This window comes from Uloborus diversus, chromosome 10 (assembly GCF_026930045.1).
Source record: "Uloborus diversus isolate 005 chromosome 10, Udiv.v.3.1, whole genome shotgun sequence".
Taxonomy (NCBI): domain Eukaryota; kingdom Metazoa; phylum Arthropoda; class Arachnida; order Araneae; family Uloboridae; genus Uloborus; species Uloborus diversus.
The window spans coordinates 12,724,374-12,796,462 of record NC_072740.1 but is presented as its reverse complement, the minus strand read 5'-3'; the positions used below and the strand labels follow the sequence as shown (position 1 = coordinate 12,796,462).

General features: G+C 35.7%; 1 protein-coding gene across 1 annotated transcript; it reads right to left on the bottom strand.

Annotated features, from left to right (window-relative positions):
* Window positions 1-27,639: 27,639 nt before the first annotated feature.
* LOC129231656 (zinc finger protein 558-like) lies at window positions 27,640-66,963 on the bottom strand. Its single transcript, XM_054866019.1, has 3 exons — window positions 66,926-66,963; window positions 39,875-40,338; window positions 27,640-27,821 (listed from the first exon to the last, which is right to left on the bottom strand). Exons 1-3 carry the CDS (start codon window positions 66,961-66,963, stop codon window positions 27,640-27,642), a joined length of 684 nt encoding a protein of 227 aa, XP_054721994.1.
* Between the last annotated feature and the right edge of the window lie 5,126 nt (window positions 66,964-72,089).

The following is a 72,089-nucleotide window of genomic DNA, read 5'->3' as shown; positions in this document are numbered from 1 at the left end:
CCTGTTGTTCTATTTCTGTGTACAGAGTAAGAAATATTAAACTTTTTCGTAAGATAATGAAAATACTGTACCTGTTGACCGTTAGAAAAATCTGTTTATTTCTAAAAAATGTACCTTGTGTTTATTCGAGATTTGTGATGTGTTGGTTAGCAGAAAATAATTCACATGAAAGCGTTTTAACTAGATTCGTTTTCTCTGTACAATCTACAAATATTGAGAGAATCAGACGTGACAGGACTTGGTCAAGATAACTTGAGTTCATAATTGACCAGTTAAAGAAAAAAGTTAAATATATTTATTTAAAATCTTTGAAGTATTTTTTTAATGCCGTTAAGAGTTGAGAAATACTATTAAAGTTCAAAATTCATTTTTTATGTTCATTGTCTGTGGTGAAGAACAAATAAAAAAGAAGTTTAAATTGGAAAAGTATTTAAATTAATTATTTTTTTTAAAAAACTTCTCAGAAAATTTTAAAAAACCCAAAAGTGGGCTAAATTATGGGGTTTTTTTTAAATGGGTTTTTTCAAAAAAAAAAAAAAAACCATTGGGTCCAATTCGGACAACCCTGGGCTTAGATCCCAGCTGGGCTGATCCTAGTCAAATCTATAAATCCCCAATCAAAATTAAACTATTCCAGATGTCAACACCCCTTTTAAAGTAGGATCATAATTTATATTTTAGAGACGTACCGAGTACTCGGTAACTATTTGGTACTCGGCACTCTCGGCCAATACCGAGTACTTGCAAAAAGTTGAATATTTTCAAAGACAGATATTAAAATTTATGAAAAAGCGCAAGCATATTTAATATTCTGCAATCAAGTCAAATTTAAATTTTGAGAATAATGAAGTTTTTAATGCTTCAATGGAATAAAAACTGTATTTTAATGTCCCCAAAGTTAGTAAAACTTATTTATTAAAAATTGTGCAAAAAAGATAAGTATAGAATATATGGAATTTTTATATTAAAAACAGATTTTTGCTACAAACAAAAATTAGTTATATGAAATATAAAAATACCTTTGCTTAGAAAAATAAAAGGAAATAAAACAACGTTAAAAGCACAGTGCAGGAACACTGCAGACATGTGTTTTGATGTTACAGGGAATTCCTTTTTCAATTCACAAAATGTAGATTTAAAGGCATCCGACAAAAGTCGGATTTTTTTGTCTAATGTCTCTACATTCTTTAGCTCACATTTTATGCACTGATAAAGACATTCCTTGTAACACAGAAACACGCGTGTGCAGTGTTCCTGCACATTTGTTTTATTTGCTTTTTAAAAAGTATTTATGTTTGGCGGACACTAGAACTATAAAAGATTGGTATAGTTTGTTTTAATTCCAACTTGATTAATCATACCTTTTATTTATTTATTTTTAATTTTCAAAATAATTTTTTTGTAAAATTTTTTTGACACAACAAAATTTTTTATATAATGCGAAATTAAATTTCAGCAGGAATTTAGTTTTGAAAACTATTATATAGACAAAGAAGTCTATACTACTATTCCGATAAATTCAAAATTGATCAGGTGTGTGTCGGTGGTTCTTCTTAAAACATAATCGGTACTCGGTACTCGACCGAGTAGTGAAAGGCCGAGTACTCGGCCAAAGTGCTACTCGGTACGTCTATTATATTTAAAGCATAGACTAATAATAAGAATAGACTGAGCTATGGCAACCCTTTTGCTGCTCATAAACCAAACCATGTGACTGGTGGATATCCTAGCAACAGCGGGCGTTGATCGTAGCAGACGATCAACGCCCGCGAGAAATAAAATAAATAGAATTGATGGAACACGGAAGAATGATCTTTTATGGAGTCCCGTTTGTAAAATTGTCATTCTAAGTTGTAAATATTTTGTTAATATAGTGAGTTTTTCGTTTAGATAGTACTGTGCATTTTCTTTAGTCAATTTCAATAACTCTCGAAGCAATTAAAGATGCAAGCGCCCAAACAGAATCGGCAAACGGTAAGATTTTTGCATACAATTTCAATTTAAGATACCGATCAGTACATTTTTGCGTTAACGCAAAACGTTTACGCCATTACGTTCACGACAACGCTGACGTAGCAGTTCCAAATGGAATAAAAGTTACTGAAAACTGTGATCAAAAACTAATTACTAATGTCAAAATAATGCATAACTAAAAGAAATACCGCCCAATCCAAAAAAAAGTGGACATGAGGATGAAAATTCAAATTTCATTCAATATGGTTGAAATTTTGCATACACACTGTTAAAAGTATACTATTTCATATTTTATTGAAAAAAAAATTTCATTTATGTCATTAACATTCTTATTTTAATTACTAAAGTGGAACTATATCAGTGCGAACTAGACTGCACCAAAACTGCTTATGTTGCATGGTCTATTACAGCTGAACAAATAATTCTAGAAATCTATAAAGTTTCACACATAATCTGACATTCATTAGCAACAGTTTTTTCCTGAAGAGAAATGTCTACTAATCTTCACTACAAAAGGTAAGCATATTTAATTATTCTTAATTATTGTCTCACACCCGCAACAAAAAAATGCATTTATATTTCCACAGAAAAATTTATTTGCCTAAAAGTTTTGAAACTTTGTATTCTAAAATAGTTTACTAAAGTACTTTGAATAACAAACAGAAAAAAAATTAATTAATGTTTTAATTGGAGTTATTAAGCGTTGCGGGTGTGACATGTTCCTGTTGCGGGTGTGACATTTAGTTAAAGTCACACCCGCAACATCTTTTTAAATTAAACACAAAAGTAATTCTGGAATGCATGTAGATGACAGCACTAATGTTTTAACCTTTGATCTAACCTTTGGCCTTTGACTTATTTGTCTAGACACCAGTTAATTCAAAATTAGTATCTTTAGAGCATGTGCAGTTGATTTATTTAGCTTAGTATTCTATATTATTGGTTCTCCTAAGAAACATTTTTGTATTTCTTGATTTATAATTAAGGCAACTATTCAATAAGGTAAGATTTGTTTTTTTTTTAAATAAAACTTTAAAAAACCAAAACAATATTTTATCTTTTTTAATATGTATAAAAATGTATAATTTTACTTTCAGCATTTGACTTTTTCCCCCTTTACTGTTTAAAACAAATAATGTAATATTAGGGACAGATTATTTTTTACTTCAAATTCAAAATAAATATAAAGAAATAATAAAAATAGTAATGAAACTTTTATTAAAATATTTATTAAAAAAAACTTTGTATAAAATTCTGTCAGTTAAAGTTTTAAATGAATCAAAACTTAATGTTTTTAATTTCAATGGGGATTAAAAAATTCAAAGAACTTCAAAAAAAAAAAAAAAACATGTTCAACAATATATTTTGGGACTTGTAGTGCTATATTTATTCACTTTACACATTTTTTTTTTTTTTTTTTGCAGAAGAATGAACAGCACTGAAAGATTCCGAAATCATCGTAAAAAGATGAAAGAAAACTCGGCTAAATACTCGGAATATTTTCTAAAAGAAAGGGAAAGGAACAAAGCAAGAATAGAAATTACAAAGAAACTACTTTAAAAAATTACATCTGTGGCCATGAAAGAAAAGAAAATGTAGAGGCAAAACCAGAATGAGAGGCAGAGAAAGTGTAGAGAGAGAAAGAAATCTTCGACAAAAGGGGCCGCACCATCTCCAGCTGTAGAAGCAGAGTCGATGGCAATTTTTTGAAGAGCTCAAACCTTTGGTAATGCAATCCATAGACAGGTACAATCTTCTGTTAATGTCATACAACCATAAAGACTACAACATTAAAATTGCATGGTCATACTTTGCAAGGCCTCATAGATAAGGAGCTGTGGATGGTGTTGGTGCGGTAACAAATAAAAAATGGTGTCACTTGCCGTTACAGCGCAGAGCAAGTCAATTCTGCATCGGATTTTGCCATTTGAGCAGAAAAGGCTCTTAAAAAAATCAGAGTACTTTATTCTGCGGAGAGCGACATCACAAAAGATGTTGCAAAAATGCTTCACGCACGCTGCTGTCTTGTACAAAGCTATACCAAACTTACAATCGGTACACCATGTTGTACCGATCGATATGGGTACAATTCAAGTGGCAGGCACTAACTGCAGAAAGTGCACTGAAGATAGTTTCATTGCTGCCTCAGTCGGAAACGATCTCCCTTGGTAATATAAATGCTATTGGAGATTTTGTAGAATAAATTTTGTTTTCTACCTCAAAAAAAAAAAAAAAAAAAGGTCAAATCAAGCAAATAGATGGAGAAGACATACAAGTAGAATACTTGGAAAAAAAACCCTTCAGAACATGTATACATCTGGCCCAATCAGTCAGACATATCATGGAAGAAACAGAACATTGTAATAAGAAAACTAACACCCCCTGAAATCATCAATTCTAGATTGGAAATGAGATTTATGTAAAGAAAATTTCCTTAGTTATTTGCAATTTCTCTTATTTATTACTGTGCTAATCATAAAATGGCTGATTGATAACTATTTGTGTATGTTGTTATTTTATTGGCCACACAAGTCACACCCGCAACGACAACTTTGAATATTTTTTACAGTGAAATTAATTGAGTGAGTATCTAAATTTTTGTATAGAATAATTAGTTAAGTATTACTGTCTAACATAAAAAAAACCCAGTTCGATCAGTTGATATAATTCACAGAGTTTTGAATGTTTTGATCGCAAGGTGAAAATGCATGTCCTTTTTATGTCACACCCGCAACGGGTAGAAATTAATTTTTTTAAAAATAAATAAAATATCAATCAACTTGCAAATTGGCATCAATGTACCTGCAAGTGATCTTTATTAAAAAATATAAAAATTGAAACCTATACTCTAAAATATTTTTCCTGATGACTAATTTAGTTAGTGTAAATGTCACACCCGCAACTTTGGATTGGGCGATACAGTTCAATTTTTGCACCTGGAAAACAATTATAAGGAATACACATTACGTCTTAAAATACATGTCGAGTGCCAAACTATAGATAATGTTGCCATCTAGCAACCATGCCGCCAAAGTTTTCGCCAAGCCTCCCACTAGTCACATGATGTATCCATGAAACAATTTTTTCATCAGCAAGTCGGAGGAAGCTCGGTCTACTCTTATTATTAGTCTATGATTTAAAGGTCTGTAGCCCTCCTTTAAACCCGTTTCAATAAGTTAATATCTTTCTTAAGATAGGGAGACTAAAACTGAACAGCATACTCAAAGCTGGAAAAAATCTTATTTGATTATTCGCAATAAGGAAAGTGCAACCTATTAAATGTTCATATTTTGACTATTGGATATTGTTCATTGACCCTCAAAACTAAAAAATTCACCATCGCCGAATTTTAAAACACCGTGATTGATTTTTAATGGATTTTTAAAAATCCACGCTCAAAAGTGCACTCTTCTGAAACGTCACGAGCTTACGTCACAGGGCACTCATGGGCAGCCTTCCGCCGAAGATCCCTTGTTTTCGCTACGGACATTTTAGCGAGCTGATATTTTTATTTTTTAGAAATTCAATAATCCTTTTGAACACACTATGGAGACCGGATTCGTTAAAGCACAATCTAATAATCTTCCTCAAGTAACATCTATGATGGTATTCGAATATTTCCGACAGGATGAGAGGTTTAATGTTCCAGAAACGCGAGGAGTTAAATGCGAGGGGGTAAGCCTTACGTTTCATCTTCGAAGCCAACTGCACGTCCTTCGGCTTCTCCAGCGGCGGAAGAGCGCATGACGTCACTTCCTGTGCCATTTGACGTCACGATCGCTTGAACTTTAAAAATTAATTTAAAAAAAACTACTTATTGTATGCAAAATTTTTTTCACCTATGATGTTCATACATGTTACTCTATCATATAAAAATAAAATTGAAAAATCGAAAACTTCCCTATTCCAGAGCTCGAATACGCTTACCTTGCTGTGATTAACAACACTAAAGAGAAAAGGTAAAACATTCCATTCCACATGTTTTCTTTGGGGTAAATTACAGGCTTCAGACAGTTTGTGATGTAATGTAATTACAGAAGAATAGAAAAGAAACCTACCCACAAACACGATGAAAAATAACTGTCATTCACTAAGCACGTCAAAGCAAGTTATAAGTTACGGTGTGTGCTTGTTTTATTATTTTCATCCGCCATTAGACAGTGGCTGCTGCGGCCCCTATAGTTTATTGGAATTGCGAATAGACGATCAGAAATGTTTTGAAATAATAACTAAGAAGGATTATTTAGAAAAATTCCTTTCTCTTTTTTTTCGCCGCACTGTATTAGAAATGAAAACAATAGAAGAGCGATATTCTGCTAATAAATTGTAATACAGTTAAAACTGTGTATAGCAATACCGTCTAACAATAAACCTGTCTATAACGATATTTCCCTTGGTCCTAGCAAAATTTTAGAATGAATAATCAAACTGCCTTTAACGATAACCTGTCTATAACTGGAGCTGTACCGAGTACTCGGTAACTACTCGGCCAATTTGCCGGGTACTTGGTACTCGGCAAATTTTGATCAGGTACTCGGCCAATACCGAGTAGTTATAAAAAATTGAATATTGTTCAAAGCAGATTTCACAATTAATAAAAAAGTGCAAGCATATAATATACTGTAATCATTTACAATTCAAATTTAAAAGACAAATTCAAATTTGGAGAATAATGAAGTTTGTTATGCTTCAATGAAGTAAATATTATATTTTAATGCCCCAAAGTTAATGAAGCTTATTTACTAATAATGGGGCAAAAAAGGTGAGTACAGAGAATATGAAATTTTATGTTATTAAATGGATTTTTGAAGCATAAAAATACCTTTTCTTAAAGAAATAAAACGTTAAAAGCACAAATGTGCAGGAACACTGCAGACGTGTGTTTCGGCATTGCAAGGAATGCTTTTTTCAATGCACACAACATAAGCTTACGGATTTAGAGACATCCGACAAAAGTCGGATTTTTTTACATTCATAAGCTCGCATTTTATGCACTGAAAACGATGTTCCTCGTAATGCAGAAAAACGTATCTGCAGTGCTCCTGCACACTTGTGCTTTTAACGTTGTTTCATTTGCTTTAAAAAATTATATACGTTTGTCTGACTAGAAGTATAGATTGATATAATTTGTTTTAATTCCAACTTGAATTATCCTACTTTTTATGTATTTGTTTGTTTTTTATTTAAAAAAATACTTATTTGTAAAATTATTGACACAAACAAAATCTTTTAAATAATGCGTAATTAAATTTCAGCTGGAATTTTGTTTTAAAAACTATTATTTGGACATAGAGGTCTACGCTACTATTCCAACGAGTTCAAAATTCGTCATGTGTGTGTAGGTGGCTCTTTTTAAAACGTAATTGGAACTCGGTAACTCGGTATTCAACCGAGTAGTGAAAGGCCGAGTACTCGGTACTCAGCCAAAGTGCTACCCGGTACGTCTCTATAACAATATTTTTTTTAGGCCCCTACAGTACCGTTGTAGACAGGTTTTACTGTACTGTTTTTTCGTATTGTCTTGTGTCGCGAATCGTTATCATACAGTTGAGTCCAATATAGAGCAGGAAAGGGTGCAGCTTTAGTAGCAGAAGAAGTTTCACTGCACATTACACCCCTTAGCATGAAATAATAATGAAGTCGCTCATCTCAGTAACAGCCGTTTATGATAAAGATAATAAGTCTGCACCAGTTGAGAGAGTTTTTTTGAGCAATGACGATTGCTTATTGTTCTCATTTGACTGTTTTTGGCGTGCTATCATTTTATTTTCCCCTCCACACCATCACCATCGACCGGCTCCTCACGATGCTGCTCCTCTTGCGAAAACAGTCTCCAGGTTGCATCCATGTCCTACACACATGCGCATACATACACAACTACACACACACACATGCACACCTACACATACACACACACACACACAAACACATACATACACACAAACACATACACACACATACACCTACACACACAAACACATACACCTACACACATATACACAAACACACACATACACAAACACACGCTTACATAGACACCTGCACATACACACAACTACCCACACATTCATGCCTGCACACAGACACAAACACATATGCCTACACACACATACACATAACCCCCCCACACACACATTCATACACACAACTACCCACACACTTATACAGCACACAGACACAAACACACATGCCTACGCACACATACACATACTCCCTACACACAAATACACACGCCTACACACACACACACACTCGTGATTGCGAAAAACATAATTTGAATTCAAGATGTCAAAATTTAAATTTTTTTTTTTTTTTTGATGAACAAAGCATGGTCTGATGATATGGGTTTGATGAAGGAATCTACCACTAAAGACATGTTATTGGATTGGATTGTGTTGATTTTTGCAATAAGATTAAATCTAAAAAATACTTTCTGAAAAAAGTCCTATCCAGTGAAAATCAACTAATAAATATTGTTGATTTGTTTTCCCTCATTTTAACTGCTTCATCTTATTTAAGTAATTTGTAAATATTGTCTTGTAAAAATAATGTTCTAATGGTAATGTTTAAATTCATATACTTGTGTCATTTATGACTACCCTTAATTTAAGTTCATAATTAGGACCATTTTTTCATAGCATTGAGAAAAAACTACACTTTAAAAAATCAACAAACTCCTGAATCCCCGCAACATTGTTATGGGGGGGGGGAGGGACTTTTCGGCATCCCTGTTTATCATTTCAGAAATCTGGCAAGCATAAGCATTACTAAACTTCCGTATAATAAAGGATGAACTTCCTTAGGATCGTGTAAGTTTCTGAAGTCATTTCATCAAGAAGGGCCTGCAGGCTCATAAGTGAAGGCATTTGTAGAAACACAAACAATTTGTGAATTGTGAAACCAGGGTTGAGTTTTTTGCCGGCAAAAAGGTATTTTTGCCAGGACAGTGGAGAAAACCATGGCAAAAATGGAAAAAACCGGCAAAAATGGAAAAAACGGCAAAAACCTAATTGCAAATAATGTTGCATTATAGTGTTAATCAAGAAATAGTGACAATATAATATAAATAATGCACTTTAATATTTTAGTTATGTCTCTCCAAGTTACTTCTAATTTATATGGTGAAAAATAAATAAAAAACAAATGTTGGGATTGCAAAACTTAAGATTTTAAATGTTAGCTAAAACAATTTTTTCAGAATGAGACAACTTTTATTTCTTTTATTTTATAGTTGCATCTTGATTAAGTATACTTTATATAGATAGTTGGTATTCTGTAAAAAATGCTATAATAAACAAGCTCATTACATTTTCATAGTTAATTATTCGTCTTAGATGTTACAAACTGAAATTTTATGGTAATGTTTAAAAATTTCAAACTAAATTGCTCCATAACTTTAAAAAAAAGTTAAACCTTAATTTTTTTAAAACTATAAAAATAGTTAAACTAAAATTTTATCAAAATCTTTTCATGCTTTCACTTTTATATAAAAAAGGAAAAAAAACTGTCCGTAAGTTGTTAACACAAAATCTATTTTTGCCAGGCGGTAAAAACCGTGGTTTTTTCCGCCCCCGGCAAAAACTTGCCAACGCTGTGTGAAACACAGATTTCAACAATCGGGGGAATACACAGCTGGTGGCAACGTTCGAACAACATTACAGTTGGCTCTCTGTTTAACGACTTTCAAGGGACCACAAAAAATCGTTCTTAAGTAGAAAGCGTCCTTAAATAGAATGCTTCTAAAACTACAGTGGACCATCTGGGACTGCGAAAAGATGTCGTTGAATGGAGAAAGTCGTTAAATAGGGCGTCGTTAAACAGAGAGCCAACTGTACTTTGTTTTCTTCACAAAAGTTGGCACTGTCCTTGAAAGATAAGACTTGTAAACCCCAACGTTACTTCTCTTAGCTTTTGAACCTTTCTTCTTTTTTTTTTTTTTTGCTTCTCCCCTGCGTCAAAAAATAGATTTTATCACTTCTTTCAACTTCTGATATGCTGTGATAAATTGGGTCAGTGAGAAGCAAAGGGATGCAAGTGGCAGAATTAAAAGTTTGTAGATATCCAGTACACATGGTAGGTGAACCCCTCCTCTGTCTTGGGGCAAGAGATGGTACTGGTAGCCCTGGTAGGTGCTACTGTGCAGCATGATTTAGAAAAAAATTTTAATGAAAGCCTACATAGGACGTTATCTTTAAAAGCGTTTTACTCAAAACTTGGAAGTGTCTACTTACACCCCTTCGTTTCTCACTGCCTATTACGACATTTTAAGTGGGTTGATGTACAAAAGACAAATAAAAGCTATGAACACTTTTCTTATACGTAACTTGCCCTAGATGCATTTGTGCAGAGCTGTTGCGAGGTCTCCTTAATATCTGTACCTCAGAGCTTCACTGCCTTTTTTTTTTTCGCCTCACTTTCCATTGCCTCAATTTTTCATTATTTACATTACTTTCAGTAAGTTACCAGCTCAGTCACTCCTATGCCGGGCTGATGAGAGCTAATAAGCACGAAACTGCAGTCATTGGCTGGAATTGACTGAGCTGGCGGTGTATTTCTTGCATTATATTGTTACAAATTCTGTAAATAGTAATTATTGTAGGAACGTAACCTGTAAAAAGTTTCCCGTAATGAATATACAACCCCTTTTTACATATGGCTAAAGTATACAACCCCCTATTCTTTTTATTTTCATTGATAAAATTTGATAACGGTCTACGCATTTCTCGAAGCAGAAAGAATGTTGTAGAAAATTCTTGGATGTTTATAAAAGCCGTTAGCGATGGATAAACGGAGAGTTTCGATTGAGATTTCGAACTGAGTGCATTTTTGCTCTGCTTATTGCGAGGCATTTCGCTGTGTTGTTTTCGTATTTGGAAGTAAATACGTGTGTAAACGTTGAGTTTACGGTGTTGTGTGATAATTGCTTAATTGCTGATGAATAATTCAGCAGTTGTTGAAGATCTTTCCTGTACATAGTGTAAATAAATTTCCTGTGTTTTTATCAAGAACTGTGTCTTCATTTCAAGAAAGTGGAAGTCGCACCGAATCCGTTACAATTTGGCGCCCAACGTGGGGCTTCTTCTGGACTTTCTTGGAGTAAGTGTGACTTTGGACATTTTTTCATAAAGACTTTTTTGAATTAGGACTTTATTTTTATGGTGATTACTCGCGCAATGGATGAACAATTAAAACAACTTCTTGACGCAATCACCTCTGTGAAGAGTGATATGGCGGCTAATCAAGAACAATTAAAAAGTGACTTGACTGCAAGTTTTACAGCCAATCAAGAACAATTAAAAAATGATATGGCGGCTAATCAAAACCAATTGAAAAGTGATTTAACGGTGCTGAAAAATGACCTAGTTTCTAACCAAGAGGAAATTAAAAACGATCTTACTTCGGTAAAGACTGTGATGGAAAAAAAATTTAATGAGATAGAGCATCGAGTTGATGCTATTGAAGGAAAGTTTGAGGCAGTTGAAGGCCGATTCATCGCAGTGGAAAATAAAATTGAAGAAAAATTAAGTTCCGTTGAAGGCCGATGCAATGCTGTAGAAAATAAACTGGAAGAAGAAGATAGAAAATTTCATCAACTTAAAGAAGACATCTTTAAAGACCTGGAAAGGAGATTTGCGACCGCGGAAAGCAGCTCTGTACAGTTTGGCGCTCCCACATCGGTTGCTCGACCGTCCATTAAACTTGCCACCTTTGATGGGAAAACTTCGTGGCAGGTTTACAAAACTCAGTTCATGATAGTGGCGGAAGCGAACGGATGGGACTCTGCTACCAAGGCCTGCCATCTTGCAGCATCCCTGAGAGGTGACGCAGCGGACATTCTTCAGACCCTTCCGGACGGCCAGCGCCTGGATTTCGCCGCCCTCACATCTGCGTTGGAGCTTCGCTTCGGTGAGAAGTGCCAGAAAGATTTCAGCCGACTCCAGTTGAAGTCCCGTTTCCAGAAAACCGGGGAAACCCTGCAAGAGCTCGCGGCGGACATCGAGAAACTGTCTCATCTTGCTTTTTGCGATTGTCCTGCGGATGTTCGGGACAACCTGGCACTCAACTACTACATCGACGGGGTTCGAGATCCGGAAATCCAGAAAGCTCTACGGATGGCGGATGTCAAAGACCTGAGTTCTGCTGTTGTGTATGCGATGAAGTTGGAGGCCGCCCAGCAAGCAACCCGCAAAGATCGCCATTCAGTCCGCGGCGTGAAAACTGATGAGTCTGATCCGGTTTCGTCACGCTTTGCAGAACTGGAAAAGCAAATAAAGGAAATTGCAGGAATCCTCAAAAGGACTTCGGCTCCCAAGGACCAAAATGGACAATCATTTAAGTGCTGGAAATGTGGCGGCGAGGGTCACTTACGAAGAAACTGTGAAGCTCGCCAAGAAACCAGAGGGAAGAGCACCTCTCCCTCGCAGGTCCAGGAAAACTAAGCCATGGCAATCTCGCGGGGCGGAGGTCGCCAAATTGGAATGAGCCCCATCTTAAAGTTTTCCAGATTTCATCGACGAGTGGCGGCAGTAATGGACTGTTTGTTTACGCATATGTAAACGGGTTTCCCTGCGAACTGATTATTGACACTGGAGCCAATGTTACAATCATTAGAACAGATGTGGCTCGTCAATTTGAACTCAACATTCTATGGACGCCGCCCTGCGTTACCCTCCAAACTGTGACAGGTGACAAGATCGAGATTGAAGGTAAAGTGAACTTAGAAATTGTGTTTGGAAATGCCACTTACCATCATACGGCATTCGTTGCTGCTATCACAGACCCCTTCATTCTCGGATTGGACTTTTTAAAGAAGTATGACTTCAACCTCGACTTCAAGACTAATGAGCTGCACTCGACGAGAGAAGACATAGCGGTCTTTCCCGCAGAAAGTGATGTAAAATCCGCTCATCAAATAATTGCCCAAACAGATTTGTCAATTCCCTCAAGGTCAGAATCATTAATACCCGGCTCCATTGAAGGAAGCAATAGTTTTCGATTTGGACTCATTGAATCCCCCAACTTAAGCAATAGCCTAAAAGGAGTGCTGGTAGCATCTACGCTTGTGGACCTTTCTAAGGATGTAATTCCTGTAAGAGTCGCCAACGTGAGTGAAAGGCCAAGGAATATTCGGAAAGGTGAAGTGTTAGCAACTTGTACTCCAGTAAACTGCATCATTAGAAGAATCAATTTCCCCGAGACTGTGTCTTCTGAGTCCTTGACATCGAAGTTACTGGGGAGTGCGCCATTATCGAAAGATCAAAGAACTGCTGCGGAACAATTGGTGGAGGACTTCAAGCATCTGTTTTCATCTACATCGGAGGATGTGGGCAGGACGAATTTAACGCAGCATAGGATCTACACTGGAGAACACCTCCCTATTAAGCAGCATCCAAGACGACTACCATTCGCCAAGAAGGAAGAAGTTGAGACCCTCCTGAAAGAGATGAAGGAGAATGATGTAATCGAACCGTCATCCAGTCCTTGGGCTTCTCCCATCGTCTTGGTCCGAAAGAAAGATGGCTCCACCCGATTTTGTGTCGATTACCGACGGCTGAATGAAATCACCAAGAAAGACAGCTACCCTCTTCCACGGATAGACGACACCTTGGACACTCTTTCCGGACACAAGTGGTTTTCGACCCTGGACTTGAAGAGCGGCTACTGGCAGGTTGAAATACACCCTGACGACCGAGAGAAGACAGCGTTTACAACTGGACAAGGCTTGTGGCAGTTTAAAGTGATGCCCTTCGGCCTCTGCAATGCACCAGCTACGTTCGAGCGTCTTATGGAGACAGTGTTAAGAGGACTTTCCTACGAATCCTGTCTGGTCTATTTAGACGATATCATCATCGTGGGACGCAGTTTCGAAGAACATCTGGCAAATCTTAGGAAGGTGCTGCAAAAGCTTAAGGAAGCCAATCTGAAGTTAAGCCCGTCCAAATGTAATTTGTTCCGCCGGGAAGTGAACTACCTTGGTCATATCATCTCTTCTGAGGGTGTACAAACCGATCCGGAAAAGGTTTCCGCGGTCAAGAGTTGGAGTCGTCCCGAAAACATCCATCAGCTGCGAAGTTTCCTGGGGCTCTGCACGTACTACAGGAAGTTTGTGAAGGGTTTTTCCAACATTGCACGACCTTTGCATAAGCTGACGGAGAGCAAGCAAAAGTTTGAATGGTCCAAAGAATGCGAAGATGCATTTCTACGACTGAAGGAGGCTTTAACATCAACGCCTATCCTCGCCTATCCTCAGCCTGAAAAATCCTTCATCCTAGACACTGATGCGAGCCACGAGGGCATCGGAGCTGTTTTATCCCAAGAAATTGACGGAAATGAACATGTCATCGCTTACTGGAGCAAATGCTTAACAAAGTCGGAGCGAAATTACTGCGTCACCAGAAAGGAGTTACTTGCGATAGTGAAAGCTGTAGAACACTTCCATCATTACCTCTACGGCCGAAAATTTCTGCTTCGGACAGATCATGCCTCATTAACTTGGCTTTTGAACTTCAAAAATCCGGAAGGCCAGATAGCCAGATGGATACAGCGGCTCCAGGAATATGACATGGAGATCAAGCATCGAAAAGGGTTATCTCACGGTAATGCTGACGCTTTATCAAGAAGACCCTGTCCTGAGAACTGCCACTATTGTTCCCGAATCGAGAAACAGTATGGAACGACTAGCCCTACCGCCTATCAGGTGACAGTGACTCCAATATCATCAGAACCTGATCCATGGAGTGACGACCAAGTTCGAAAAGATCAACTTGAAGACCCCGACATAAAACCAATTTTGGAGTTCATGGAAAGCGACAGTCGGCGACCTAGCTGGCAGGACGTTTCCATCTTCAGTCCTGCAACAAAAAGATACTGGGCTTTATGGAACTCGCTCCATTTGCGGAACGGCGTGCTACACCGAAAATGGGAATCTGACGACGGCAAGACATCTAGGTGGCAGTTACTACTTCCCCGATCAAGGATTTCAGATGTTCTGAAAGAAATACATAGTAGTGCGACTGGAGGACATTTTGGTGTCTTGAAAACCCTCAATAAAGTTCGGGAGCGCTTCTTCTGGAGTAAGGCGAAGGATGACGTGGAGAAGTGGTGCCATTCTTGTGACGCCTGTGCTGCTCGTAAAGGACCGAAGAAGAGAAGCAGAGGGAAGCTACATCTGTACAACGTTGGAGCTCCTTTCGAACGAATTGGGATTGACATCCTGGGTCCTCTACCAAGAACTGCTGATGGGAACAAATACATTCTTGTTTCCATCGACTACTTCACCAAATGGCCGGAAGCATATCCCATTCCAGATCAAGAGGCTACCACCGTAGCAGAGACTCTTGTCCAGCATTGGATCTCGAGATACGGAACACCTTTGCAGATTCATTCCGATCAAGGGAGGAATTTCATCTCTGCTGTGTTTAAGGGCCTATGTCAAATTCTCGGAATTGAGAAAACTAGGACAACACCACTACACCCACAATCGGACGGCATGGTGGAGAGATTTAACCGCACAATCCTGAATAATCTCTCACTTATGGTATCCAGAAATCAACAGGATTGGGACAAGAAGCTACCTTTGTTCCTGCTGGCCTACCGCAGTGCTGTCCACGAGACTACCGGATTTGCCCCATCTCAGATGCTCTTCGGACGAGAGCTTCGGCTACCTTGTGATCTCGTCTTCGGTCGTCCTCCGGATGCGCCTTCATCGCCTGAGGAGTACATCCAGGATCTCCAGGCCCGGTTGGAAGACGTTCATAACTTCGCACGAGAGCGAATCAACATCGCGGCGGAGAAGATGAAGACCAGATACGACACAAGGTCTACTGGACATGAATTCAACGAAGGCGACAAGGTTTGGTTATGGAATCCCGTCCGACGGAAAGGTCTTTCACCCAAATTGCAGTCGCATTGGGATGGACCCTACAAAGTCCTTAACCGACTAAATGACGTCGTAGTGAGGATCCAAAAATCACCTAATGCAAAACCTAGGGTTGTACATTATGATCGGTTAGCCCCATACTATGGCCATAGTTCATGAGTATTACGTAAACAACCATGGTTGATAACATAAAAGTTGTAGATAATTTTTGCTTTTAATGTTTAGTAATATTTCTTGTTATTATTGTGTTTTCTGTATCTGTTAGTTATTAATTAATGTGTATATTTGTAAACTTGTGATAGAAGTTTGGCACCCTTTCTGGGGATTGTACTGCCCGGGACGTGCAGTCCTTAGGAAGGGGGAAATGTTACAAATTCTGTAAATAGTAATTATTGTAGGAACGTAACCTGTAAAAAGTTTCCCGTAATGAATATACAACCCCTTTTTACATATGGCTAAAGTATACAACCCCCTATTCTTTTTATTTTCATTGATAAAATTTGATAACGGTCTACGCATTTCTCGAAGCAGAAAGAATGTTGTAGAAAATTCTTGGATGTTTATAAAAGCCGTTAGCGATGGATAAACGGAGAGTTTCGATTGAGATTTCGAACTGAGTGCATTTTTGCTCTGCTTATTGCGAGGCATTTCGCTGTGTTGTTTTCGTATTTGGAAGTAAATACGTGTGTAAACGTTGAGTTTACGGTGTTGTGTGATAATTGCTTAATTGCTGATGAATAATTCAGCAGTTGTTGAAGATCTTTCCTGTACATAGTGTAAATAAATTTCCTGTGTTTTTATCAAGAACTGTGTCTTCATTTCAAGAAAGTGGAAGTCGCACCGAATCCGTTACAATATGTTCTCTGTCCTTTATTATGATTTATTTTCTTTTTAGTGTTCGAGGGTGCAATTTTCTCAAATAAACCTCTACTATTTTCGTTCCCTGCTTTCGTTCCCTGATTAAAATGGAGGGTACTTCAGAATGTAACACAAAAAACCAATGCAATGTTTCAGACCAGCAAACAGTGGAAAAGGTCATTGGGGAAGGAAGCCAACTAAATGTGTCAGTTTTGACTGAAGAAAACCACTTCTCAGAGATTTTTTTGATGAGAAAAGACTGAGACTTGAGTCAAAAATCCATAAGAAGTCGGAAATATATGACGAGAACTGTGCACCTTCTCCAAACCTTGATTCCCATTCGATTCATACTTTCAATGAGAAATATTCGTGTGAAACCTGTGGAAAGAAATTACTCTCGGCTGAAAGTCTGAAAGTTCATGCGCTGGAAAAGCCTTATGCCTGCCCGTGTTGTGATTCGTCTTTTTTTGTTGTGATTCGTCACAAATATCAAGGATAAAACACAAATTTTCAGGAAACTGCACACGCGTGTTTCGCGTTCACAGGGAACTCCTTCTCAGCGCAAAAGAAGTGAGCTTATGGATGAAAAAAAACACCCGACAAAAGACATCCGATATCCTTTTGTAGGAAATAATGTAAATAAAACTGCTTGAACGAATTGAATTGGAAGTGTAGAAATTTTATACTCGTATTTTTAGAACTATAGCAGGGCACTTGTTCTGTATTTTAAGTGCAACTACTTTTGCATTGCAAGATTTCATTTTATTTGGCATCGTTCAGAAGTTATGTATTTTTTTGAAATTTTAAGGTATAAGATGGTAATCGACAGAGGTGTTTTTTTCGCCCCCCCCCCCCCACCACACACACTTTCTTCATTTAGCTGTAGCAGGTGATGACTGATAATTTTGCCCTTTTGCCTATTGTCTACGTCTAGTCAAAACCTGCACAGCGAGCCCTTGCTTAGACAAAGATCAATCATCTTAAATTTAAGAAAATGGAGTATTGGCTAAAAAATTGGAATATCAACGATAGGTGAATTAAGTGTTTTTGTACGTAAATTTCTCAGCGAAATAGAGATAAATAATACTATACTTCCTTTGAAATAAGGCAATGTAAGCTTATTGTTAAGTGAGTTATATAAATATATGTTTCCTGTTAAGTTGAAGCTTCCCAGAATAGCTGCCCGAAAGCTAAGGGGATGATTATACTTTTTTTACTTTCATCTATATCTAATATATAGACAAAAGTATTGGATTCGTGCAAATTTTCGAATTTTGACAGATTCGAACGTTTTGAGGTGTGCCGAGTCCATTTTTAGAAAATGTCTGTCTGTGTGTGTGTCCGTGTGTATGTGTGTGACCAGTTTTTTGTGGCCGCTCTACAGCAAAAACTACCGCATGAAATCGAACAAAGTTCCGTACACGTATGTGCCCCTATGTGTACTTGTGCCCATTGGTTTTTGGCGCGAATTCCTCCAAGGGGGGTGGAGCAATGGGACGTTTTTTGAGTTACGCGTGACTGCTATTCCTCAGGAAGTAACTGGCGGAATCAAACAAAATTTAGTCCATATGTTGTCCCTAACAGGTACAGGTGCTGATTCAGTTTTGGTGTCAATAGCTGAAACGGGGGTTGAGCTATAGAACGTTTTTTTGTATTCAATTGTGACTGCTGTATCTCAAGAAATAATGAACGAAATCAAACAAAAATTTATCGACAAGTAGCCCTTAGAGGGTATAAGACCTGATTCTATTTTGCCGTCAACAGCTGAAAAGGGGATGACGCAATCAAACGTCCTCCCCCCCCCATTGTGAGTGCCATATCTCCAGAAGTAATGCTACGTTCTGGATGAAATTTGGAATAAATGTGAATCCATATGTAAACAGGCGTTGGTTCAGTTTTGGCGCCAATCGCTCCATGGAGGTCTGATTTTTTTTTTTTTTTTTGCGTGAATAAAAATAGCTTTATAATTGCAACAATAAGAAAGAGAAATCGTAATATACTGTCTGCGTATTTCACGTGATTTTCATTGATGAAAAATGACCAGAAAACCGCGATAATTTAAACCATAGACTAATAATAAGAGTAGACCGAGCTTTCCCAGACTTGCTGATGAAAAAATTGGCTCATGGATACATCATGTGACTGGTGGAAGGCTTGGCGAAAACTTTGGCGGCATGGTTGCTAGAAGGCAACATCATCTATAGTTTGGCACTCGACATGTATTTTAATACGTAATGTCTTTTTATTATATATTTTTTTTCCAGGTGCTGAACTGTTTTTCTTTTAGTTATGCATTATTTTAACATTAGTAATTAGTTTTTGATCACAGTTTTCAGTAACTTTTATTTCATTTTCAACTGCTACGTCAGCGTTGTAGTAAACGTTTTGCGTTAACGCAAAAATGTACTAATCGGTATCTTAAACTGAAATTGTAAGTAAAAATCTTACAGTTTGCCGATTCTTTTTGGGCGCTTGTATCTTTAATTGCTTAGAGAGTTATTAAAATTGAATAAAGAAAATGCACAATACTATCTAAACGAAAAACTCACTATATTAACAAAATATTTACAACTTAGAATAACAAATTTACAAATCGGACTCCATAAAAGATCATTCTTCCGTGTTTCATCAATTCTATTTATTTTATTTCTCGCGGGCGTTGATCGTCTGCTACGATCAACGCCCGCTGTTGCTAGGATATCCACCAGTTACATAGTTTGGTTTATGAGCAGCAAAAGGGTTGCCATAGCTCGGTGTATTCTTATTATTAGTCTATGATTTAAACTTTTTAACTGTTGCCCTCTTGTGTTCGTTAAGAAATAAATGTTTGTAATTATTATTTTAAGCAAGGCTTTTAAAATAATATTCAATTTTCATTCTTTGCTTCTCTTTTGAGTTAAATCGGGGATTGGGACGGTCGTCAAGTTTTGGCATGTGTCATTTTGTTTTTGTTGGGAATATTGCTTCCTCGTTAAGTATGAAGAAGAATCAGATTTATAAGAAAGATATAGAAGAAAGTTTCGTGATGGACACAACATTGTACTAGTTTTCTTTTTGATTTGTTGAACGTGTTCATTCCCATCAATCTTTTGATTTGATAAACCTTTTTGTTTTTCATGTTATACTCATCTCTGTTTTGCCATCAGAATAGCAAACATCCTGTTCCCCACGAGGGGAACTTTTGAAGCTGTTGGTTTTATAATGCACACTAATTCGTCTTAATTCCTTTTCAGCAATTACCTGGACTTACATGACATTGTACTTCACCAAGCATGTCAGCTGACTGACTCTGTTGTAGTAATGCAATTGAAGACATTTTCGAACTCTTGATGACAGAGCCATGGCGCATCAAGCCTGTACTGAAGAAAAGCAGCATTATTCTTGTGAATACTGTTTGAAGATTTTTACTGAAGCTTCAGAGTTAGAGGCCCATATGAGAGTCCATGCTGAGAAAGAAACGTATTCGTGCCAGTACTGCTCAAAGTCTTTTCCTCGAGTTGAAAAATTGAAGATACATTTAAAAGTCCATACTCAAGAAAAAAACTTTTGTTGTGATGTTTGTCCTAAGTCGTTTCCTTACCTTTCCAGTTTAAAGAAGCATCTAAGAGTCCATACTGGAGAAAAACCGTATTCTTGTGATGACTGTCAAAAGTCGTTTTCTATCCTTTTCAGTTTTAAGAGGCATTTGAAAGTCCATACTGGCGAAAAACCGTATATTTGTAATGATTGTCCAAAGTCGTTTTCTGACTTATCCAGTTTTAAGAGGCATCTGAGAGTCCATACTGGAGAAAAACCCTTTTCTTGCGAATGTTGTTTTAAAACATTTTCTGAAGCTTCAAACTTGAAGTCGCATTTGAAAATCCATACTGGCGAAAAACCGTATTCTTGTGATGATTGTCCAAAGTGGTTTTCTATCCTTTCCAGCTTTAAGAGGCATTTGAAAGTCCATACTGGCGAAAAACCGTATAGTTGTGATGATTGTCAAAAGTCGTTTTCTATCCTTTCCAGTTTTAAGAAGCATTTGAAAGTTCATACTGGCGAAAAACCGTATATTTGTGATGATTGTCCAAAGTCGTTTTCTGATCTTTCAAATTTTAAGAGGCATTTGAGAGTCCATACTGGAGAAAAACGTTTTTCTTGCGAATGTTGTTCTAAGACATTTTTTGAAGCTTCAAGCTTGAAGTCGCATTTGAAAATCCATACTGGCGAAAAACCGTATTCTTGTGATAATTGTCCAATGTCGTTTTCTGATCTTTCAAATTTTAAGAGACATCTGAAAATCCATACTGGCGAAAAACCGTATATTTGTGACGATTGTCCAAAGTCGTTTTCTGATCTTTCAAATTTTAAGAGGCATTTGAGAGTCCATACTGGAGAAAAACGTTTTTCTTGCGAATGTTGTTCTAAGACATTTTTTGAAGCTTCAAGCTTGAAGTCGCATTTGAAAATCCATACTGGCGAAAAACCGTATTTTTGTGATTATTGTCCAAAGTCGTTTTCTGATCTTTCAAATTTTAAGAGACATCTGAAAATCCATACTGGCGAAAAACCGTATTCTTGTGACGATTGTCCAAAGTCGTTTTCTGATCTTTCAAATTTTAAGAGGCATTTGAGAGTCCATACTGGAGAAAAACGTTTTTCTTGCGAATGTTGTTCTAAGACATTTTTTGAAGCTTCAAGCTTGAAGTCGCATTTGAAGATCCATACTGGCGAAAAACCGTATTCTTGTGATAATTGTCCAATGTCGTTTTCTGATCTTTCAAATTTTAAGAGACATCTGAAAATCCATACTGGCGAAAAACCGCATTCTTGTGATGATTGCTAAAAGTCGTTTTGTGAAGTTTCAAGCTTGAGAAGCATATGAAAATCCATACTGGCGAAAAACCGTATTCTTGTGATATGGTCCAGAGTCGTTTTCTATCCTTTCCAGTTTTAAGAGGCATTTGAAAGTCCATACTAGCGAAAAACCGTTTTCTTGTGATTGTCAAAAGTCGTTTTCTGATCTTTCAAATTTTAAGAGGCATCTGAGAGTCCATACTGGAGAAAAACTTTCCTCTTGCGATTGTTTGAAGCTTCAAGCTTGAAGGCGCATTTGGAAATCCATATTGGCGAAAAAACGTATTCTTGTGATGATTGTAAAAAGTCGTTTTCCGACTTTTCAAATTTGAGGAGGCATCTGAAGGTCTATACTGGAGAAAAACCCTTTTCATGTGTTAGTTGTTCTAAGACCTTCTCTCAAGCTTCACATTTGAGGAGGCGTTTGAGAGTTGATGCTGGAGAGAAACTATAAACGTGCGAATGTTGTTCAAAGTCGTTTGTTGACGCTTCAGGTTTCATGAGAATCCATATTGGCAATGGTTTATTCATGCGAACACCATTCATGGTCATTTTCTGAAGTTGGAAGATTTGAGAGTTATTTAAGAGTTCATACTCAAGAAAAACCATTTTGTTGTGATTTTTGTCCCATGTCTCTTTTAAACCATTCTAACAGGAGAGGCATCTACTCCATACAGGCGGAAAACATTGTGTGGTCAATGTGGTAAACGTACAAATGTTGTGTTAAAACATTTTCTTCCACTTCACACTTGAAGATACATTGGGCAGTGGGACGCAAAGGGATCGAAGTGCCAAGATTAAAAAATTGGTGATAACCAGCACAAGTGATAGGAGAACCTCTCCTTTGTTTTCGGGGGAACGATGATACTAGTAACCTTAGTAACTTCTGCTGTACAGCGTGATTTAGACAAAATTTTCAATGAAGGCCAACTAGGATCCTAAGCTTACAAGTGTTTTACTCAAAACTTTATAAATCGCTTTGCTTCTCACTGCGTCATATGAAAGCGCATACTGGCGAGAAACTGTGCAAGTGTGAACAGTGCTCAAAATCATTTTCTCTTGATTCAAGCCTCGTAACACACATGGCAATCCTTCACTGGCAAAAAAACCATATTTTTACGAAAATTGTCCGAGAGTCATTTTCTGATCTTTCAAGTTTTAAGAGGAATCAGAGTCCATGCTGGGAGAAACCATATTTGTGAACGTTGCTAAATGACACTTTCTTAAACTTCCATTTTTCGGAGGCAAATGAGAATCTATATTGGTGAACATTGCTCAAAGTCGGTCTTTTCCCTTTACATTTGAAGCAGCTTATTAAGCTCCATACTCAAAAAAAAAAAATTAATATAAATTTTGTTTAAATGCATTAATGAAAATCTTATTGTTCTTCAAGTTATTTTTTTTTCTACTTTTTCTTAAAGAGATATGAGATTCTATGTGGGAAAAATATCGTAATGAAAATATCATATTGTATTGTATATGCAGAGCTGCCAACTGCTACGAAAAAATCGTAGTTTCTACGAATTACAGCTTTAAACTACGACGCTTCGAAAGTGAGTCCAAAAACTACGATTTTCTTGGTTTTTTTTTTTACATTTATTAGCCCAAGAACGCATAAAAAAAGATTATTAATTTGAATTCTGAAATTTTGAAATTCAAATTATGTTTTTCGCAATCACGAGTTGTGACTGGGCCCTACTCATTGGGGGTTACTGTTTCTAGAAACAGCTCCTGTGCCCCTCAAGCCTACCCCTCCTCCTGGGCGGTTACGTGCGTATAGTTGTGCGTGTGTGTCTGCAGGCGTGTGTGTATGTGTAGGCGCGCGTGCGTGCATGTGTAGGCTTTGTGTGTGCGTAGACCTGTGTGTGCACGTAGGCGTGTGTGTATGTGTGTAAAGACTTGTGTGTAAGACCGTGTGTGTGAGCGTGCGTGTGTGTAGGACATGGACGCCCCCGACCAGGAGAAACGGGTTCCAGGAGACAGTGCTCGGAGCCGCGCCTGCAGAGGCCGGTGGACGGTGGTGCTGGTGTCCCTGGTCCAAGCTGAAAAAGGAACCACAACGCCAAGGACGGTCAAATGAAAGCAATAAGCAATCATGATTGCTCAATAATAATAATAATAATAGTAATCATAAACTGCATGAAAATCAAACCGGTAAGTTCAGAAAATCAAACTTCTACCATAGGCGGATTTACGGGGGTGCTCCGCACCCCCAAAATTTTTGGTTGGGTTTTGAAAAAAAAATTAGTTTAGACTCAGAAACGCAGTTGGGGGAAAAAAATTCATAGCTGCTATACTAGTAAATTTTTACTTGAATCCAGTGTATCACCACACGTCGCTAGTGCAAGAAAAACATAACTGTGCTCATATTAAAAATTAAAGTAATTTTATTCATTTGAAAAAAAAAAAAACCCCTAATAAATAATTTCTTGCAAATAAAGAAACTTCTCAAACAATTTATTCTTCAGTGCTGTGTTATTGTATAAAATAATTGTATGTTCTGTAATTGGGTATTTATTCGTATATCAATACAAATTCTTCTATTTTAAAACAACAATGGCTAATAAAGTCCAAAAAAAAAACATGGCTATTGCAAGAAACTTACTCAATAAAATCTACACTGAAATCAACCGAAAACCAACAATTTTAAGGTAAATAATCAAAATTTTTTGAAGGACTTCCGGACATTTTGCTGCAGTTGTGCATCCAGGGGGAAGGGGCACAAGACTGGTGACCCTCCCAAAAATGCTGAGTAGATGTTTTTAAAAAAAATAGTCTTTATTATTAAAGCGAAGAAAAGATCTCATTTTGGGTAAACACAGTTATTTTACGAAAAACAAAAGAATGTTGGGGGAAAAAAATCTGAATTTCTCTTTCAAAAAGAAATATTGACATATAAATTTCTCAACAGCTTCAGATTATTGGCAGCGAATTGTGTGCCTTCTCGCACAATCCTCTTTCTTTCATATCTCCCCCTCCCTTTTTTTCTTTTTTTGATTGTTTTTTCTATTTCGTTTTCACTTTTTCTATCAGTCCCCTCAAAATGTTTCTTCTCCAAAGCCCTCTCCAATTAAAGTTATTACAGAGTACCTCAAATTTCGTTTCTTGACCTTCACTTTCGCAAAATTTCCAAGGAAGATCTTCTAATCACTTAAATACATCGAAAATCATTTAAAATTGCGTTTTTGGAGCTTCAGTTTTGAAAAACTGCAGTGTCCCTAAGTTACCAAATATGGTTTTACACTCATGTGTTTAAGACTTTAATTTTGGAAAATATTCGAAAAAGGGCCTCTGACCCCCCCCCCCTTTCTCTATTATCATCAAAGAGTGTTAATATTTTGTTTTGAAAACTACTATTTCGAAATATTTAAGTGGGAGAATCCTTTTTTTTAATACCATGGATTATTGCAGAAGAACTTCATTTTTAGGACTTCAATTTCGAAAATTTTCCAGGGGAGAGCTCCAGAACACCCCGTCCGGTAACAGCATCAAAAATTGTCCTCCGTAGTATTTTTGGAACTTCAATTATGAAAAGTTAAAGAGGTAGCGTGGGGGAGAGGAGGGGGTTACGTATTTCTATCTGCTTTTCAAAAAATCGATTGGAGACAGTCTATGAGTCTCATTCATAACTGAAACTATAAATATGGACTCTAATCACATTTATGGGACTAAAATTTCTAAAAATAGCCTTGGAGCCACACGTACCTTTCTTGCCTCTAAAATATCACCAAGAACTGTAAAACTGCGTTTTCAAAACTACTATTTCAAATTTTTTCTGGGGCGTGAATCCCATTCCAAACCAATAGCTAGATTCACCCATTGCTTCTAATATCGACTTTCGTTTAAGACTTTTTCTGCAGTTTGAAATGTTAAGAATTGCCCATCCCCTAATCCTACTAAATATGATTTACATCGCGTTTTTTAGACTTAAAAGTGTGTCCCGCCCTAAGATTATTTTCTGATTTTGCCACTACCTTGTTATTCCGGGAATACCCCCCCCCTTTCCTCAGATCCCTGTTATTGTTGCACCCCCAAATATTTCGGCCTATGACTTCTACACGTGTGCTGCCGGTTTAGTTTTCATTCACATTATGGGTATTTCGGCAAAAAAGCGGAAAAACTGCCAAAAATATCGTGAATAATATAAAAGCACTTGACCATTCCTTATTTCATCTTTAAGAACGGGTTATGTAAGATATACTATTTGCAATAGCGATTTTTCAGTTGAACATGGTGGTCGTGATGACTGCCGCAAGCATGTTACTTCGAAAAGACATGACGACCGCGTGAAAAATACAGCTTATAATCAAGAATTTATCATTTTAAAATATTCAGCATAACATCTTTTATTCCGTATTTATATTTTCTGTATCATATTTGAAATTCATTGAGGATCATTATACTGTTGACAATTCATCACTGTTTGATTCTGATGCAGCGGCCACGATTTTAGATTTTCAAAGGTTGGCAGCTCTGTGTATAAATAAAAACGTTTTCTCAAATTTCAAAGCTGCTTGAAAATCGCTCAGATGGAAATCTTTACTAGCAAAAAAGAAAAAGAAAAATTCCTAGAATACCATGCATGGAAGCTTTCTAGTTTTTTATCCTAGCATATATAAGACTACTAGGAGAAACTACACCCTATTTCGAATAAATATGCTTGTTTAAAAAATCTGTATGGTATTTACATGCATCAAAGAACGTGAAACTCGAGGTTAAAATAACAGATTTTTAGTTTCTAAGTAAGTCTTGAAGTAATTAGTTCTAAATAATTATTTATACAGTTATTTTATAGTATTTTGTTATTTTCCCAAAATTTGACTTATTTTCTATCAACTAAACAAAAAACAGTTTAAAATAAAAAAAAAAATGATGTCTATGTCGGATTTTCATGGAATTTACCATTAAACAGTTTCTGGCGTTTTCCGAATCAAAAATGCATATAATGACTACTAGCCATGAAAAATCACACCCACAAATGAACAAAAATCCCGCCATCTATGCTCCTAACCTTTAAGAACACGGACGGTTTCAAGAACACGAGTGGCGTACTCTATGCCAGCATTTTTTAAAGCTTAACTATCACTGTTTAAAGATTTTCCTATTTAATACAATGTCTAGTAATGTTATAGAAGTAGCAAAAATCTAATTGAACAAACCTGTGAACACAAAATGAATACGATTACAATATAGAAAAAAATTATAACGTTTAATTTGCGAATTTCACGATTATAAAAAATAATAATAAATTTACATATAAATGATATTTTAGTTATTGAGACAACTCGTTGGCATTTGTTGAACATGTGTTGCAGCTCTCACAATTGTATTTTGTTATTTTTATATGCTTTTTGCATACGAAATTGGAACATTCACGTGTGGTTTCTAACAAAAATAATCAAAAAGAACAAGAGCAAAAGGCAACTTTCGACTTTAAACACATATATATCACTGAACGGACCTCGAAAAAAGGATAAATAATGGCGACGTGTTGGTCAAATGATTATCCTAAAATTCACTCGCTTAGTGGCGTACTCAGTTAGTCGTCCGTGTTCTTAAAGGTAAATAAGGGACAGGCTTCTCGGATCATTTATAACAGAATTGTCCGAAAATGATTGCCACACTTTGACCTAGGAAATTGAACAACTGAAAAGATGACAAATAAAAACAAAACGTATGCAGATAAGAGGGGGAACCTCTCTCCGAATTGAGGCTTAACCAAGAAGTATGAATCGGGGTAAAACCAAAAGACACCGGTATCTCGAAAATTGATTCTTTTTGCATTTACGCAGTAGAACCACTGAATGGATGTACCTATATTCATAAAAGAATTTATATGCGTCATTTCAATTGAGATGTTGCAGAGAACAGTAGAAGACCTTTATGGTGAAATTTGTGCTCATGACAACAACAAACTCAGTGTTCCAGCTGTCCCAAGCAATCACCCTGAGGTGCCTATAAATTGTATACGTCCTGAGAGGTTTGTGAATCAATTAGTAACATGTTAAACTTAATTCAAATTACGAACTAATTAAAAGTTTTGAGATTAATATTTCGATTTCAATTCGTGTCTGCTCATATTTTATTTGATGTCAACAATGGTCTTTTCTTGAACTGCAACAAATGTTGATTCTGATTCCGAGCGGGTTTCTAGTGCTGAAATTAAAGGAAGCAACCAGCGAAGGCATTAAACTACGAGGCAAACTGCTAAAAAGCATTGCAACTGCAACACCCCAACTATCTGAAAGCGATTCTTCACCATTGTCTCTCAGCTCTGAAAATAGTTTTTGCAGATGTTGTGAAACATTGCCACCTTCTTCAGGGGACAAATAATTCTGATGTTGGTGATAGCCCATGCGTGTCAAATCTACGTCATAGTTTGAAGACTAAAAATTGTTCCTGCGTGAATCGCAGCAGGTAAGAAAGGTTCGCTATTATTTAAGCGGAGTCGCTCTGGCTTTAGCAGGAAACAGGTAGCAAAGGTGCTTAGAATTAATGCAAAAGCTAAATATCATACAGATTCGCTCCATGTCACGTGACCTGGTGGTCTCCATCCAACCATCTCCGATTTGGAGGACGTTCTGAAAAGGTGCAGACTTGCCTTTGAAACTAACTCATGCACATTTTCAGCTTCAAAGACACAAATCATGACGATCGACTCATAAAGAAAGTGGGCTCCAAAATGGCCAGCGATGGAAAAATCGTGCTAAACGTGCCAATATTCGTTTGACAAAGCTGCTCGGCCATTTTGGCGCCCCTCCCCCCCCCTTTTTTTTTTTAATCGATCTTAGATCCTCAGGATTTGGTTATTGGAAGCTGAAAATTTGCATGATTTAGTTTCAAAGGCATGTCTGCACCTCCGTAAAATTTCGTTCAAAGCGGAGATGGTCGGGTGGAGACGACGAGATCATTTGACATGGAATGACTCAGTTTCGATTTCGATTCCGAGTCACAACTGACTACAACTGTATTTATGTCGAGGACTGCATACTAAGTGCCTTGCCTCCATTATTTTTTATACCGATAGATGGCAGCACCATCACCGGATCGAACAGTTAATGAGAATTTAGAACTAGATCAGGAGCTAATAGCTACCTGGTGCTAGCACCCCCAGAGGTAACGTTTAACTTGGAGGACATTGAGACCACGAGCATATTTAACGTCGCCCAGTCCCCTTTAATGACGACGGTGGATCTTCGACCATCGAGGTTCGAACTCAGGACCCTCCGGCCCCGAAACCGACACTCTACCGATCGGACTACCACGCCCCCAATGACTCAGTTTGTGGCGCACCTTTTGCTACATGTTTCCTGCCAAAGGCAGCGCAACTCAGCTTAAATAACAGCGAACCTTTCTTACGTGCTGTGATGTGCTTACGCAGAAAAATTTCGGACCTTTATACTATGACGTAAGTCTAGCGCTCATGGGCTCTTACTTTGTCGATAATTACCTCTATCAATTAAATTTGCTTCGCTCATCGGAAAAAAAAATCCTCTCTTTTTAGTAACTGAAGAAAACGACTTATCGTATATATATTTAGAAAACTACCAAACTGATTAACGGCCCTTGTGAAGTTTTGCTCATACCCAGTCCACCCTTGCCATCCAGCACACAACGAACTTCCGCAAGCATGCTCCTCCTTCAGGGCGGTGGCATCCATATTAGAAATGAGACGGGCTCAGCCCGGGCCCGACAGCCCGAGCCCGGGCCAGAAGCGGGCTCGGGCTCTAGAACCGAAAATAGGTTTCGGGCTCAAGCACAGATATTCAATCGCCAATCTCCATACAAATTCAAAGCAAATAAATATTTTCCTACTATGATAAAATGAAAGGAACATTTAAATCAGTTCAATAAATGTTACATTTACCCCCCCCCCCTTAAAAAAAATTAATTCTTTATAGAGTTTTTTTGCGATTACCATTGCAATATGTCATACAGTAATGCATTTGAAATGGAGCATTTTAAGAAAATTTAGAAACTTCTCTCTGTCAATGAAGAGCATTTGACGTAACATTTTTCATTAACAGAGAGATCATGCCAGACTGTAGAAAGCTCGGTTTTTGATGCAAGAAAGTTTCCTTCGGGCTCGGATTTTGGTCTGAGACAATATCCAGGGGTGATTGTGAGTTCATCAAAAAATATCTGAAAGTTTCAAAGCGAGAACGGGGGGGGGGGTAATCTTTGGCCCCTATTACTGAAGTGCACCTATGCCATAGTATTAAATAGTTCAATAGTCAGAGCCAAAATAGTGTGCGTACATTTGATTAAAATTTTAATGGGTTACAAAGTTACTTTTGAGCTGGTGTTATACAAAATTATCTTGACATTTGTCCATCTTAAGGGATACGTGTCCATCTTAAGGCTCTTGCAGGTATATTTGATGAGTATTATACAATTTTTAAAAAATTGCGGAGGTAAGGAGATAAAAGCATAACAAAAAAAAACATAATTCCGGTATTTTCGGACATAAAAATACCGGAAATACGTCCGAAAATACCGGAAATTCGGTAAAATACCGGAACACAATCACCCCTGAATATCATTCCGGCTCGTGCGGGCTCGGTTACGAATTTTCGGGCCCAGGCTCTCAAAAATGAGCCCGAACTCATCTCTAATCCATATCCTCTGTTCCTGGGACTTGGAGCATGTCCTTCCTCCCGGGCGGTGGCGCATGTGTGAAGGGGCGCAAGCGCAAGTGTGTGTAAGACATGAACGCCACCACCCAGGAGGAGAGGATTCCGATGGACAAGTGGAGGCCCAGGACCAGAAGAACTGCATACCTGCAGGGGCAGGTGGACGCTGGTGCTCGCAGATGACCAGGGTCCAAAAATGATGGGAACATCAACTTTGGTCAGATGAGGTGACTAAGCAAACCGTCGATTGCTTTAAAAAAATATGTGCGCTTAATCCTTCAAATCTTAATGAACTTATTCATAGCACTCAATGCTCTCGTCGCTCCTTCTTTTTTCCCCGCGTCGTCAAAGACCAGGGTTGCCAGATTTAAGAACAGTAAATACGGGACAGGCTTCTAGAAGTAAAAAAAACTAGTATGTTGTGGCCATCACGAAACTTTCTTCTATATTTTTCCTTTTTCTGATCCCTCCCCATGCTTGACGAGGAAGCAATATTCCTAACAAAAACAAAATGACACATGCAAAAACTTGACGACCATCCCAATGTCTGAATTATTGTAAAAACAAAACAAAGAGCGAAAATTGAAAGTTACTTTAAAAGCCTTACTTGAATTAATTACAAATATTTTATTTGTTAACAAACATAAGATGGCAACAGTTAAAAATTTTAAATCATTGAGATAATATTTCCGATCATTTCCATACAATTAAAATCACGAGAAATACGCAGACGACAATCTATTACGATTTATCTTTCTTATTGTTGCATTAATAAAAATATTTTTATTCGCAAAAAAAAAAAAAAAAAATCAACACCTCTTGGAGCGATTGGAGTCAAAATTGAACCAAAGCCTGTTTACGTATGGATTCACATATATTCCAAATTTCAACCAGAACGTAGCATTACTTCTTGAGATAGGGCACTCACAATGGAAAAAAAGAACGGGTGATTGCGCTACCCCCTTTTTAGCTGTTGACACCAAAATAAAATCAGCTTTTATACCCACTAAGGGCTACTTGTCAAAAAATTTTTGTTTGATTCCGTTCGTTATTTCTTGAGATACAGCAGTCACAATTGACGACAAAAAACGTTCTATAGCTCAACCCCCGTTTGAGTTATTGACACCAAAATTTAATCAGCACCTGTTCCTGTTAATACCAACATATGGACCAAATTTTGTTTGATTCCGCCAGTAACTTCCTGAGGAATAGCAAGCACGCGTAACTCGAAAAACGTCCCATTGCTCCACCCCCCTTGGAGGAATTCGCGCCAAAAACTAATGGGCACAAGTTCACATAGGGGCAAATATGTGTACTAAATTTCGTTCGATTTCATGCGGTAGTTTTTGTTGTAGAGCGGCCACAAAAAACTGGTCACACACAGACGTGACACACATACATACACACACACATACATACATACACACACATACACACACACACACAGACAGACAGACATTTTCCAAAAATGGTCGAAATGGACTCAGCACACCTCAAAACGTTCGAATCCGTCAAAATTCGAAATTCGAAAATTTGCACGAATCCAATACTTTCTTCTATATATTAGATATAGAAGAAAGTAAAAAAGGGAGGGGGGATATTTTTGAGGTTGCGGTCAATTACTAGGTAATTTTAAGGGATGTTTTCCCACGTAGAACGTCTCTTCCTGATAAATCTGAAAAATTCAGATGTTACAGAGCATTAAACTTTACAAAATGTCGCCGATCAAAGTATAAAAATCGTTTTCATTGTGACTGACGACGCATGCGCAGAGATATATTTCCAACATTAGTCAATGAGCAAAGAGGAAGCAATCATTCGGCTCCTCATGGTCTGCTGCCTAAAAAAACAAACCAAATTAAAACGAAAATAATTTTTGCGTTTGCTGCCACATGATTTTCTTATTGCTCTTTATTACACATTTCTTTGTTTTACTTTATTTATTTTTTTTCATTTAAAATGATGTCTCGTTTTGTAAAATATTGTTATTAGCTAGAATACGGGACTTTAACCGTTCCGTATGGAAGTTCCCTGGGACGCGGGACAATTTTTCAAAATACGGGACTGTCCTTTGAAATCCGGGACGTCTGGCAACCCTGTGCTAAACCCTTTTCGAACGCATCCTTTAATTTAAAATCGCCTCCTAAGTCCCCCATACCTGCCACTATTTGTGGTTTAACCAGTTGGATAGGACCCTGAAGACAGCTCTGATATTTTGAACCAGACAGGAAACTGAGCAATCCCTGGTGCAGCACCCCCCCCCCCCCCTCAGAGTTATCGTTTCACTTGGAGGACTTCAGGGTTCGTACTCAATTTCAGAAATACAATGAAGGAGTTTTGGAGGAGTTTTGAAGGAGTAAAATGAGATTTTGAAGGAGTACTTTTGGGCTATCCTTATATATATACAGTTGGCTCTCTGTTTAACAACTTTCAAGGGACCACAAAAAATCGTCCTTAAGTAGAAATCATCCTTTAATAGAATGCTTTTAACACTACAGTGTACCATCTGGGACCGTGAAAAGCCGTCGTTAAATAGAGCGTCGTTAAACAGAGATTCAACTGTATATAAATTTTGTCACTTTGTTTCAATAGATTTGAACCCCTTCCCCCTTCGTCACACTTTACCTTTCTCCTTCCCTTGTCACATGTCCAATTTTTCATAAACATATTGCTATAATAACTGTATGATGTCACTTTTTGCCACCCTCTTTTCCCCTTGTCACAATTTCATGAACTCGTCTCCCCTCAAGGCATGACATCACTTGTGGATGACTATTGTTACAATGTCAAAACTGCAATTTACTAAACAATTGCTTTTTTAACAAAATCACTTAATATAGTACATCTACTAATGTATTTTTCAATATTTAAATATTGCAACACGCTAACTTTTGCTACTGAGAGTGTGGTGAAGTTAAAAGCAATAATCATAATACTTAACAAAATAGCCAAGCACCATTTAAGCATGATTTAATTCTCTTATGAAATTTCTTAGTCATCTAATAATCTTTTCACATTCAACTTTTATGACTTCAATAATCAATTTATAAATCACATCAATTTATAAATCACTTTATGAAAAAAAATATATCAAATTACTACATTAAAATCGCTCTTATACCTTCGCCCCTGTGACAAAGTTAAGTTGTCGATCGAAGTATTTCAAATGACTGTCATAGAGGACGATTATGTAGTTTTGATCTAAAAAAGAAGGTGTTAAAACCAAAATGAAGGAGTTTGAAGGGCCCTTCAAAAAAAATTCCTAAATGAAGGAGTATTTGAGGAGTTTTGAAGGAGCGTACGAACCCTGGACTTTGTGACCACGAGCATATTTAACATCCCCCAATCGCCATTAATAAAAACAGTGGATCTTCGATCCGGCTGGGATCGAACCCGGGACCCTCCGGTCACGAGTCTAATGTCTTACCGATCAGGCATCCTTTATATGTATTACATTAGGTATTTATATTTGAACTTGCCTTTGCAAAATTTTATTTTCAGTAAAATAATGAAAACATCTGGGAAAGTTTGCTGCAGGAATTTCTGACAAGCGATAAGAAACTTAGTGTTATCATAGTCCATGTATATTACCTGAAGAATGACGAGGCATGTACACAAGCTCTGAAAGCGAGAATTTAGCCATTGACAATAGAGAGGAAAGCAAAGCAGGTGGTTTTTAAAACTGAGAGAAGAGAAAAGCCACAGTTACCTTCAGATGAAGTTAGTCATGGCAAATTTCTGAGGAACCCTGGGAGAAAGAAGACATTACTGCGCCCCTTATTAGATTAACACAACATTAAAGAATAGAGGAGAATTAGAATGCGTTCTTTTCAAAGACTAAGATATTAGCTGTCGGAATGTGGTCTATCTAGGATGAAGAGTTCTTGAATTGCATACTTGCCAACCTTCGAAGAAAATAGCCAGAAAAATCGCCAACCTCGAGCGGATGCAAAAGGATTGTGGAAAAAGAGAACATTGAAACCCATCTTTCCCCTTCTAAAATGCCAATTCCTCTCTGAACTAATATATTAGTTTTTGATTTATTAATCTGGATTATAAAATATTAATTTACTACTATTTATAAATACATGAATTTTATATATTGCTCTATACATTTAGAGGTTTTACTGACCAACATGATGGCTACGTTCACTGACCTCGACCAGACGGTTGATCACATGGCAGCTAATGACGTCAGATGAATGACACACAGAGAAAAAATGCTTATTATTGGTCAAAAATGTCACATGCTTCAATCAACCAATCAACCCGTTTAAATAACGGTCGATCAGTAGCTCATAGAACGCTGCGGTTAGTCATCGGTGGACCAGTCGAGGTCTGCAAACGCACTCACTGTTGTACAAAATGCAGTAATACCAGAAAATGTTTTGAATATTTTAAACACAGAAAAAAACTGAAATTAATTTATTCACAGGTTTAAGGAAACCGACTCCCAACGTGACCCAGAATCATATTTGATAACATTTGAAGAAAAAAAAACAGGAGATTCCGCTAGAGGTATACAGGTGATTCACCAGCGACATATCTTCACAACATAATCATTAATTGTGCTTTGAAATAGCATGAGTACTAAATTTAAAGTGAAACAGGGATTTTTCGCAGATGTAAGCTAATTGGTAGTAGCAAGAAAAACATACTGCAAAGGAAAAAGCTAATAATAAGTAGTGAACTTGCTTAAAGTTCTGTGCATTCCCCAGTCTCTTTCAGAAAAATAGCTACCAAAATTTAATTCTTATAATCCGAAAAAAAAAATCAATATATAATGAAAATAATATATATAATAAGTAGGTATAGGGTAGCACATGTTAAAATAACTTCAAACTTTCAAAATAACTGAAATATTTTCAAGATGCAAAAAGATTGAAATCTGCTGCCATTTTCGGCAGAGCACGAGCTTCGTTGAACATGCAATGTGGAAAGCTTCCAAAATATTAATTTTTACTAACGGAGTTATTAATTGGAAAAATTCTTATCCCCTGACATTGGTCGACTAGAAAAGGGCGCCATCTGTTGAGAAGAAATTGAAACGTTTTGATGATTGACTGAAAAAGCGGGAGAAAATCGTAAAAAAAACGGGAAATCGGGAGATGGAAGCCAAAAACGGGAGTCTCCCGTTAAAAACAGTAGAGTTGGCAAGTATGGAATGGACCTTATTCACGGTTTGGCAACGGTCCCATCAGCTGTCCGTCTGCGGGTATTTTGACCAATCACGCAGTGTCAGTAGTGCTAAAAAAAACTCGTTTTATTTAAGGATTACTGGACTTCATGCGCATAATGAACATGTTTAGAGCTTAAAAAGACTTACGAATGCATGGAAAATGCCGAGAAACGGAGAAAATAAAAAGATAATTCAAGTTTTCACCATGTTTGTGATAAGGAACCAAAGAGGCTTAAACCCCTGAAAATACGATAATGAAGAAAGTATTTCGTATCAAATGAATCGTTCATCATTCTTTTACAGCGTTTCTTAGTTAAAAACGTAAAAAATCTCCCATTTTAAAATAGAAAGAAGAGTTTATAAGCCACACAAAAGCAAGTGTTATTATACGCTGTAGTGCCGAATTTTCGTCTGCTATAGTTCCCACAATGCACTGCAGTGAGGGTTTTTACCCGCAGTGACGTCAGGTGAATACTGTCCATTGGTTTCTTTCTGGACTATAGCTATGTGAAACTTTTTTTTTCCCCCACTTCAAAATCAACTTTGTTGAAAGTATGATTGTTTGATTTGTAATTCAAAAGTTTATAATAAAAAAAAAAAGCAAATGAAGTATTTTTCTTATGATTTTATCCTTTTCCATTCATAATTCAAAATTATGTCAGTTGAATCTAATTAATAACATCAAACTATTAGTTAATTCATCGCATCAGTTTTTACCTAAATTTTATTAAAATATCATACAATATTAATAAATACAAAAGTGACGACCAGCAACAGGCTCTGGGCCCAGCTAGATTGGTCCTAGTCAATTTACAATCCCCAGTGAAGATCCAATGGCCCTCTTAAAACTATCTACCCCCCTGCTCATTACCACCTCTTCCGGTAAGCTGTTCCAAGGTTCCACTACCCTGCTTAAATAATCATTTTTCCTAACATCCATGTTAGCCTGAGATTTAAATAGATTAAAACATAACAAATATTTTGTAGTAAGTTACCGCCCTAAGCCAGAGCTAAGGCAGAAATACTTAAAATACATGACCAGCTCAGTTATTCCATCCGAAGACTGCAGTTTCGTGCTTTTTAGCACTTATCAGCCGAATAGGAATTACATGAGCTGGTGGCGAAAATCCTCTTAAAGGAGCCAAGAGAGCTAAACAAACTGGTAGCTAATGTAGAATTAGCACACCAGATGAGTGACCAAGCAATGGTGCGGTTCAACTGAAAGATTGATGGCAAGGCATGGTATTTTGTAGTAAGTTACCGCCCTAAGAAAGGGCTAAGGCAGAAATACTAAAAATACACCACAGCTCAGTTATCTGGTCCTCTGGTCACTCATCTGGTGTGCTAATTCTACATTAGCTACCAGTTTGTTTGATTCTCTTGGCTCCTTTAAGAGGATTTTCGCCATCAGCTCATGTGATTCCTATTCCGGGCTGATGAGTGCTAAAAAGCACGAAACTGCAGTCCTCGGATGGAATAACAGAGCTGGTGGTGTATTTTAAATATAAAAAATATTGTTTATTATTTTTTATCTATTCCGGTTTGGATGAGGCTCCGGCTATGATGCCACTTTATAGACGGTCCCATTGGCGACATTTTAGAGGTTCGACTGTATATTGACATAAAGAGGGCTATTCTCCAGTATGAGTTTTCAAATGTCTTCTTAAAGATTCAGAATGAACAAATGCCACAAAACAATATTCACAAGAATAAGGTTTTTCTTGAGTATGAATTCTTAAATGTTTTTTTTTAAACCAGAATTTTCAGAAAATGCCCTGGAACACTATTCACACGAATAGGGTTTTTCGCCAGTATGAGTTCTCAAATGTTTTCTTAAATTTGAATTTGTAAACGTTCACATGAATAGGGTTTTTCGCCAGTATGAGTTCTCAAATGTTTTCTTAAATTTGAATTTGTAAACGTTCACATGAATAAGGTTTATCGAAAGTATGAGTTCTCAAATGTTTTCTTAAATTTGAATTTGTAAACGTTCACATGAATAGGGTTTTTCGCCAGTATGAGTCCTCAAATGTTTTCTTAAATTTGAATTTGTAAACGTTCACATGAATAGGGTTTATCGCCAGTATGAGTTCTCAAATGTTTTCTTAAATTTGAATTTGTAAACGTTCACATGAATAGGGTTTATCGCCAGTATGAGTTCTCAAATGTTTTCTTAAATTTGAATTTGTAAACGTTCACATGAATAGGGTTTTTCGCCAGTATGAGTTCTCAAATGTTTTCTTAAATTTGAATTTGTAAACGTTCACATGAATAAGGTTTATCGAAAGTATGAGTTCTCAAATGTTTTCTTAAATTTGAATTTGTAAACGTTCACATGAAAAGGGTTTTTCGCCAGTATGAGTCCTCAAATGTTTTCTTAAATTTGAATTTGTAAACGTTCACATGAATAGGGTTTATCGCCAGTATGAGTCCTCAAATGTTTTCTTAAATTTGAATTTGTAAACGTTCACATGAATAGGGTTTATCGCCAGTATGAGTTCTCAAATGTTTTCTTAAATTTGAATTTGTAAACGTTCACATGAATAGGGTTTATCGCCAGTATGAGTTCTCAAATGTTTTCTTAAATTTGAATTTGCAAACGTTCACATGAATAGGGTTTATCACCAGTATGAGTTCTCAAATGTTTTCTTAAATTTGAATTTGCAAACGTTCACATGAATAGGGTTTATCACCAGTATGAGTTCTCAAATGTTTTCTTAAATTTGAATTTGTAAACGTTCACAAGAATAGGGTTTCTCGCCAGTATGAGTTCTCAAATGTTTTCTTGAATTTGAATTTGTAAACGTTCACATGAATAGGGTTTCTCGCCAGTATGAGTTCTCAAATGTTTTCTTAAATTTGAATTTGTAAACGTTCACATGAATAGGGTTTATCGAAAGTATGAGTTCTCAAATGTTTTCTTAAATTTGAATTTGTAAACGTTCACATGAATAGGGTTTATTCACCAGTATGAGTACTCAAATGTTGTTTTAAAGAATAAGAATGAGAAAATGCCATAGAACAATATTCACATGAATAGGGTTTCTCGCCTGTATGAATTCTTAAATGTTTTTTTAAAGAGGAAGAGCAAGAAAATGATCTGGAACAAAGTTCGCATGAATGGAGTTTTTCACCAGTATGAGTTCTCAGAAGTTTTTTTGCAGCTGAAGAATTAGAAAATGCCTTAGAGCAATATTTACATGGGTATGGTTTTTCGCCAGTATGTATTCTCAAATGTTTTTTTAAATTTGAATTTGTAGAAAATGCCCTGGAACAATGTTCACACGAATAGGGTTTCTCGCCAGTATGAGTTCTCAAATGTTTATTTGAATTTGTAAACGTTCACATGAATAGGGTTTCTCGCCTGTATGAGTTCTCAAATGTTTTCTTAAATTTGAATTTGTAAATGTTCACATGAATAGGGTTTATCACCAGTATGAGTATTCAAATGTTTTCTTAAATTTGAATTTGTAAACGTTCACATGAATAGGGTTTATTCACCAGTATGAGTACTCAAATGTTGTTTTAAAGAATAAGAATGAGAAAATGCCATAGAACAATATTCACATGAATAGGGTTTCTCGCCTGTATGAATTCTTAAATGTTTTTTTAAAGAGGAAGAGCAAGAAAATGATCTGGAACAAAGTTCGCATGAATGGAGTTTTTCACCAGTATGAGTTCTCAGATGTTTTTTTGCAGCTGAAGAATTAGAAAATGCCTTAGAGCAATATTTACATGGGTATGGTTTTTCGCCAGTATGTATTCTCAGATGTTTTTTTAAATTTGAATTTGTAGAAAATGCCCTGGAACAATGTTCACATGAATAGGGTTTTTCGCCAGTATGAATACTCAAATGTGTTTCTAAAGAATAAGATTGAGAAAATGCCATAGAACAATATTCACACGAATAGGGTTTCTCGCCTGTATGAATTCTCAAATGTGTTTTTAAAGTGGAAGAGCAAGAAAATGATCTGGAACAAAATTCGCATGAATGGAGTTTTTCACCAGTATGAGTTCTCAGATGACTTTTTACAGCTGAAGAATTAATAAATGCTTCAGAGCAATATGCACATGGGTATGGTTTTTCGCCAGTGTGCCTTCTCAAGTGTACTATTAAAGCTGAATGATGAGAAAATGCCCTAGAACAGTGTTCACATGCATGGGGTTTTTCTCCAGTATGAATCCTCAAATGATCTTTTAAAACTTGAGCGCTAGAAAATGGCTTTGAGCAATATTCGCACAAATATGGTTTTATGCCAGTATGGGTTTGCAAATGTCTTTTTAAATTTCCAGAAAATCTAAAGTCCTTAAAACAAGTTTCACACCGATAAGGTTTTTCATTAGCATGAATTCTCAAATGTACTTTTAAATTTATTGCGCTAGAAAATGCCTTAGAACAGTGTTCACATGCATATGCATGGGGTTTTTCTCCAGTATGAATCCTCAAATGATCTTTTAAAACTTGAGCGCTAGAAAATGGCTTTGAGCAATATTCGCACAAATATGGTTTTATGCCAGTATGGGTTTGCAAATGTCTCTTTAAATTTCCAGAAAATCTAAAGTCCTTAAAACAAGTTTCACACCGATAAGGTTTTTCATTAGCATGAATTCTCAAATGTACTTTTAAATTTATTGCGCTAGAAAATGCCTTAGAACAGTGTTCACATGCATATGCATGGGGTTTTTCTCCAGTATGAATCCTCAAATGATCTTTTAAAACTTGAGCGCTAGAAAATGGCTTTGAGCAATATTCGCACAAATATGGTTTTATGCCAGTATGGGTTTGCAAATGTCTCTTTAAATTTCCAGAAAATCTAAAGTCCTTAAAACAAGTTTCACACCGATAGGGTTTTTCATTAGCATGAATTCTCAAATGTACTTTTAAATTTGATGCGCTAGAAAATGTTTTAGAACAGTGTTCACATGCATGGGGCTTTTCTCCAGTATGAATCCTCAAATGATCTTTTAAAACTTGAGCGCTAGAAAATGGCTTTGAGCAATATTCGCACAAATATGGTTTTATGCCGGTATGGGTTTGCAAATGTCTCTTTAAACTTCCAAAAACTGAAAACTCCTTAAAACAAGTTTCACACCGATAGGGTTTTTCATTAGAATGAATTCTCAAATGTACTTTCAAATTTGATGCGCAAGTAAATGCCTGAGAACAGTGTTCACATGCATGGAGTTTGTCACCAGTATGAACGTTTAAATGTCTCCTTAAACTCCCTGCGTCAGAGAATGCCCGGGAGCAATGTTTGCATGAGAAGGGTTTGTCACCACTATGAACGTTTAAATGTCTCCTTAAACTCCCTGTGTCAGAGAATGCCATGGAGCAATGTTCGCATGAGAAGGGTTTGTCACCAGTATGAAAGTTTAAATGTCTCCTTAAACTCCCTGCGTCAGAGAATGCCACGGAGCAACGTTCGCATGAGAAGGGTTTGTCACCAGTATGAACGTTTAAATGTCTCCTTAAACTCACTGCGTCAGAGAATGCCTTGGAGCAATGTTCGCATGAGAAGGATTTGTCACCAGTATGAGTTCTTAAATGTACTTCAAAAGTTGAAGCAGTAGAAAATACCTTAGAGCAATATTCACATGAAAAAGGTTTTGTCACCAGTATGAACGTTAAAATGTCTCCTTAAACTCCCTGCGTCAGAGAATGCCCCGGAGCAATGTTCGCATGAGAAGGATTTGTCACCAGTATGAGTTCTTAAATGTACTTCAAAAGTTGAAGCAGTAGAAAATACTTTAGAGCAATATTCACATGAAAAAGGTTAATCGCCCGTATGAAGCATACTGTGTCTCTTTAAATTCAAAGCCTCATAAAATGACTTAGAGCAGTAATCACTTGATTGCCACTATGAGTCATCAAACGCACTTTTAAAGCTGAAGCATCAGAAAATGCCTTATGACAATATTCACACGGTCTAGGAACTAGCAACAAGCTGAAATGCATATAACTTTGACAAACTGTAGTCTGTTAAAAGAGTTCATCCTATTGGCAACTTCACTCTGCCTTCCTCTGAGGCCCTGTATATTTCTCAAAGCAAGCACTCTAAAAAATATTGATCCATGATATTTCTCCCTTCTTTGTGACAAAAAAAAAGTTGGCTCTTTCTATTTAACACTTATGCAACCTTTTATAATCTCCCTTTCTTGGGCTCAGTTGAGAAACTTGTGCAGTTTTTCCCCAAAGTCTTCCTTAGATTTTGAAAACTTTACTAGGATTGCAATTCATCAAATACTGATTTGCATAGAATCCTTGGATGGCTGCTTTGGTATAAATGAAGTTATGTGAGCTTAAATGAGATAATGAATTCTGGTGGCGAGGATTCTGATAGATCATTGCGAGAAGTGTACAAAGATGCTCCAATGGCATGCAGTTCAAGTTATTGCTGAAAAGAAATAAAAAGGAATTAGTGTACACTTAAAATAATTTTAAGCACAAGGATACATAATAAACAAATTGTGTGCTCTAAGAAAATATTTTGACGGTGAAACAATCATAAGGGGCCTATATGTATAAAATTTTGAGGGGGGTAAAAAAAGAAGAGTTAATTGGAAACAGAACTGAGAGAAAAAAAAATTTTCTGTAATACTATCACAAAGTTTTTGTAGTCAATACAAAACATGAATGAAATGTAACTATGGAAGTTGCATATGGCTTTATAAGAAATCAATCCATTAGATGAAATACACCGCCAGTTCAGTCATTTCCAGCTGAGGACTGCAGTTTCGTGCTTATTAGCACTCATCAGCCCGGCATGGGAAAGTGACTGAGCTGGAGGTGGAAAACCTCTTAAGGAAGCCAAGAGTGCCAAACAAACTGGTAGCTAATGTAGAATTAGCACAGATCAGACGAGTGATTGAAGCAATGGTTCGGTCTGGTCTGTGCTAATTCTACATTAGCTACCAGTTTGTTTGGCACTATTGGCTTCCTTAAGAGGTTTTCCACCTCCAGCTCAGTCACTTTCCTATCTGATGAGTGCTAATAAGCACGAAACTGCAGTCCTCAGCTGGAAATGACTGAGCTGGCGGTGTATTTCATGTATTTCTGCCTTAGCCCTGGCTAATGGGCGATAATTTACTGAACAATCCATTAGGTCTGGCCACTCCCCATAGTAAAATATACCATCAGAATTCAGCACTAAGCAATATCAAAATGATAAATTCATATAAAAATACAATATTTGAATCAAAACTTTACAACAGCAAATATTGAACACATATTTGAAAAAATACACAATTAAAACCTTTAAATTTAAACGCATAAATGACTATGGGCATTATAACCTTGTGTTCAGGACACGGAATTCCTGACCATGCAATAAAGCAGGCAATCATGTCCTTATTGCAGTAATGCAGGGCCTAGCAAGATAAATAAATTAAATCAGTTTTAGATGCTAGATTTCTAAACAAAAAATAAACTAGTATGTTGTGGCCATCACGAAACTTTCTTCTATATTTTTCTTTTTTTTTCTGATCCCTCCCCGTGCTTGACGAGGAAGCAATATTCCCAACAAAAACAAAATTACACATGCAAAAACTTGACTACCATCCCAATGTCTGAATTATTTTAAAAGCAAAGCAAAAGAGCGAAAATTGAAAGTTATTTTAAAAGCCTTGCTTGAATTAATTACAAATATTTTATTTGTTAACAAACATAAGATGGCAACAGTTAAAAATTTTAAATCATTGAGATAATATTTCCGATCATTTCCATTCAATTAAAATCACGAGAAATACGCAGACGACAATCTATTACGATTTATCTTTCTTATTGTTGCATTAATAAAGCTATTTTTATTCAAAAAAAAAAAAAATCAACACCTCTTGGAGCGATTGGCGTCAAAATTGAACCAATGCCTGTTTACGTATGGATTCACATATATTCCAAATTTCAACCAGAACGCAGCATTACTTCTTGAGATAGGGCACTCACAATGGAAAAAAAGAACGGGCGATTGCGCTACCCCCTTTTTAGCTGTTGACACCAAAATAAAATCAGCTCTTATACCCACTAAGGACTACTTGCCGATAAATTTTTCTTTCATTCTGTTCATTATTTCTTGAGATACAGCAGTCACAATCGACGACAAAAAACGTTCTATAGCTCAACCCCCGTTTGAGTTATTGACACCAAAATTGAATCAGCACCTGTTCCTGTTAATGACAACATATGGACCAAATTTTGTCTGATTCCGCCAGTTACTTCCTGAGGAATAGCAAGCACGCGTAACTCAAAAAACGTCCCATTGCTCCACCCCCCTTGGAGGAATTCGCGCCAAAAACCAATGGGCACAAGTTCACATAGGGGCACATATGTGTACCAAATTTCGTTCGATTTCATGCGGTAGTTTTTGCTGTAGAGCGGCCACAAAAAACTGGTCACACACAGACGTGACACACACACATACACACACACATACATACACACACACATACACACACACACAGACAGACAGACATTTTCCAAAAATAGTCGAAATGGACTCAGCACACCTCAAAACGTTCGAATCCGTCAAAATTCGAAATTCGAAAATTTGCACGAATCCAATACTTTCTTCTATGTATTAGATATAGAAGAAAGTAAAAATGCTAGATAATGTTTTATATGAAAAACAAAGTCCCATGGTTTTGTAGTCTTTAAGCATTTGAAGTAATTTAAAGTCATAATCAGTGTATTTCAATTCTCCCCTAGATTTCTTTAAGTAGATAGGTTTTGCGACATTTCTCATAGCTTCGGAAGACTCGCAAATTGCACACTGCAGATATGAATTTCTCGCTTTAGATGAAATATCATTTTTACTTCATATAGCTATTGCATTGACAATATATTTTATTTATAGAGGAAGCAGAGGAAAACATTATCCTAATATGTGCAATGTATTTTCTACTGAAAGCAACTTTTTTTTTTTTAAATGTAAGGGGTGGATGATGAAGCATCTCTTTGCACTGGCTAATCGAAAATGCAAGTTAACTAGAGAAGTTTAAGTTGGGTTTGCTATCCATCAAGTCTTTCTTAATTGTGTAAGATTAATGGTTCTGTATGAACGTCACAATATATTTCATACAGTCCCCATACTAGGAGAAATTGATTATGTAATCTCTTGCAGTAAATTTTGTATATTTAATCCAATTTTATGAGTCATGGATAGTGATGGTAAATACCCAGGTAAATACCCAAAATGGGTATTTACCCGAGTATTTATTTCAAAAATTTATATTCAATTTAAATACTTTTCAGTATGTATTCCACTATGTATATATATAACCAACCATATACAAAGCAATAAATTTTTGCCCAAAAATTCTTTTTGATCACATATTTAAAGAATTATTGTGCGAAACAACTTAGCAATCTAATATGATATTCACATTAAATGTGTTGGATATGCCTAATCAATGTTGATAGCCAAATTTCAGACATAAAAAGCCATTTCACAAAAAGTAAAAAGCTTAACTGGTTACAAAAAAAAAAAAAACCAAACATCAATTTTTTAAGGTCCTAGTATTTTATAACCCAGTAATATATCCCTACATGACATTAAAATGTAAGGAAATATCGCTCAATTTATTATACTATTTATTTACCTATATCTTTTGCAGAAATTTCCTCCAAACCTAGTTCAAGTGTTCAGGCATATTCTGCATCTCATATATATATATATATATATATATATATATATATATATATATATATATATATATATATATATATATATATATATATATATATATATATATATATATATATATATATATATGTTAGGGATGCACCGGATAGTGATTTTGGCGGATACCAGATATCCGATACCCCCTTACCTGCCGGATTCGGATATCCGGCATTTCGATTGCATTGCATGTTCGCATATTTTTCTACAACGCCGTTTCAAAACAATAAATCAAACTTGTTCCACATATCATTTCTTTAAAAACATGTAAAGTACATTCAAATGTACTTTTTTAGAGCCTCTATATTTTAATTTAGGAATTGAGCTATATATAAAATGTTTTATTTCGACAGATTGTTTCAAAAGAAACAAACTTTCGGCAAAAATTAATTCTGTATCTAATGTACACATGGTTTAAACTTTTAATTATTCATAGTTGAAATCTTAAAGGTCGTATAGTGAGTCGTATTTGTTATTAGATTTGCATGACGTGTAGAAATTTTTTTAAACTTCATCATAAAGTAATACATTTTCTTCTTTCCAATTTAGAAATAACAAAAAATAAAACTTTGCTTTGAAATCATTTTCATTACAGATAATACACGTGTAAAATTTTTCTATTATACAAGTTAAAAAAGAAAATATTAAAACAGGGCCAGTTTGACTCAAAAAATAAATAAATAAACTTAAATAATCAACTTAAAATTTTACTTTAATTCCAGAAATAAAGGTAAATTTTCTCTAAAGATGCAAATTAGCATCTTAAATACAGGGGTGCCAAACCCCTAAGAGCAAGGGCCCACCCTCTAAAAACCATAAATACCCCCCAAATAGAAGGCCCCCCCAAAACAGAGAAAATACCCCTAAAACACCCCCCCCCCCTAGGTGGGCAACCCAGTTAAAAAATTAATAAACTTATGCTAAAATAATCAACTGAAAATTTTACTTTAATTCCAGAAAACAAAGATTCACTCTATCTAAAGATCTAATTAGCATCTTAAATAAAGGGGTGCCCCCCTAAAAGCAAGGGCCCATCCCCTAAAAACCATAAATACCCCCAAATAGAAAGCCCCCCCAAAAGAGAGAAAAATACCCCTAAAACATCCCCCCCCCTAGGTGGGCACCCCAGTTAACAAATTAATAAAATTATGCTAAAATAATAAACTGAAAATTTTACTTTAATTCCAGTAAACAAAGATTCACTCTCTTAAAAGATGCAACTTAACATAAATACAGTATTAAGAGTCATTCTCAACGCGTTCACTTTTTAAAAACAAATTAATAAACTTACGCTTAAATAATCAACTTAAAATTTCCCTTTAATTCCAGAAAATAACGATTCACATTATTAAAAAATGCAAATTAATATCTTAAATATATTATTAAAAGTCGTTCTCAACATGTTAACAATTTTTTTTACATAAATAAAATTATAGTCATAGAGGAAGATGATGTAGTCTTTAACTAAGAAAGAAGGAGTTTTGAAGGAGTTCAAACAAAAATGAAGGAGTTTGAAGGGCCCTTTAAGAAAATTTCCTAAATGAAGGAGTATTGGAGGAGTTTTGAAGGAGTTCAAACAAAAATAAAGGAGTTTGAAGGGCCCTTCAAAAAAATTTCCTAAATGAAGGAGTATTGGAGGAGTTTTGAAGGAGTTCAAACAAAAATAAAGGAGTTTGAAGGGCCCTTCAAAAAAATTTCCTAAATGAAGGAGTATTGGAGGAGTTTTGAAGGAGCGTACGAACCCTGATTGATGAATGGATCAAAAAGGTATGAAAATTAGAGTTCAGCAAGTTTAAAGAGATGACTGAAATAAATCATATGACCAAGTTTCTTAACATGGTTCATACTCTTCCAGATAAAATGTATGTCAGGAGTTTTCAGGAGTCTAAAGCAAAATCTTCAGGAGTAATAACGCAAGCGGTTTTTGCAAGAAAATTAGTTTTAGTAACATTTGATCTACTTTGCTGTTAAAATTTAAATTTAAAAAATTAAAAAATGTAATATGTTTTTAATCGATTAGTGATTTTTTCACACACTATTCAATTTAAAAAAAAAAATAAAAATTGGATTCAAAATATTTGAAAATAACAGGAATACACAAAATATTAACAAAGTCCAAATAGATTCAGTATTAACTCTTCTTACAGAGTTTTTATTTTTGCACTTAATTTATCAAGGTCTATTTTAACCTTTTTCAGTTCATCAAATTTTTCATTGGCTTTGCGCCTTAAAGCACTACTTTTACAGATACAGGAAAGGTCACTGTCTTTTTCTGCTTTTTCTGAGCATTTAAATTTATATCCTAAACAGTTGTAGCTATGTTAACAATATTTTATTTTGTGTAAAAGTTTCTTTTTATTAGAATGGCAACACTTGAAAATCAGTCATTACAAGATTGTATGAGGCCGTGGTAGCCTGATCGGTAGGGCATTGGACTCGGGGCCGGAGGGGCTCGGGTTCGATCCCCGCTGGTCGAAGACCCACCGTCGTCATTAAAGGGGACTGGGCGACGTTAAATATGCTCGTGGTCTCAATGTCCTCCAAGTGAAACGATACCTCTGGGGGTGCTAGTACCAGGTAGCTATTAGCTCTTGGACTAGTTCTAAATTCTCATTAACTGTTCGATCCGGTGATGGTGCTGCCATCTATCGGTATATAAAATAATGGAGGCAAGGCACTTTGTATGCAGTCCTCGACATAAATACAGTTGTAGTCAGTTGTGACTCTTGAATAGGACAAGATTGTATTCTACAGTTCTAATTTTCACGAGAAAGGTATGTTGTTTTTGTAATTTTGTTATAATTAAATTTATATTTAATGATTGTTTCTTGTAAATACACTCATAAACTGTATAAAAATAACAAAATAAACATTTTGAATCAGTCATTATGTGTATATTATTCATGAATGATACCATTGAGCACATGTAGCATAAGTTACCAAAACATATAAATGTTATTCTTGCAAATCAAATAAACTCTCAATTGCTTCAAAATTTAATATTTTCTTTAATTTTTATCTTTTTTATTCAAAATAAAAGTTTAAAAGAAGCAGCTTGCCAGTTTTGTTTTGTTATTTCCATAACAGTATTGTAGCATGAGTTACCATCTAGTAACTCATGCTACATTCGAAAGACAAACAGGGATATGATCAGTAAAAGAAAACAAACTATTCTTTATTTTTGTACTATATTGTTTAAATAATTATTCTGAACTATTCGTAGACTCTTCAATGGAACATACCCTTGGTGGCAAAATATTCAGCCGTGATGAAATTTTGGCTGTGACGAACTGGGAACCAGCAGGATTAAAATCTCCAAGCGAGACATAGGCATCCAATTTATGCCCAGCAGCATTAAACACTGCATTTTTGTGTTTTTTGCTTCTTACATGATATTTAAGTGTAGACACTCCCTTGTTATCGAAAGCGCAATTGCATGGCGAACAGCGAGCATTGAAACAAGCTTCGGATACTTACAAGATACAGTTTTTGTACTTTTCATCCAGAAGCTAATTATTAAACACACATTTACCGCCTGGCATATTATCAGTACTTAAATATACAACAAAATAGCACTAGCACTACTAATTAGCAATAAAGAAAATACACTTAACAGCTGTTAACACAAAACCTAGCATACTCTCGATTCCTTCTCTAGTGGCAGTTTCGATCAGTAAACGTGATTGGCATGTTCGAACAGATTAACCGGTCCATCGGTTCGAACACACCCCATGTCTTTGCCATGTCTCCGCGTCTGGGTGCTATGTATAATACGATAATTTTGATTGGCTGCCAGAGATTCAATAAGGCTGCCTAAACAGAGACTACATGGAATTGAAATTAGAGATTGTTAAAGTTTTATTTTGAGATTGATGAAGCACTTTTACTAGTAAAAATTATTTCCAGGAGGAGAGGGGACAAATCAGGAGGTTAAAACAAAAATTCAGGAGTTTTCAGGGCCCTTAGAAGAAAAAATTCAATTTCAGGAGATTTTCAGGAGGCGTACGAACCGGGTAAGAAATTAATCAAAACACAAATCATCAAAAGAAGTTATTTTTCTTACTTTTACATACAGGTAGATAGACAGAATCCTTAGATATGCTTTTACACACAAGGAAAGTGCAATGGGATAGGTCATTCATAAACAAACATCTAAAAAAAATAAATAAATAATAACAATTTCATCTCGCTAACTCTGAACATATCCATGCATAAAAAAAGTTTAAAAATCACAGTATATGAATCTAAACTATATAATTTCCTTTTATCAGAGCCAGTACGCCTGATGTACAACATCTGATACCAGGGTTGGCAAGTTTCTGCCGAGGTGGTTAAAACCACTGGTAGAAACCGGTTAAAACCGGCATGGCAAAAACCACTTTCTGCCACTCTGTGGCAGAAACTGGCAAAAACTCACAAATGAAAAATTAATTCTTGATATACAACAGAAAATGTATGGAAAAAATAATTAATTGTTAAAAAAGTTAAACTTTCATCTATTGTATAAATGGTCCACCATGTAGTAACTGGGGTAGTGGTAAAATTTTGACTGGAAAAATAAGTTTTGAGAAATGGGGCCAGTTTGTTTTGCAAAGCTGTGACATTAGGTACAAAATTTAGGCAAGTAAAATTCTGGAACTTTCTTCTTCAAGCACATGACATAATTTTAATCACAAACAATTTAGAGGAAGCATATAAGTGAGCAAATTACAATCAGTAATACCTGTTTAATTCTGTATGTCACTCCTATTTCCTAAGCACCCTTGTATGATTTTTTATCCTTTGTTAAATTAATACAAATACTACGAGCCACTGTAATTGGAAAATTCCCTTTCTGAACTAAATCAAGGGCACTAGCATGGGAATTTATTTTTTTCAATGATGAAATAATGTTTATTTTTTTAGTTTACTTAAACAAATATCATTTACTAATTACTTGAGTTATTAAAGACTTTTTTAAATTTTTGCCAGTTTCTGCCGGTTTTTACCGGTTATAATCAGTTTCTGCCACTGGCACGGCAAAAACTAGTTTCTGCCGGCAGAAAGCCAACCCTGTCTGATACACGTCATGACATTTAAAAGGTCTCATACACCTAGATACATTCAACCAACCAATTTAGATTATAATTTAATATTTGTCACATTTACAATGAATGAAACTGATAAATTGATTAATTTGTTATTTGACTTGTAATACTTAAAAAAATTACTTGGCTTTAGTTCTGCTGCTTTGCATATCTATGGGTTTTTGGTGTGGTCTTTTCAATATTCTTCACTTATGCAAACAGCTATTAAATAGGAAAATATAAAGTATGAATCCAGAGCTCGTCAGCCATGGAGGATTCATTAATAATGGTCAAAAGACCAAAAATTTAACTATGAACTAAAAGAGAATGTTTAAGCTCCAGTACATGCAATATAGAGTAACAATGGGCAAACGCACCACTTGCTAAACTAAAAACAATAAACTAGAGCTCAAACCTAAAAATAAAAGCAGGGGGTTTCGCCTCGACTAATTAGGAAAACAAGTTCCGATAATTAGCCATCCACGGGACAGTACCTGCCTGCTAATTATCGGATACCCAAGTTTAAATTAACAACCAATTGAGATTCAGTAATTCAATGTTTTGATTCAAAATGTATCTCAAAATATTTAGCAAGAAGCTAAGGATCTTGGGATACAGCGGTGCAACTTTCGGCTTCAATTTCTTAGTATAGCAGGGCCTCTCTATATAATTTCTTTACTCTATGACTGGAGTTTAGGGTTAATCCACTGGAGTTAGGGTTAAAATTTCAGCTATTAAAATAATACCAAACAGGCAATGGCTTCGCCAAAATGTTGAAGAGAAGCAGTTTTCACCCGTTATACCTTGACGGGTGACTTTCTAGTATATGTAATAATAATGGAAAAAAATTAGAGACGTACCGAGTAGCACTTTGGCCGAGTAACCCAGTACCGAGTACTCGGCCTTTCACTACTCGGCCGAGTTACCAAGTACCAATTATGTTTTAAGAAGAACCGCCGACACACATGTAATGAATTTTGAACTTATTGGAATAATTGTATAGACCTCCTTGTCCATATAATAGTTTTTAAACCTAAATTCCTGCTGAAATTCAATTACGCGTTATTTAAAAATTTTTGTTTATGTCAAAAATTTTACAAAAAAAAATATTTTTAAAATTAAAAATAAATAAATAAAAGGTATGATTAATCAAGTTGGAATTAAAACAAATTATACCAATCTAGTATAGTCCTAGTCCGCCAAACATAAATAATTTTTAAAAGCAAATTAAACAAATGTGCAGGAACACTGCAGACACGTGCTTCTGCGTTACAAGGAATGTCTTTTTCAGCGCATAAAATGTGAGCTAAGGAATGTAAAGACATTGGACAGAAGAATCCGACTTTTGTCGGATGCCTTTAAATCCACGAGCTCACATTTTGTGCATTGAAAAAGGAATTCCTTGTAATGCCAAAACACGTGTCTGCACTATGCTTTTAACATTGTTTTATTTCCATTTATTTTTTAAGCAAAGGTATTTTTATGTTTCTTATAACTAATTTTTGTTTGTAGCAAAAATGCATTTTTAATATAAAAATTCCACATTTTCTACACTTACTTTTTTTGCACAATTTTTAATAAATAAGTTTCATTAATTTTGGGGACATTAAAATAAAGATTAATTCCATTGAAGCATTACAAACTTCATTATTCTCAAAATTTAAATTTGACTTGTTTGCAGAAAATTATATATGCTTGCGCTTTTTAGCTTACTTTCCCAGTAAAAGTCAGAAAAAGAAGAAAAAAGCATGAAAGAAGGCTTAATGCATCTTAAAAATATCGAGAAAAACAAAAAAAAAGTCAAAAATAAATAAAATAATTAAATAAATATCGAAAAATTAGAAATTGGAAAGAATGGTATTGAGATGGGGGAAAATGTCTGTCTGTCTGTCCCCCCCCCCTAATAACTTTTGAATGAATAGTCCGATTCGAACAAACTTTTTTGTTCGAAAGATCTCGGCGAGGACACCTCATTCCCATATTTCACTTTTTGATTTGAACTATTTTTTGTTCAATTTTGAACAGTTCAAAAAAACATAACATTAGCTCCTACAGGGAAATTCAAGGCAATTCCAAACTTTAAGGCGAATTTGCTTCAAACAAATTTTGTAGGAAAAAGCTTTTGAGGAAAGACTTGTATACAAAATATCTTTTTGATTTGAACAATTTTCCGTTCAATTTTGAACAATTCAAATCCCTTAACATTAGCGCCTACGGGGAAACTGAAAGTCAATGTAGATTCCGTACTTGAAGTCGGATTTACTTCAAACAAATTTTGTTGGAAATAGCTCTTGACGCCAAACTCTAGACTCCGACAATTTAGGGGCACCTGACTCTGACTCCTGTGCCCGACAATTAATCGGACTCCTACTCCCCGACTTCGTAGCTTTGGCAAAAATTTATACACGGAGGACAAATGACCGACTCCGATTCTTGGATATTCGACTCCGACTCCTTTATCCCAAAATGAGATTGACTCCGACTCCGCAGCTATGGTTTTAACTGTGAAATACTTATTGTTGATATGACTTGTTTTTATTTTCACGCTAAAGTATTAATTTAGGTATTCAGTTTTATGCGAATAAACTCGAAAACATTTATGTTTCTACATAAAGATATGGGCAGATTTTTTTTTTTTTTTTTTTTTTTTTTTGACAATGAAAATCATTTCTTTAATTTGACATTTTATTGTTTTTATTTATTTTGGTTAGTGCATTAATTCATTTAAAAATTATTTTTGGCAACAGGGGAAAAAGAAACGATTTTTTTTTTTGTTGATATGATGTATTTATTTTAATGAGATTATTAATTTTAATTATTATTTTTTCATTTTGAAAGCTGTTAAAGAATTTTTTTTTAATGGAAAAAAGTGTATTAGCTGCTTTGTTTAAAAGGTGCTGCTATTTTATTTGTTCGTTTTTTTTTTTTAGATGAGTGAGGAATATTTTATTCTTAAAAATCAGCTTAAGATATTAAAAAATATGTTTAAAACAATTCACGATTTTAGCTATTTTTGAGAATATTGATCAGGTACTAGAAAGTAGTATGGGTATACGGGAAAGTAGGCTCGTCTAGTTCTAGACAGAACTTCTTGTTTATAAATTTTAATATCTGTCTTGGAGAATATTCAATTTTTTGCAACTACTCGGTATTGGCCTAGTATCTGATCAAAATTGGGCTGAGTACCGAGTACTCGGCAAATTGGCCGAGTACTGAGTAGTTACCGAGTACTCGGTATGTCTCTAAAAAAAATAAAGAGCGATTTGAGGAAACATTTGCTATTTTGAAGACTTCAATTTGTGCTGATTGAAAATATCGGATATATATCAAAATATCGGATATTTTCCAAAATATCATGATATTTTCGAACCCTGCTGCATACAAAGGTTGAGACTTGCGCTCTTATAAAACTGATGAACAAAAATTTTAAGGGGGGCGGACTCAGATATTTTCCTCATGATTTAGCAGGATATTTTTCCCATGGAAACTGACTTCAGCACAAATTAGAGCTATTAAAATTTAACATTTTTAATAACTTAGTCATTCAGTTAAGTACTAAAAGCAAGGAAGTTCTAATCTCAAAGGGGAGGCTTGAGCCCCCCCCCCCCCCTCCCTTGCCCCCCTATATGGGCGTCCTTGGAACAAAAGGTATAAAGGTTTTTTTTTTTTTACAAAACTATGTTGTTATGATTTAATGTGGAATAGTAATCCATACCTGCCAACCTCCGAGAAAAAAAATCGGGAAGATTTTTTTATTTTTATCCACAAGATTTTAACGCAAAATAAAATCAAACAGGACCCCTATCCTCTTTACATTTAACAATATATTAGTTATGAATTTCATATCAATTGAACTTACTTTCGTTTAGTAAATATTACTTTTATTGCTTTCTTTAAAAGTTTGGAAATAACATTTGGTACTCATTTTAAAAACAGAACAAAGCACAAACAGCTCGAACTGAGAGAACGAGAAGATAATCGGCGCCGAAATTGTGCCCCTAGTTGCCAGGCGTGACGCTTGCTTTGATTGGATCCCGATGAAGTCATGCGCTGTATCACTCCGTGACCGTGACGTCATAATCTTGCCTCACTTCTTCTCGTGCCATTCTCCTACGGCAACCTCTCCTTGGCTACTTGGCCTAAAACGCTGTGCCGCATTCCACAAAAGAATCGTTAGCGCCAAAATTGGCGAGATACAATTTTTTTCCTACAAAACGTGAAAAATCCGGAAGATTTTGCTCATAACCGGAAAAACGGAAAAGGACACAAAAAATCCGTAAAACTTCCGGGAAATCCGGAAGGCTTGGCAGGTATGGTAATCTATTCATATATATTCTGACCACCGATGAGATGGAAAGGCTAACATCCAATGCACAGGCGGAAATGGACGCATCTATTAGTTTCCATGGATACTTATGAAATTACCGAATTTTAGGTGCTCCAAAAATTAAATAGTGCCCTCACGCGAATCATTTATAACCTGTGGTTTCGTACTAAGGTCAGAATTGACGGACCTATGTACATCATGCTAAGTTTATCCCGAGTTCCATCGTTGGTGATGACAGAGCGTTACACAATCAGTGATTTTGGCTCTTATACTTATAGGGTCATTTCACGGTAATTTAGACATTTATGTAGAGTCCATAACCTGACCTTATTTGACATAACATTGTAATTTACTGTTTGATTAGCATATTATTTTATTTTGAGCTTATCCTACCAACACACCAACTCAAATTAAAATAATTTACAAATCAATGGTAAAGTAAAAAGTTATGGCAAATAAAGGTCACGTTATAGATTCTACATAAATGTCAAAAATACCGTGAAATGACTCTATATGTATGAAGATCAGGGCCGCAGAGAGCCAAGGCGAGCCCCTTGTCAGTTATGTCGTCAGGCTCTTCCCCCTCCCCTCCCCCCCCAAAAAAAAGAAGAGAAGGCAAAGAAAAGGGGGAAAGAAGAAAAAAGAAGGTGGGAGAAGAAAAGAAAAGGAAAAAAGGGGGGGGGGATTAAAACTGCTTACTCCAAAACAATTAACTCTAACTTAAGTACCACAACAGTAAATACCAAAAGTGTAAATTTTACTTAATCTTTAACTTTTCTCTTATTTGGATTCCTTCCCCCCGTTTACTTTCTTTTTTTAATCTTTCCTTCTTTTCTTTTTTGTTTTTGCGTCAGTGTCGCCGGGACCCCCCCCCCCCCCAAGCCCCGGCACCTTGTTACTGACTAGGCTGACATGGCCTCTCGTCAGGCCCCATGAGGATATCCCGTAAATGACAATCAAAACATGAAACCCAATTTTAAGATATTCAAACTTAATTGTTTCATTTCTGTCTGGCAACTTAGATTGAACACTCATCTTTCTGCAGAAAGAAAAAAAAATTCATTTGAATTTTGTCATCTTGAATTCAAATTATGTTTTTCGCAATCACAAGTGTGTGTGTGTATGTAGGCGTGTGTGTTTGTGTGTGAGGGTATGTGTGTTTGTGTGTGAGGGTATGTGTGTTTGTGTGTAGGGGTATGTGTATGTGTGTATAGGCATGTGTGTGTCTGTGTGCAGGCATGAGTGTTGGTAGTTGTGTGTATGAGTGTTTGTGTGCGTAGGGGTGGGGTATGTGTATGTGTGTGTAGGCATACGTGTTTGTATCTGTGTGCAGGCATGAAAATGTGGGTAGTTGTTTTTATGCGTGTGTGTGTGTGTGTATGTGAGTATGTGTAGGTGTTTGTATATGTGTGTATAGGCATGTGTGTTTGTGTCTGTGTGCAGGCATGAGTGTTGGTAGTTGTGTGTATGAGTGTTTGTGTGCGTAGGGGCGGGGTATGTGTGTGTGTAGGCATACGTGTTTGTGTCTGTGTGCAGGCATGAATGTGTGGGTAGTTGTTTTTATGTGTGTGTATGTGTTTGTGTGTGAGTATGTGTAGGTGTTTGTATGTATGCATGTGTTTATGTGTGTGTGGGTGTATGTATGTGTGTATGTGTGTCTGTATGTATGTGTTTGTGTGTGTGTGTATGTGTGTCTGTATGTATGTGTTTGTGTGTGTGTGTGTAGTTGTGTGTGTATGCGCGTGTGTGTAGGACATGGATGCAACCTGGAGACGGTTTTCGCTATAGAAGCAACATCGTGAGGCGGCCGGTCGACGGTGGGGCTGTAGAATAATAAAATGATAGTACATCAAAACAGTCAAATGAAAGCAATAAGCAATCGTGATTGCTCAAAAAAAAAAAAAAAAGAAAGAAAAGAAAGTCACTAAAACATAAATTTTGAAAATATTGCTAATGGCACACATTTCGAGGTATTAAGGAACACCCTTACAAACTGCTGTTTGATGAAATTTTACTCTGTAACAACATTGATTTTCACCCTGACAAAATCGTCCTGAAAGTGGGTCACATGGCGGATTATGGGTCACGTTTTTTTTCGGGTATGTAACAGGGTTGGCAAAAACCCGGTTTTTTTTAAAAAAGCCCATGGACCCAGGGTTTTTTTGGGTTTTTTTTAAATAAAACCTAAAAAAAACCCAGCTAAAGCTGGGTTTTTTAAAATAAATGTGGGTTTTTTTTGTCTTTTTTTAGGGAAAATGTGGGGGTACTTGTAGCATATTGTAGCGTAAGTATATGGACAAAGCGCAAAAATTGTCTTGGGGTAAAAAAAGCTGGAAAACAGCTAAAATTCAGCGTTTTCTGAAGAAAAGTATAAAAGACGACGAAACCCAAGAATGGTGAAGTTTCAGATTTTTTAGTTTCCATGATTACCAACAGTTAAGGCAAAATTACTTCTTGAGTGATAAAATCTATTGTTCGTTTTTAATTACTACTTTTTTTTTTGCATTTTACTTTATTGTATTTCATTTTTGTTATGCAAAACTACTGTAGAACTTCAAGTAGTTTAAATCCCTTTTTACTGAATTCCAGCTTAATCAAGACATTTCTTTGAATTTTATGTTGCCTGTTTTTCTATTTCTGTGTACAGACTAAGAAATATTAAACTTTTTCGTAAGATAATGATAATACTGTACATCCTAATCTGTTTTCTGTCTGACCGTTTGAGAAACCTGTTAATTTCAGAAATATACCTTGTTTATTTGAGATTTGTGACGTGTTGGTTTGTAGGAAATAATTCCCATGAAAGCCTTTTAGCTAGAGTAGTTTCCTCTATACAATCTATAACTATTGCGAAAATCAGACGTGACAGGACTTAGTCAAGGTAATTTGAGTTATTTATTGACCAGTTAAAGAAAAAAGTTAAATATGTTTATTTAAAACCTTTGAAGTATTTTTTTTAATGCCGTCAAGAGTTAAGAAATACTATTTAAGTTCAAAATTCATTTTTTATGTCCATTGTCTGTGGTAAAGAACAAATAAAAAATAAGTTTAAATTGTGAAAGTATTTGAATTAATCAATTTTTTCTAAAAATTTCTCAGAAAATAACCCAAAAGTGGGCTAAATAATGGGTTTTTTTAAATGGGTTTTTTCAAAAAAACCCATTGGGTCCAACCCAATTGGGTCCAATCCGGCCAACCCTGGTATGTAACGGTCATCAACCATTTACTGTTAAAAAATGCTTTTACAAAAAAAAATCTAAATTATGCTAAATCTTAAAAGATAGTGCTACAACATCATTCTATTTTTGAATATTATAAATGCTTTTTGCTGCGTATGACAATACAGCCACTCCCCATTTTACAATGGGAAAGTAACTAAATTTTTGGACAAGGGAAAAAAATGCAACGTCTGGAACAAGATGTCAAAATTTTCGCTTGTCTTAGCAAAAGAAACTTTGAGAACTAATTTGAAACAAGTGCATATTTTACATTCTAGTTAATTAAAATGAAAAGAAAAAAAAAGCTGTTGATAGCATGGTTCGCCAATATATATCATGAAATATATCATGATATATATCCGATATTTTGATATTTATTTCTTCAGCTACGGTATTTTCATTATAAAAGTTAAGTTAATTGTAGTAATAACCAAAAAACTATGTACTACATTTTAATGATGTATTAATGCATCATTAATACAACAAAGTCATACAATATTCCTTTTTACTTTCTTCTATATCTAATATATAGAAGAAAGTATTGGATTCGTGCAAATTTTCGAATTTCGAATTTTGACGGATTCGAACGTTTTGAGGTGTGCTGAGTCCATTTCGACTATTTTTGGAAAATGTCTGTCTGTCTGTGTGTGTGTATGTGTGTGTGTCACGTCTGTGTGTGACCAGTTTTTTTGTGGCCGCTCTACAGCAAAAACTACCGCATGAAATCGAACGAAACTTGGTACACATATGTGCCCCTATGTGAACTTGTGCCCATTGGTTTTTGGCGCGAATTCCTCCAAGGGGGGGTGGAGCAATGGGACGTTTTTTGAGTTACGCGTGATTGCTATTCCTCAGGAAGTAACTGGCGGAATCAAACAAAATTTGGGTCCATATGTTGCCATTAACAGGGACAGGTGCTGATTCAATTTTGGTGTCAATAACTCAAACGGGGGTTGAGCTATAGAACGTTTTTTGTCGTCAATTGTGACTGCTGTATCTCAAGAAATAATGAACGGAATGAAAGAAAAATTTATCGGCAAGTAGCCCTTAGTAGGTATAAGAGCTGATTTTATTTTGGTGTCAACAGCTAAAAAGGGGGGGGTAGCGCAATCGCCCGTTCTTTTTTTCCATTGTGAGTGCCCTATCTCAAGAAGTAATGCTACGTTCTGGTTGAAATTTGGAATATATGTGAATCCATATGTAAACAGGCTTTGGTTCAATTTTGGCGCCAATCGCTCCAAGAGGTGTTGATTTTTTTTTTCGAATAAAAATAGCTTTATTAATGCAACAATAAGAAAGATAAATCGTAATAGATTGTCGTCTGCGTATTTCTCGTGATTTTAATTGTATGGAAATGATCGGAAATATTATCTCAATGATTTAAAATTTTTAACTGTTGCCATCTTATGTTTGTTAACAAATAAAATATTTGTAATTAATTCAAGCAAGGCTTTTAAAATAACTTTCAATTTTCGCTCTTTGCTTTTGCAATAATTCAGACATTGGGATGGTGGTCAAGTTTTTGCATGTGTAATTTCGTTTTTGTTGGGAATATTGCTTCCTCGTCAAGCATGGGGAGGGATCAGAAAAAAAAAGAAAAATATAGAAGAAAGTTTCGTGATGGCCACAACATACTAGTTTATTTCATATTCATAAAATTATTGGCAATGTACAATTTTACTTCATATTAAAAGTGCTAAATTAATCATTAAACATTGGTCAGAAAAAAAAAGAAAAGTCTTATGACTGTGGACTGATTAATGCATATTTTTTATTTCTGAATCATGTAACTGTAAAATTAATTAACAGAAAAAAAATGAGTAGAACAGCTAATGCTAATTTAACTCCATTAAAGATGATGAAAATGTAAAATGAAATATTAGATATAAGTAATGAAAGAATTTTAAGTCTACATATTGTAATATATATTTATATATATATATATATATATATATATATATATATATATATATATATATATATATATATAAAATAGTGATTTGAGGATGCATTTACTATTTTGTAGACTTCAGTTTGTGAAAATATCCAGGTATATATCAAAATATGCAATGTATATCAAAATATCGGATGATTTCGATATTTTTGAAAATATCATGATGTTTTCGATCTCTGGTTGATAGTAACATGATGAATGTACCTACACATATTAAAGAACTTTCTTCCCGGAATGGGGTTGTTTCTTTCAGTCAAAAGTAGTCCTTTTTGTCACTGAAATTGATAGGATAAACAAAAAAAAAAAAAAAAAAAAAACCATGGACTCAGAAAATACTTTCATTTTCCCAACAGTTATTTTTTAATTAATTTTTTAAAATGTCCGATTTTTCAAACAAGGCGTGGTCTTTATGGCATCACAAATGATGCACTATGGCGCATCTTTCTACCGCATTTCCACGTTATGATAATCAAGAAGCGAATTACAATTGCGCCCTATGCTTGCTATCAACCCTATCGTTGCCAATACACGTGAGCAAAGATGTGAATTAAATATTTTGGACTGTGAATGGCATTTCAACATTTGTGATGTCATCGGCAGAAGCGTTAAACGATAAAAGAGCACCGATTTAAGTAATCTTTTAAAAATATTAAACCTAAAGAAATTATTTAAAAAATGTTCAGATTCTACGTTTTTAAGCATGCTCTTTCAGAAACAGTACTTTTAAAATTTTTCAAATGATCCCATTGGGGAGTTTGAGCAAAGAGCGAAAACAAAAGACATTGAACTAATAACAATAGCACCAAATTATTTCAATTGAGATGCGTTATTTCTTAAAATATGACATTTTATCGTTAAAAATCTTTTTTTGGGGGGTAACGTTGGGCCTAAAACGGTAATTTAGAATACTCAATTACTTTTGACGAACATTACTTTTTAAAAAAGGGGCTGACCCACATTTGCCCGAATCCTGGGTAATAATGTAAATAAACGTAATTAATAATGTAATTATTTGAATACTTTCTACATTGTTTAAGCTTACCCCATGCCAAGTTAAATTACTCTATCTCTTACAGTGGCATACCTAGCATGGGTGACACCCTGAGCGGAAATTTGTAATTTGCGATACCCCCCCCCCCCTACACACACACAAAAAAAAAGAATAATCTATGTAAACATGAAATTCGTACAATTTTCAGAAAAATACTGCACTTGTGTTGGAACGAAATTTAAAGGGGGCCAATGCACAAAAGCAAAATTTCTAATTTTCAGAAACAACTACATTCAGTGGTGATTGTGAGTTCATCAAAAAATACCTGAAAGTTTCAAAGCGAGAACAGGGGGGGGGGGGGATAATCTTTGGCCCCTATTACTTAAGTGCACCTTTGCCATAGTATTAAATAGTTCTGAGTCAAAATATTGTGTGTACATTTGATTAAATTTTTAATGGGTTACAAAGTTACTTTTGAGCTGGTGTTATACAAATTATCTTGACATTTGTCCATCTTAAGGGATAGGTGTCCATCTTAAGGCTCTTGCAGGTATATTTGATGAATATTATATAATTTTTTTAAAAATGTGGAGGTAGGGAGATAAAAAGCATAATAAAAAAAACATATATCCGGTATTTTCGGACATAAAAATACCGGAAATACGTCCAAAAATACCGGGAATTCGGTAAAATACCGGAACACAATCAACCCTGTACATTTGAGTGGCTAATGTATATGAAAAACAAAACTATGAACGCTTTTTATACTTGCCCTAGATGCATATGTGCCAGGGCATATTTTAATGGTTTTTTTTTGGGGGGGGGGCAATTGCCCACACAGTGAAATAAAATGCCCACCTACATTTTCCTAATTTTTTTCATCTGTTATGTGTTTCTATATATTTTTTATTTTCTGTAAAAAAAAATGGAAGCATGAGCCCTAACCGTTCCCACAAGCAAAAGTTTTTTTAAATAAATAAAACTATTAAACAACGATGTCCGCACTCCAAAACTGATAGATGGCAGCATGTAACACGTAAACAGAGTTTTGTGGATCGGCGGCGCACACAGGAATTTCTCAAGGGGAGGGTCCAGGATCGAAACTCCATCATTCTCATATCTTACTCTAACAAGCATATAAACATATTCTTTGATTTTATTGATTCGCAGGGACAAAAAACATTTTAAAAACATTTTGAACAATTACTCAGCATTAGTTAATAAAATTATTAATTTATGAAAATAACAAATACTTAATTTAAATACCAGAAAGCACAAGAATGTTATTTACTTTTTACGTAGTTAAAAACGAGCAGATGTGTGCATCACATAACTTCCTTTTACCCCAGTTTTAATTTCATTTTCCCATTATTGGCAATTTTAATGTGATTTAATAGTTTACTCTCTAAATATCAACAACAGTGGCCAAATTAAAAAAAACAGATTAAAAAAAAAAAAATCACGAAATTTGTCGCCAAGCTGGCGACAAAACTTGGTGACCAAAAGACTGGCGATATATCGCGAAGTGTCCGCCAAATTATGACACCACTTGAGTATACATCGAAATTAACAATGATTTCCCCCCAAAAAGGGGGCAAAAGACCCCTTTAGAAACACCCGAATGCAGCCAAAAGGGAAGGTGCACAACTAGACCCCACTAGGAGTCTACGTACGAAATTTCAATTTTCTAGGACATACCGTTCTTGAGTTATTGCGACATACATACGTACGTCACGAGAAAAGTCGTCGTAATTAACTCGGGAATCGTCAAAATGTGTATTTCGGTGTTTATACGTTCTCAGGCACTTATCTGCGCGTGGCCCGGTTGAAAAAAAACCCCACATTCATTCGGGGGCGAGAAAAATGAAATGAAGGCCTAATTTTGAGTGAAAATTTTTTCGCGATTACAATACTTCCTTTTTTGTAAAAGGAAGTAAAAAACAGCGAAACAAAATCATTATTCTTGAACAATTTATGCTCACATACAGTTCGATTTTGTAGTGAAACAAAGAGAGATATAAATTTTATTTTTTTTTTTTCTGATTTATTAAATCTGAAATTATTGTTACATTTACGTGAAATACACCTTTAGCCCTGGCTAATGGGCGGTAATTTACTGAATATTGTTTGGAATTACTTTATGCACTACATACGTAGGATTATAGTCAATTAAAAACTCAAGAGCCATGGGGGGGGCGGGGGTCCGGACCCCCTGGACCCTCCCCTTGTGTGCCACTGACATCACATACAATAATCTTCCGTAGCCATTTTTTTTAGGTGAAACCGGCAGGGTTGGCAAAAACCCGGGTTTTTTAAAAAAAGCCCATGGACCCAGGGTTTTTTTTAAATAAAACCCAAAAAAACCCAACTAAATCTGGGTTTTTTAAAAGAAATGTGGTTTTTTTTGTCTTTTTTTTAGGGAAAATGTGAGGTACTTGTAGCATATTATAGCGTAAGTATATGGACAAAGCACAAAAATTGTCTTGGGGTATAAAAAAGCTGGAAAACTAGTTAAAATTCAGCGTTTTCTCAAGAAAAGTATGAAAGATGACGAAACCCAAGAATGGTGAAGTTTCAGATTTTTTAGTTTCCATGATTACCAACAGTTAAGGCAGAGTTACTTCTTGAGTGATAAACTCTATTGTTCATTTTTAATTTCTACATTTTTTTATTTACTTATTTATTTATTTTTTGTATTTTACTTTATTGTATTTCATTTTGTTATGCAAAACTACTGTAGAACCTCAAGTAGTTTAAATCAATAGATTTTTACAAAATTCCAGCTTAATCAAGACATTTCTTTGAATTTTATGTTGCCTGTTTTTCTATTTGTGTACAGAGTAACAAATATTAAACTTTTTCGTAAGATAATGAAAATACTGTACATCCTATTGTTTTCTGTCCGACCATTTGTAAAACCTGTTAATTTCTAAAAAAAAATATAACTTGTTGATTCGAGATTTGTGACCTGTTGGGTTGCAGAAAATAATTCACACGTAAGTCTTTTAACTAGAGTAGTTTCCTCTGTACAATCTACAAATATTGAGAAAATCAGATGTGACATGACTTAGTCAAGGTAATTTGAGTTATTTATTGACCAGTTAAAGATAAAAGTTAAATATATGTTTTTTTAAGCTTTGAAGTATTTTTTTAATGCCGTTTAGAGTTAAGAAATACTATTAAAGGTCAAAATTCATTTTTTATATCCATTGTCTGTGGTGAAGAACAAATAAAACAGAAATTTAAATTGTAAAAGTATTTAAATTAATTATTTTTTTTAAAAACTTCTCAGAAAATTTTAAAAAACCCAAAAGTGGGCTAAATAATGGGTTTTTTTAAATGGGTTTTTTCAAAAAAAACCATTGGGTCCAACCCAATTGGGTCCAATCCGGCCAACCCTGGAAACCGGCCCCATGTGTCCTGTACAAAGCTTTTAGTGTGTTGTCATTTGAAGCATTTGTTTTTACGCTCTCTATCATATTCTGTGTTGCAGTTGCATTCGATCGAGTATGCAATTAGTGATGTTCCGGATATCCGAGGAAAAATAAAGATCTGTATCCGTAACTTTTTTGACGGATCTTTTCTATTCTAAAAATTTTTAAATATTTGAATAAAAGACTCTTAAATTCCGTTTAAATTAGGTTTTATTTCCTATTTAAAATTATAAGGTATCATTTCAGAAGCCAACGGCCCTCTGAGACATGTTTTTTTTTTATTATTTTAATTTTTAGTTTATTATTATTATTATTATTATTATTTTTTTAAATTGATATGGGGTTTCTGTTTTTCATTATTTTGATTTTTCTCGGCATCCTTCACAAAAAAAAAAAAAAAAAAATAATAATAAAATAAATAAATAAAGTGAGACAAAATTCTCTATTTACTGTTTGTAAAGGTGTTTCCGGCTCTGTTATTTCGTCGGTCGGAGTCATTTGGGTGGAATGGGTAGCGCTGCATTTATGCTGAAATAAAATACAAAAAATTATTTCTAGCCTGTCCAGTAGCAGCTTTACATTCTTGCTCCTGTATCCTACATCTACCCAGCAAGCTAGAAATAATTTTTCACACTCTGTCTAAGCATTAATGCTGCGCTGACCCGTTAATTCCAACTCTCCATCAATTTTAACAGAGATTTCTGCAAAGAGTAAATCATAGTCTTAATTATATTTTTGCCGTAGATGATGTTTTTTGAAGAAGCAGTGTTATTATAGTGACGGGAATACCTTCCGTAATAAAATTTACACTTGGATAGTCGTATTGGGCAAAAACATTTTAAGATCCGTATCCGTATCCACGGATCTTGACACTAATGATCCGGATCCGTATCCCTATCTGCAGATCTACTTTTTTTAACGACCCAGCACATCACTATATGCAAGTATGAGTGCTAAAAGAAAATCACAGCAGCAAATTTCTATCAAAGATGCATTTTTTGATGAACCTAAGAAAAAGAAACTAGATTCAAATGGTTCCAATGGTTATATTATAATGAATAAAATTTTAAAAATTCAAAAACTCAGTAACTGTTTGAACTATTTTAAACCCCGAGTCCCAGCGTTTATGTTCTTTTCCTATCGAACAAAACAACCATTAGCAATAATTTCCCCAATTCCAATTTTCACACCCCAACTCTTTTTTGACGATTATTCAACTAACATAAACTGCACATTTACAATCCCCCCCCCTTACAAGGAAGTTGGAGTTGGACGAATTTCCTTAAAATATGCCCTGAATGTGCAGGGCCGTTGCAATGTCAAAAAAGTAAGAAATGGATGGCCCCTCAATTATCTCAAACACAATGAAAGATAATAGGGTTTAGTTTTTTTGGTTTAAGAGAAAGTCACTCTACCAGGTCTAAGTATTGTCAATATGAACCTTATCTTGAGTATAATATTCACTGCAAGATCTGAGAAACGAAATATGCGGCTTTGAAAATTAATTGGGGCATTCCACGGTATTTTTGACATTATGTAGAGTCCGTAACGTGAACTTTTTCTGCCATAACTTTTTAATTTACCGTTTGATTTGCAAATTATTTTAATTTGAGCTGGTATGTTGGTAGGAAAAGATCAAAATAAAATAATATGCTAATCAAACAGTAAATTAAAAAGTTATGGCAAAAAAGGTCACGTTACGGACTCTACACAAATGTCAAAAATACCTTGGAATGCCCCAATTATGAAGTATACTTTTTCAGCTTCTTGCTGGGGATTTGGTTCGTTTCAAATTCGACATTAAAGCAATAAAGATTAAAAAAGGGAATGGGACAATGGTCCAGTGTGCTCTAAATCGACGAATTAATAAGGTAATGCGTCGGTTTTCAAAAGAATTCAAAATTGGTTTTGTGATGTACACCAATGTTTGGGGATGCAACACCCAGACATTACTTGTATCATAAGCCATGAAACTGTACTATTCATGTGGGGATATTTCGATAATTGGGAATCTGGCGCAGTCGTCTCATTTTTGGTGTAAATAATTTTATTTTGGTATCCCTGCTGATTTATAGTAACCCTATGTGTATAGATGTTTCCTGTCTCTTTGTTTAGATTTGCAAAGAAACATATCTCTGGTGCAGGCACTGGAGCCAAAAATTGACGCCAATGAAGAAAGATCGCCAGATTCCCAATTATCGAAATATCCCCATTTATGTTCCTTTTAAGCGTCAACAAAATCTGGGATACATGACACTTCAGTTCCACACCATAAAAAACATTGTATGTTCACAAAAAAAAAAAACAACTTACCTAACTTAAAACAGATTAAACAGTTAACTTAAAACAGATAATTAGGTTATTTGTCAATATCATACTTACTTGATTTAACAATCAAGCGGGCCTACCCGATAACCATAAAATAGGATCCAGGTGTTGTCTTCTTCCTTCTTTAAAAGCATTGCCGAGCAGCAGCTGGCAAAGAAGCTGAGGAAGGGTTTTTTCATTTAATTTTATTCAAAAATTGATAGCAATAAAGGAAAGAAAACTAAACTAATAAAAAACTTCCGTAGGAAAAAACAGGCACACCACTCAAGAAATCAGATAACAACGAACAAAATTTCCGACTCAGATAAACAGCATACGCCGGTTACAGTTAATGTCTCTTTTTTTTCTGTTGCCTTTTATAGGTTGCGTTCGACGAACCTAACCGGTCAACCGGTAGGACCCGGTTACAAACCGCAGCGTTCTATCATATATCGGTTACATCACCGGTTACCATTTAAAGCTATTGATTTGGTGGATTGGAGCACGTGATCATTAGTTGTCACGTGATTAACTACCGGTCGCTCCCGGTCGTGCTCATCGAAGGTAAGCATAGTTGATGGCTGTGTTCGCATACCTTGACCGGTAGCCACCTGTCGGTTGCTCCAAAGCCATTGTCCCCAGCTTCATTGTTGTGCAGCTAGGTCTACCACAGCCAAGTTAAAAGGGTTTGCTAAATCGGCCATCAATAATATTTTATTTCATAAACAATCCCCTTGCCAATAATAGTATTTCATTTAATAAACAATTCCCGTGCCAATAATAATTGTTCGCATTGAAAAATCACCAAGCGCGATAACTTGTCAGAAAAGGCAATTCGCAACTCCAATAAATTATACGGGGTGCTGCACCCACTGTCTAATGGAGGATGAAAAATGTGAAGCAAACAAATGCTGTAACTTATAAATTGCTTTGACGCTTTGTGAATGAGTCATTTTTCATCGTGTTTGTGAGAAGCTTTCTTTTCTGTTCTTCTGAAATTACATTACACCATAAACTGTCTGAAGCCTGCAATTTACCCCAAAGAAAACACGTGGAATGGAATGTTTTACCTTTTTAAGCAGTATTGCTAATCACCGCAAGGTGTAGCGCATTCGAGCTCTGGAGTTGCGAATCAATCAAACACGGGCTCCGATACAAAACGGCTGATCTTAAGCTGATGCTCAGAGTTGTGAATACAGCGGCCTTAGGTAGATCATATGACAGCTAATGACGTCAGACGAATAACACGCACTGATTATTGGTCAAAAAAGTCACGCGGTTTAATCAACAAGCTTAAACTGCGGTCGACCGGTAGATCACGGAACACTACGGTTAGTCACCAGTCAAGGTATGCGAACATACTCAATTAAAAAAAATTATAATTGAGGGGAGAGGACCACAAGGAACACAACACAGTACGTATGTATGTATCTTGTAATGTAATCTTGCATCTCAAATTTTGCCGACTTCCTGCGATCGGCTTCTTTTGAAGTTCGGCACGCGACCTCAAATCCGATGACAAAGCACCATTCTTTTGCTGAAAGTCAAATAGAAAACCATGCAGTATATTTAATTTATGCAGTTATAAAAGAATATGTATTTTAATGTAAAGTTCAGGTATCGGGGGGAAAATATGAAATAATAATAATAAAAAAACAGTAATTCACATAAAAAATTGTATTTAAAATTGTTGCACTTTGAAGGGTAAGAGCCGGTAACACACAAGGCTGAACGTTTTTTCAGGCTCACACTTTTACGGTTTCTTGCCAGTATGCGCTCTCATATGTTGCTTCAAGTTTGAAACATCAGAAAACATTTTACCACAACACTCACATGCGTAGGGTTTTTCGCCTGTATGGATTCTCAGATGCCTCTTAAGGGTTGTCATTTGGGAAAACGACTTTGAGCAATGTTCACACGAATATGGTTTCTCACCTGTATGGATTCTCAGGTGCCTATTAAGGGTTATCAATTCGCAAAATGACTTTGAGCAATGTTCACACGAATGTGGTTTCTCGCCTGTATGGATTCTCAGATGCTTCTTACGCACTGAAGCTTCAGAAAATGTCTTAGCACAAAAATAACACGGAAAAGGTTTTTCTCCTGTATGGACTCTCAAGTGGCGCTTTAATTTCGAGAAGTAACGAAACGACTTTGAGCAATGTTCACACAAATATGTTTTTTCTTCAGTATGAATTCTCCCGTCAGTGTGGATTTTCATGTGTGTCTTCAAGTCTGAAGCTTGAGAAAACGTCTTGGCGCAAAAATCACATTGAAAAGGTTTTTCTCCTGTATGTATTCTCAAATGTTTCTTACGCATTGAAGCATCAAAAAACGTCTTAGCATAAAAATAGCACGCAAAAGGTTTTTCTCCAGTGTGGATTCTCACATGTGCTACCTGGTTTGAATCAATAGAAAATGACTTAGAGCATTGGACACTTATACGGTTTCTAGCCAGTATGCTCTCTCATATGTTGCTTCAAGTTTGAAACATCAGAAAACATTTTACCACAACACTCACATGCGTAGGGTTTTTTCGCCTGTATGGATTCTCAGGTGCCTCTTAAGGGTTGTCATTTGGGAAAACGACTTTGAGCAATGCTCACACGAATGCGGTTTTTCGCCTGTATGGACTCTCAGGTGCCTATTAAGGGTTGTCAGTTCGGAAAATGACTTTGAGCAATGTTCACACGAATGTGGTTTCTCGCCCGTATGGACTCTCAAATGTTTCTTACGCACTGAAGCTTCAGAAAACGTCTTAGCACAAAAATAACACGGAAAAGATTTTCTCCTGTGTGGACTCTCAAATGGCGCTTTAATTTCGAGAAGTAACGAAATGACTTTGAGCAATATTCACACGAATATGTTTCTTCTTCAGTATGAATTCTCCCGTCAGTGTGGATTTTCAAGTGTGTCTTCAAGTCTGAAGCTTGAGAAAACGTCTTGGCACAGAAATCACATTGAAAAGGTTTTTCTCCTATATGGATTCTCAAATGTTTCTTACGCATTGAAGCATCAAAAAACGTCTTAGCACAAAAATAGCACGCAAAAGGTTTTTCTCCAGTGTGGATTCTCACATGTGCTACCTGGTTTGAATCAATAGAAAATGACTTAGAGCATTGGACACTTATACGGTTTCTAGCCAGTATGCGCTCTCATATGTTGCTTCAAGTTTGAAACATCAGAAAACATTTTACCACAACACTCACATGCGTAGGGTTTTTCGCCTGTATGGATTCTCAGATGCCTCTTAAGGGGTTGTCATTTGGGGAAAACGACTTTGAGCAATGTTCACACGAATATGGTTTCTCACCTGTATGGATTCTCAGGTGCCTATTAAGGGTTATCAATTCGCAAAATGACTTTGAGCAATGTTCACACGAATGTGGTTTTCTCGCCTGTATGGATTCTCAGATGCTTCTTACGCACTGAAGCTTCAGAAAATGTCTTAGCACAAAAATAACACGGAAAAGGTTTTTCTCCTGTATGGATCCTCAAATGGCGCTTCAATTTTCGAGAAGTAACGAAACGACTTTGAGCAATGTTCACACAAATATGTTTTTTTCTTCAGTATGAATTCTCCCGTCAGTGTGGATTTTCATGTGTGTCTTCAAGTCTGAAGCTTGAGAAAACGTCTTGGCGCAAAAATCACATTGAAAAGGTTTTTCTCCTGTATGTATTCTCAAATGTTTCTTACGCATTGAAGCATCAAAAAACGTCTTAGCACAAAAATAACACGCAAAAGGTTTTTCTCCTGTATGGACTCTCAAATGCCTCTCTAATTTCGAGAAGCGAGAAAACGACTTTGAGCAATGTTTACACGAATATGTTTTTTGGTCAGTGTGAATTCTCATATGTGTCTTACACGCTGAAATTTTAGAAAATGTCTCGGCACAAAAATTACACGAAAAAGGATTTTTTCCGGCATGGACTCTGAGATGTCTCATAAGACTTGAGAAACAAGAATACGACTTTGGGCAATAGTCACAAGAATATGCTTCTTCTCCAGTATGGGCCATCAAATGACTGTTACAACTGACAGCTTGTGAATTGTTGGACTGAGGCATTTAAACTAAATAAACATAGAAACTATAGCCATCGCACATTTTGAATTCATGGTTTTCATGACAGCTTAAAAATGTGTAAATGCCTCAGAAATCAATTTAGGAATTTTGCTATTGCTGGATATAAGGTCAAACATAAAGGACAAACTAAAACACCCACATGTCGTCACTTCTGTGGATCAATTTTTTGTTGCCAGGAAGAAGTTGAAACGCATGAGTTATCAAAGATGTAGAATTCGTTGAAAGAGGACTCAATAGTGGGAATGGATATCTCCAAATATCTGGTTAGACCTTGCTTTATTTATTTGAAATTAACTAACTGAACACGTTTCATTTAATAATATTCAAATGAGTTGTATATTTCTCAAACCAAGGCCAACCAGTGCAGCGCTCGACACAATCACTGACAACATCACAAATTGGAGAGTCCATGCTTGAGGCAATTTATAACTCTCCTCATGCACCAAATCATTAGCTGTTGTAGATTGCCAAAGTTCAGGAGTGTACCGCACTTTATTTTTACACATAAACTTCAAAGACAGAGAAATTTCTCCAGGGGTAGCATTTCTTCAAGCATTCACTTCGATAAAACTGGATACATGAACTTGCAGGCAGGGGTCAAACATCGAACATCATGCTTGGTGAAGTGCGATGTCATGCCGTCTAGGTTATCGCTGAAAAGAAATTAAATCGGATTAGTGCACATTAAGAACAACAACGTCAAGCCTCCTTGTGGGAGACATATTCTGGTGGGAAAACAAGGATGAGAACGACGTGAAAAAATGAATTTATGCAAACAAAAAAGATGACTGGGAAACTTCTTCATAGTCATCAAAACCATCAAAAAGAAAAAAAAAATAAGGCTTTTTAGGAGATATCCTTAGCTGAACAGTTTTTTCCTGGAAGCCGTTACTCAAATTTGGAATTACTTGTTTACTAATAATAAAGCTGAATGTCTGGATATCTTTCCCGATCTCTGTCTGTATGTCTATGACGCGCATAGCACCTAAACCGTTTGGCCGATTTTCATGAAATTCAACACAGAATTAGTTTGCAGCATGCGCAACTCGAAGTGATTTTTGGAAAATTCGACTTTGTTCTTTTCTATTCCAATTTTAAGAACATTTTACCGAGCAAAGTGTGAACATAACGTGAACGAGCAAATGAACATTGCAAATTGGTGAGAAATTTGTCATCCATTATTTATAAATGTACCGGCTAAAAATTTTTCACCAGGCATGTTTGATATTCTAATTTTCCAGTATGCAGGTATGATACTTTCAAGTGTTTTAATCTTCAAATGAATTAATTTTCGGGGCAATTCCATGATAAGGTCAACCAGGTGATCAAATTTTCAAAATTAAAATTTCTAAACAAATAAGGCATCATTTTAAAGGTAAAGAGTTGTATATTTTTGAAATTGCCTGTCTAACATTTTGATGGACTCCAGTTATAAATAAGTTACAGGAGGTTAGACTAAGGTCAACATCTTGAGTATTTTTAAACCATATTTGGTGACTCTCAAAGAAGTTCTGTTTTGTTTTAAAAAAATCATACCAATATTATGAATTGAGATGAATAACCATTTTAAGATACAATTTGTTGCTGGTGATGTTGCAAAAATGTGCCAAAATATAATTCATTTTTATTTGTAAAAGAATTCTTCTGGGGTACATTAAATATGTTTTAAGTGCG

Excerpts from the sequence above, each read along its gene's own strand:
- LOC129231656 (XM_054866019.1), bottom strand. The coding sequence starts at position 66,963 with ATGGCTTTGGAGCAACCGACAGGTGGCTACCGGTCAAG. Across the intron at positions 40,339-66,925 it reads ACAGGTGGCTACCGGTCAAG|CGCTCAAGTTTTAAAAGATC; the intron begins GTATGCGAACAC and ends GCCATTTTCTAG. Across the intron at positions 27,822-39,874 it reads ACATTTGCAAACCCATACTG|AGCTGAGAGACAATGGTGAA; the intron begins GCATAAAACCAT and ends AACTATTTTCAG.